This window comes from Emys orbicularis, chromosome 5 (genome assembly GCF_028017835.1).
Source record: "Emys orbicularis isolate rEmyOrb1 chromosome 5, rEmyOrb1.hap1, whole genome shotgun sequence".
Lineage (NCBI taxonomy): Eukaryota > Metazoa > Chordata > Testudines > Emydidae > Emys > Emys orbicularis.
This window is the reverse complement of record NC_088687.1, coordinates 9,664,568-9,736,501: the sequence shown is the minus strand read 5'-3', so window position 1 is coordinate 9,736,501 and position 71,934 is coordinate 9,664,568. Positions and strand designations below refer to the sequence as shown.

Genomic DNA, 71,934 nt, shown 5'->3' with positions numbered 1-71,934 from the left:
CCACTTAGCGAGCTAACAGCCATGTGGCTTTTAGCTCATGCAGTAGAGGCTCATGCATTTAGCTCCAGATGTCCCAGGTTTGATCCTGCCTGAAGAGAACCGGGATCTGTCAGCATTACACCTGCTCTGAGAGTGGACACTTTCATGAAATCCTCTACTCCCAAAGGCTTAATTGGTTGATCAAGAATGGCATTCCTCCAACTGCAGAAGAGAACATTACGCTGAGAGACCTGGCTCCTAACCAATTTCCCTCTTAATGATAAAAGCAGGCTCTAATGTTCAAGGCTGAGTGTCCTAGCTTCTCTGTTATCTAAATGCACTAGCAGTATCGCACTTTGCAGTGCATGCAAAAAACTTTGGCCCTGATTGTGCCCTAGTGATGGAGTGGGATGGGGCCGAGGTAGAGGTGATGCAGTGTCCCATGGAAAGATAATACAGTGACCCATGCTTCATCCTTCAGTTGCCTTCACAGCCACCTCCTCAATTGCTCCCAGAGCTGGCAAAGAGCTCTCTGTGGGGCCAGGGATCTGCGCACACACAGAGCTGGGGTAGGGTGATTAGGATTGTCTCGCCATCAGCCCTGCAGTTTCCCAGAGGAAGATAATACGGTCCCCAGCTCTATTATCATTCCGCCCCTCCCCCACGGTGTGAGACTCCCCTTACAGGAGGGATCCTGGAGACAGCTATGTTTGGGGGAGTCCCTGTAATCCTGGCTCCACTGCACCATGGCTAGGGAACGGCTCCGAGTCCCTCTGTGCAAGTGTGGAGGCACAGGGCTTCCATGCAATTTGCCCAGGCCTCTTGGTGATTTGGTGAGATCCACGTGGCTCTTGGGGGATGGTGGGGTGAGTGGGCTACCCCATTCTGTGTGGAGCCATCCCCCATGGAGCATCTCAGGAGAACCCGTCCCCCTTTGCTTTGCCCTGGGGGTTTTCCCATAGGGGGAGGGGCGATCTGGCCCTATGTTTTGTGTGAATTGGTGCTGGCCCGTGTGACACAGAGGCTCTGCTGCCCTGCCCCCACCACCATGGAGAAATTGGGAGCCAGCGAGAGTGTTTCACTTGGGGAGCAAGGGACGCCACAGCAGCAGCCAAGTGGGCAAGAACTGTGACACTCTGATGTCCTAAAGCTTCCTCTGCCTGCCCGTCTCCTGGAGTGCCTCCCATGATTGCTGACTCTCCCCAGGGACCTCCTCAAGCACTACTCCTATCGCCCAGCGCGGAGGCAGAAACCAGGCGCCCAGTCACACATTCACATTCAGGACAAGTGTTCCCAAATAATTGCGTCTGTAAAACTATTCGTCAGCCAATCACAACTCATGGATAAGTTGGTGACAGTGAGTCATGATTAGTGGAAGAGAAACCAGTGATTACACGGTCAAGTCCTGGTAACAAGGGTCTGATCCAAAGCCCACTGAAATCAGTGGAAAGACTCGCATTGATTTAGTGAGCTTTGGACTGGGGCCATAGTTTGCAGTTCAGACTATAATTTCCCTGCAGATCTGAAAATGCACATTGTGTAACAATAGCTGTCCAGCAGAGGGAGCAGGTTGTTTTCAGTCCTGCAGGAGAATCCATCAGTTTCATTCCGGAAGGAGAATCTTAGGTGATCCAGAACAGGATTTGGTACTTGCTGAGTCTTTCCCCACATACGGTAATTTTGCACTGAAATGACCTTATTCTTCTATCAAGATTGGACCGTTCAGGATCCCGTCTTTGTAGACTGTGCTTAGAAGTGTTTACACTGTGGACTTTGGAACTGAACTTAGCTCCGATAAGAGTTGCAGACGTGCAGCCATGATGTTGAAGAAGTGGCTTTTGCTGGTGCTGTGGGTTCACATGAGCTGCTGGAGCTCAGGATCCTGTGGGAAGGTGCTGGTCTGGCCCACCGATGCCAGTCACTGGCTCAACATAAAACTGGTGCTGGAGGAACTCTCCCTTCGGGGCCACAATGTGACTGTGCTGGCGCCTTCAGCAAGTTTACTCATCGATTACAATGAGTTCTCTTCCCCATTTGACTTTGAGGTCCTGCCGGTGCCCTTTACCAGGGAGACCATGGCGGCCCTGTTGGAGGACTTCCTGCACCTGTGGCTGTACGAGCTTCCCCATCTGTCCTACTGGGAGGGCCTGGGGAAAGTGGTGGAAAGCATGGCAGTCTTTATCAAGATGTCAAAGCAGACCTGTGACAGTGTCGTGCTGAACCCCAGGCTGATAGCAAAGCTCCGGCAAGCAGGGTTTGATGTGCTAATCTCAGACCCTCTTTCTCTGGGCGGTGAGCTGGTAGCAGAGTTGCTTGAAATCCCTTTTGTCTATACTTTCCGGTTCTCTGAAGGGAACACAGTGGAGCGGCTGTGTGGGGGGCTTCCAGCCCCTCCTTCGTACGTACCTGCCAGCACGGGGGGACTGACGGACAGGATGTCCTTCACGGAGAGAGTGAAAAACATGCTCTTTTATGCTCTTCAGGATGTTCTGTTTCACCAGGTTTTGTGGAGAGAATGGAATCAGTACTACAGCGATGTTTTAGGTAAGGCCGCTCTTGTTAGCGGTGATTGTGTCTATACGGTAACATCAAAAATGTAGGGCCGCACTTTCCGAAAGGAAGGCTAGTCCAGTGGGTAGGGTGCTACCCTGGGACTCCAGACACCTTGGTTCAACTTCATGCTCTGCCACATACTTCCTGGGTGTCCTTGGGCAAGTCACATAGGGCTTGTCTGTAGATTAAAGTTGTACTGCTTTAGCTATACCATTGTAGCTAAAATGGTACCACCCCTGGAGTGAGGAGGGACGTGTTAAGGTGTTTATAGCAGCATCGCCTCTTCCCATGTGGAAAGGGGAATACGTTATATGGGTATAAGGCACATTTCAGTCAACATCTCTGAGTCCTCGCTAGCGATTATACTGGTCTAGCTATTTTGTTTTAAAAAAACAAAAAAAACAAAACATACCTTCATGGAAATAGTTGTACTGGTTAAAAACAAACAAACACAAAAAACCTGTTTAGATAAGGCCTCCATCTCTCTGTGCCTCAGTTCCCTATCTGTATATGGGGATACTAGCAGTGCAGTACCTCACAGGGGTGTTGTCAGGACAAATATATTAAACATTGTGATGTGCTGGTCAGATAAGGGTTAAACCTTGTTGAAACTGGTGGGTGTATCCGTGCCCCTCATTCTGGATAAATGTTAAAAAAAAAAAAAAAAAAAAAAAAAAGATAAATAAATAAAATTCTTCATGGAACCAGATAGCTGAACCAGTCAGGGGCCTCTGCCCAAAACAAAGTCACATGGAAGGCCGGAGTAGGAGTTGTCATGTGACCCACACTGTTCCTTTGTGATCTGATCACAGTCTCGGGGGATTCATTGGATTGGATTGTGTCAGAGAAGCAGATGAACATACCGGAGGAGCTAGGAGAAAAGGAACCAAAAGCCAAGGAGACAAGCACTGGGACTGGGAGAGTGGCCCTTAGTGGGGGAAAAAGTTTCTATAGGAAGCTTTTTGAGCAGAGTGCTCTGGGCCGTCCTTACCCATACCCAAAGTACACAGCTGTGTAGGGCACCAAATTCAGAGCCGTCCCTAGCTATTCTGTGGAGCCCCAGGCCTCCGCGGGGGGACTGGCCCCAAGCCTCCGCGTGGGAGGAGCGGGGGGACTGGCCCCAGGCCTCTGCCAGGAGGGGGCAGGCTGTGTAGCTGCGTACTTTGCGTATGGGTAAGGACGGCCCTGACCAAATTTCCTGGTGCCCTGTGCAGCTGCATGCTGCTCCAGCCCCTGCTCCGGCTCTTCCCCAGTCCCGCCCTCACTCCCCTGAGAACTGTAGTAAGGCCGGGTCTGACCTCACTGGCAGTGGGAAGTGCAGACCCGGCCCCAGTCGCACCACTGGTGAGTGCTGGGGGGTGGTTCCCTTCTGCCCCCCAAGCCAGCCCAGCTCCCTCTCCCCTCGGAGGCCTGCCCCCTCCTCCCCCGCAGAGGCCTGGGGACAGCCCCCTCCACTCTCCCCCCGCAGAGGCCTGGGGACAGCCCTTAGTGGGGAAAAAAGCTTCTTTAGGGAGCTTTTTGAGCAGAGTGCTGGCTGGAAGACACTGCCTCCTACTGTTTGATTCCTCCTGTGTTGAAGAAAACCGGGTTTTGTGCTCTCTTGACAAGTAAGCAGGATTGCGTCACAGAGATACCTGTCTCCGTTCTCAATTTTTCTTGCTAACAGAAACAATCCACAGGACCCTGAACTTTGGTTAACCGTTCAGGGCAAAAAATGGGATCCAGTTTTCAAGGAGAGAGCTTGTGAGTTGGCCTTTCTGTTGAACCAAGATGGAACAAATAATGGAAGTGCTCAGAGAAATCGAAACTGGACAAAAGGAAGTATAACAAGACCTAAAACAATTGGAGACTTTGCAAAAGGAATTAAAGCGGCATCTGGAGTCTTCCCAGAATAGCCTGAGGGATGAGTTGCAGGCAGAGGTAAAATCTCTATTGGAGTGGCAACTACAAAGAGTCAGGACAGACTGGAGTTGCAACACTCCCAGTTTGCAATAGTAAGACAGATCAGTGAAGTGATCAGCAACCTGACTGCCATAGACCAGAAGAAACAACGAGGAGTCCTTTGTTTTTGCTGATACAGACTAACATGGCTACCGCTCTGAAACCAACAGACCAGAAGGTTTTCCATAAATTAGCGGAGACCAAGAAAACTCTGGCCGATTTGGAACTTGCTAACAGAGATGAGCTGCAGCAAGGACTTCAGGATCTGTGAAATCGCCTTGAAAAGAAAATCAAAGGGTCACGGACCACAGTGAAAGGCGGCCGCCTGGATGAGCCAGCTGGAGGAGTTGGGTAAGACCAGACATTTAACAATAAATGCCAAGAAAAGGGGTCTTACAGATTCATTATGTGGACATTTCCTTTAAAGATGTGGCTCAGGTAAAGCAAATATTCACTGCAAACAAGAAGCTGAAGTAAAAGGTGCCTGTGCAGAGAAGTAGCAGTTTCAGTTTGTCACTTGCCTAAACCGTACCAGAGACGAGTTATTTGTTGGCATCGTGACAGAGGTAGTTAAACCTGTTTGAGTTTGGGGGCTGGGACTAGTTCTGAGAACACACCGCAGACACAGCATTTGCCCTCAGGCAAGGTAATGAGGAAGCTGGGTGTTTGCCAGCTACCTGCTCTGAGAATGGAAAGTTCACCAGAAGGAGGGTTACACTTTTCAACTCCCAAAGGTTAACTGGTTGATCCAAAAATGGCATTCCCCGAGTCGCTGAAGAGAACACTAAGCAGAGAAGCCTGGTTCCTAACCAACTTCCCTCTTACTGATAAAAACAGATGCTCATGTTCAAGGCTGTGAGTGTGTGATGGCTGCTCTGTGACCTATATGCACACTAGCAGTATCGCGCTGGGCATTGAATGCAAAAAGCTCTGGCTCTGATTGTGCCCCAGTGATCTGTGAGTAGGGCAGGCGAGGCGGTAAGGGTGATGCAGAGTTTCCCGTGGAAAGATAATGTAGTGATCCATGCGCTATCATCCAAGGATGGATTGCTCCCTTCTCCTTGTAAAGAGGCCTCAGCTGCATCCACACCACCTTCTCCACACGTTGCGTTACAACAGTTGTCCTGCAGAGGGAACAGTGCCTCCTCTGTAGGAGAATCGTAGGTGATCCACGACAGAGTTTGGTACTTGCTGAGCCTGTCCCCACGTATGGTAATTTTGCATTGAAATGACCTTATATGAAGACTGGAACGTTCAGGATCCAGTCTTTGTGGGCTGTGCTTAGAAGTGTTTACACTGTGGACTTTGGAACTGAACTTAGCTCCGATAAGAGTTGCAGACGTGCAGCCATGATGTTGAAGAAGTGGCTTTTGCTGGTGCTGTGGGTTCACATGAGCTGCTGGAGCTCAGGATCCTGTGGGAAGGTGCTGGTCTGGCCCACCGATGCCAGTCACTGGCTCAACATAAAACTGGTGCTGGAGGAACTCTCCCTTCGGGGCCACGATGTGACTGTGCTGGCGCCTTCAGCAAGTTTACTCATCGATTACAATGAGTCCTCTTCCCCATTTGACTTTGAGGTCCTGCCGGTGCCCTTTACCAGGGAGACCAAGGCGGCCCTGTTGGAGGACTTCCTGCACCTGTGGATGTACGAGCTTCCCCATCTGTCCTACTGGGAGCTCATGTTGAAAATGAAAGAATTCATGGCAGTCTCTATCAAGATGTTCAAGCAGACCTGTGACAGTGTCGTGCTGAACCCCAGGCTGATAGCAAAGCTCCGGCAAGCAGGGTTTGATGTGCTAATCTCAGACCCTCTTTCTCCGGGCGGTGAGCTGGTAGCAGAGTTGCTTGAAATCCCTTTTGTCTATACTTTCCGGTTCTCTGAAGGGAACACAATGGAGCGGCTGTGTGGGGGGCTTCCAGCCCCTCCTTCATATGTACCTGCCAGCACGGGGGGACTGACGGACAGGATGTCCTTCACAGAGAAGATAACAAACTTGCTGCTTTATATTTACCATGATGTGTTTTTCCTGCATTTCTGGGTGGATGAGTGGAATCAGTATTACAGTGATGTATTAGGTGAGACAGTGACTGGACAGACATAGCTTTTTTGCCCAGGCCAAGACTTTAAAAATTGGGGGACTCAAGTTAGGAACTGAATTTAGGTCCCTAAGTGGCCTGCTTTTTCAAGAGCACTGAGCACTTTCACCTCCAAAGCCAGATACAGATATTGAAAGAAATTTTAGATGTAATTTTCTTTTCACTGTTTGATCAATTTTTGCATTTCTCTGAGCTGGGACAATTAGTTTTATAAAAGTTTTGAATACATTTCACTTCCTGGTTTTCCCATGTGAGCACAGTCCTGCAGGGACCGCGGATAAGAATAAGTTGTTTACATTTTAAATGAAATTGAACGTCCTAGGTTTTGTAGAAACTTGTATTCACAAAGCCTAAAGTGTCAGCCAAACACGTCCTGAACGTGGGCACAGCCCTGCTCCCTTTTTAATAAACAGGAGCTAAGCTTTACCACTGATCTCCAATTAACCACCTTTGCATTCTTAGTCCCATTTCCCTGGGAAGTATCTACATGAGGCCCAGGGTCAAAGTTAAGCCCCCAATTCAGTAAAGTATCCCTACTCAAGAAGGGTGCTTAAGCATGTGCTTTAACTTGAAGTCAATTGGAGCTAAGCACGTGTTTATGTGCTTTCCGGAATTGGGGCCAGATTGTGCTGATATCTTAATTACCTTGTATATTATAAGAATAATGTTTGTTTATTATATGGGCAATGTAAGAGGTGTGATCTTAAATACTCGTTTCCTTGCTCGTAAGTGCTTGAGTTTTGTAATGGACATGAGAGGTAAGACCACGGCTTTCAGATAGCAACTTGAAGACTTGATCCTGCGAAGATGATGACCATATGCTAGTTCCAGTGCAGTCAATAGGCAACATTTTCAAGCACATTTTTGAAAATGACTAAGGATCCGATTGGCAAAGGGATTTTAGGCGTCCAGCAGGATTTACAAAAGCACCTCCGCGAGTTTGCCCCTTTGAGTTTCAATGGGAGTTAAACACCTAACCTGCCTAGGCACATCTATAAATTCCACACTGCCACCTAGCTGCATCTTTAGGCACTTGAATACCTTTGAAAATCTAACCCTAAGACACTTAGGATATGTCTATACTGCAGTTAAAAACCCACGGCTGGGCCATGCCAGCTGATTTGGGCTCACGTGGGCTGTGGGGATGTTTAATTGCAGTGTAGGTGTTTGGGCTCAGACTGGAGCTTGGGCTCCAGAGCCCTGTGTGGTGGGAGTTTTTGACATTTTTGCGCATTGAGACAACTTCCTGGAGTGAAGTTGTATGTGCAGGCTTGAGGCCTACACTGGCGAGGCATGTGCAGCACAGCCTGCCTTCCCTCTCAACGTCAGGAAAAAGTGATCAATGATCAGAGCAAATTAAGTATCAGACAGAAAGCAGCCAATACCCTAATCCCTAGGCCAGTGGCCCTGCCAACCAAGTCCCTGACCCTCGCCGGGCCTTAGTTAACCCATCTGAAAAAGATAAGGCTACTAACAATGATGTATATGTCTGTAGTGCTTTATCTGTAGATCCCAACACACTTTAAAGATGTGGGTAAGCATTGCGAGCCCAATAGAACGCTTGGCCCAGCAAAGTACAGACGTGCTGTAGCCTGATGATTTGAGAGGTCTTTATAGTGTTGTCAGCTATGGACTGTTTTCCAAACTGTCTCTATGCAGAAGGGAGAGCAAACGCCTATATGATTATCAGCTGCCCAGCAGGGGAGCAGTTTGCTGGGAGTGCTGTTGAACTTATTGGCTCCTTTAGCAGAGTCTTCCCTGCCTCCCCACCGCTCCCCTTCTCCAGTTCGGTAGGTTGTGCTCTGCAGCGAGATCAGTGGCTCCGGGCGGGGATGCCCTGTGGGCGGCCTGTGGGGATGGTGTTACTAACTCGGCATAGAGAGGCACTTAGGTCGACTGAGCCAAATTTAAATGAAGACACTTCCACACTTAAGTCGGCGCAAGGCAGCTTACATTGACCTAACCATGTAATGTAGACCAGGCCTGAGTACCTTTCCCAGATCTGAAGGAAAGATCTGTGTAGCTCAAAAGCTTGTCTCTCTCACCAACAGAAGTTGGTCCAATAAAAGAGATGACCTCACCCACCTTGTCTCTCTAATATCCTGGGACCGACACAGCTACAACAACATTGCATACTAACTAACCTGTGTCATGATCAAAGTTTACTGTATCACGGTGTCATGTGGGTGTGAAAATCCTGTTAGTCAGCACTTCAGCTCTGAACAGGGCAGGACATGGGGCTGCATCATTGACAATCTTCATTCCTAGCTGTGATCGGCGTGATTGAGACTCTAGACAAAGTTCCTTATTATTTATCTGCGAGTAGCAGCTAGTGTCCCCTGTGCTAAGCCCTGGACAAATGCATAATCCCTGCCCTGAAGAGTTTGCAATCTAAGGCCTGGTCTAAACACACAGTTGTAGCGATTCAGCTAAAGGGGTAACTTTATACCAATTTAGTTAAGCCTCTGTAACGTTGTGTGGCCACTGCTATTGATTCACTTTACATACAGAAGTGTACAGGCACCAGTTCAGCTGATAGATGTGACTAAAACAAGTTCTAAGAAAGTCCAGACACACAGTTGCACCATTTGAACAAACCCAGTTTAAGGTAAATCAGTGGAGCTGCAGTGTGTCAGACTGAAGGATGGGAGGGGAAAGAGAGTTGAGGTCACCTGCCCAAGGCCATGCAACAATCCAACGGCAGAGCTGTGACAAAACCCAGGTCTCCTGAGTCCCAGTTCTGTTCACTAGGCCACGCGGCACTGAACAGTGTCCAGGAGTGCTGGGTCTCAGATGTAGGGCTGGTATGTTTCAATAGACAATGAGCAAGACTGCTCCCTCCTGCGGCTCATTTTAACTCCTTATCTTTTGCTTGCAGGAAGGCCCACGACGCTGTGTGAAACAATGGGCAAAGCAGAGATGTGGCTGATCCGAACGTACTGGGACTTTGAATTCCCTCGCCCTTTCCTGCCTAACTTTGAGTTTGTCGGGGGACTCCACTGCAAGCCTGCAAAGCCTTTACCTGAGGTACCTTAATACGCTCCCTTGGTCTAGTCATCTGCCCATCAGCTCAACAGCTGTTTGTTTCTCTGGTTTCCACATGCAGGGTGTGCCATATCCTGGGGCGCTCGCTGAGAACAATGTCCGCTTTGGGCAAGAGAAATCTGTTCTGCATCACTGCAATGTTGGATGATGCGCCGTTGCTGATTGAAAATACAGGGCCAGTTCCAGAGCTGTCCTAATTTACACCAGCTCAGGAGCTGGCCTGTAGTCCATCGCCTGTCTGCCTGCTGGGGGGACAAGGTGGGGGAGGGGATATATTTTATTGGACCAACTTCTATTGGCGAGAGAGACCAACTTTCCAGGCACACACGGCTCTTCTTCAGGTCTGGGAAACAGAGTGTCCCAGCTAAATGGAACAGATTGTTTAGCATAAATAACTACCACATGTAAAGTGACCATTTGAAGTGAAGTGACCTGTTAACATCTCTCCGGTGATAAGGAGGAAAGGAAGGGGGGGGGGGAGGAAACAACTGGGGGGGGGGGGTCATTTAGGGGGTTAGAGATTGTTGTAATAAGCCATAAGTCCAGTGTCTCTGTTCAGTCCCTGATTTTTAGTCTCTAGCAGAGTCATGAATTTAAGCTTCCCGGCTCGTCTTTTGAAAGTGTTGAGCAGGTTTCCTTTGAGGCTGAGGACTCCGATATGGAGCGATCGTTCTGTGAAAAGTGTTCACCCACAGGTGACAGGGTGTTTTTGTCTTTTATCATTTCCCTGTGTGAGATCATTCGAGAGTGTAGTGATTGTCTGGTTTCACCCCCATAATTGTTGTTGAGATATTTAGTGCACTGGATGAGGTACACCACGTGTAGGACCCACCTGTGGATCCTTATGGGGGAGAGGGTTGTTAAGGCATAGCAGTAATATATGGAGATATACCTATCTCATAGAGCTGGAAGGGACCTTGAAGGTCATGAAGTCCAGTCCCCTGCCTTCACTACAGGACCAAGTACTGTCCCTGACAGTTGTTTGTTTTGTCCCCCCCCAAGGATTGAACTCACAACCCTGGGTTTAGCAGGCCAATGTTCAAACCACTGAGCTATCCCTCCCCCCAGTAGTGAATCCAGTGCTCAGCTGAAAAAATACCCGAGTACACCCCTCATCCCATGGCTCTCTACTCACCCAAGCTGTGCCTCCCACATCTGTATTGCTGTTTTTAGCAGCATCACATCTGGCCGCTGGAGCCTTTGGCGGGGGGAAGCATCAGGGAAAGGCGCCAGCTGTTCCCTCCCTCCACAGGGAAAGGCTCCGGCAGCGGGGAAAAGCAGCAGGGACAGACTGAGCCTTTCCCTGACACCCGCAGCATGGACGTGGTGCTGCCTTTCCCTGCAGCGTGTAGCTGCATGTACGCTACGCGCCGACGAAAGTGGTGTGTAGTGTAGACGTCGCCTGAGTCAGATAGGAATGATGGACAGATTGAACTGCTGGGCGCCAGGCATGTATCTGTGCTGAACAGCTAACAAACGATGACGATGAAAGCTTTGTTAAACCAGCTACCCACGCAATCGCTAGCCATTGGCTTGTTATACCTGTGTCAGCTAGATTAAAGAACCTTCTGCTATAAGAAATTTCCCCATGTAGGTACTTAGAGACCATGAGCAAATAACATTTTAGCCTTCTCTTTGATAAGCTTTGTATTTACATAAATATGTCTCTTGCCATGTGTATTTCTACTGAGTACCTTTCACCTATTTCAATATGCAGTGCATTGAAAAGTGGGTTAGAATTTAAAGTGATAGCTTGTCATTTTAAGGGGTTTTCTGCTCCTGCTTGCAGACTACTCTGTAGGGAAGCTGAGATCAGCAGTCAGTCTGCAAAAGAGCCAGCCTAGGGCATGGTGAATTGGGATGTGCCTCTCTCCCTGAGGTGCGGCTCTGTATTTGGTTGTTGTGTGTGAGATTTCTGGAGTCTAAGGATAAAAATAGTGTTACGCTTAGACTTTCAGGTTAGAGTATTTCGGTTTTATTTCGGAGGTGTGCCGTGAACAGAACACAACAGCACTGGACGGTGTGGCTGCTTTCCAAAATTAAAAGGCTCTTGTCTCTCATCAGGAAATGGAAGAGTTTGTCCAGAGTTCAAGGGAACATGGTATCGTGGTGTTTTCTCTTGGCTCGATGGTTTACAACTTAACCGAGGAGAAAAGTAACATGGTTGCCTTGGCCCTCAGCCAGATTCCACAAAAGGTCAGTTTCTGTCAATGAACTGCATTCCTGCCAACAAGATCAGCGGTACTGCTGCAAAATCCCTCAGGCCACAGCTTTCAAACTGCCTTGCCTAAAGGTAGGCTCTTTACTTCCCCTCAAAGAAGTGCTCTGATTTTTCTCCTGCAGCTCCAATTGAAGTCACTGGGTTTGGGGCTTGCAAAGAAGCAGGGTTGAGTCCTGAGTGGTCACAGAAATTAACTTTATAGTATTTTTCTTGTATATGACTCACTTGAACAAAACCATGTGGGGTGAGTTCCCATGCCACAATGAGGCAGTGTGGACTAGTGGATAGAGAGCAGGACTGGGTTCCATTCCTGGTTTGGCCATTGGCCTGCTGGGTGACCTTGGGCAAGTCACTTCCCCACCCATGCCTCAGTTTCCCCATCTGTACAATGGGGATAATGAAACTGCTCTCAAAGCGCTTGGAGAGCAATGTTGAAAAGCGCTGTGTGAGAGATCTAATCAATAGTAGAATACCGTATTATGTAAATAACGCAAGCAGCTCAAAAGAAGCCTTGCTAAACAAGGGCCTGATGTAAAGCCCACGGAAATCAATGGAAAGACTCCAGTAGACGTCAGTGGGCTTTGGATCAGGCCCCAGATTGCATTGCAGTGCGACAGTGCAGCTTGAACTACAGCCCGTGTATCTTCAAACATTGTCATTCAAGGTCCTTTGGAGGTACAAAGGGAAGAAACCAGAAACGTTAGGACCCAACACTAGGATTTATGACTGGATACCCCAGAATGACCTGCTTGGTAAGACTCTGTGCTGGAAATGTTCCTAGCTGAGCTTTTCTCAGTATCGACAAGCGTGTTCCCTCCCCGCTTTACTCATTTCATTTATGACACAAAGAGACTAGATGGCCCATTATACACACAAGCTCATCCTGTAGCCAAATGCAGTACCTCAGAGGTCGCTTGGAGGCCAGGGTACTTAGTGTGTTTGTTATCTAGGGAGAGGTGCTTACTCAGCCTTAATTACACTCATGATGGTCGCAGAGCAAGGATAGGGTTCACAAATGGTACTAAGGTGCTTAACTCTCACTGATAACAGTGGACATTAGAAGCCTGAATACCTGTGTGGCACTGGCCCTTAGTAGCTTAGCTTCAGCAGTGAAGACTTGTTCTTCTAGCTCTGTGTGTCCCAGGTTCAAAGCTTGCTGCTGGCCTACGTAGGCTCAGTTAGACGAGCGCGATGGGGACCAGAGCTATGGAGAGAGTGGACCAGGCAACAACCTGAGACTCAGTATGGACAAGTGGAGAGTCTTCTCCTGGGGCAGTGGGGTGTAAACTGCACAGTTGACTGTTAGGAAAGCAGTGAGCCAAGCAGGGAGCGACAGTAAAGCCCTATCCGGGTAGCAGCTTTGGGTCTGAAGTCCTGAAACCAGCCAGTGCTGTCCTCAGCTGTATGGACCGAAATAGCATTGCCATAAAACCAGAGAGATAACAACATTGCTTTGTCCTGGTGCCACTACCCTTGGAATCAGTGTGTGTGGCTCCTGTGACAAAAACTAGAGTAAACACAAAGAAGGGCAGCAGAAGTGATGCAAAAACTGGAGTTACACTGGGATAAACGGGAGTGAAACAGGCCCAGTAACTGGTGTGTAGCATTTAAACATAAGTATCTAGAAGACAGCCACTGCCTTTCCCTTTTTATTTGTATTCTGTTGAATCTTTTTTTACAAAAATAAGGGGAGAACGGGGGAGTAAAAAGAGCAAAGAAGTGAAGGAAAGGAAAGAAAGAGCGGGGGAAGGAGAGTAACATCTCCGTTTCCATCCTCTAGGGATTAGTCAAAGTTTTCAAAAAGTTTAACCAATTTGAAAATACTTGGTCTGAGGTCCCTCTTCTCTGAAACGGTACCCGCCCAGAGAGAGTTGCCCAGTTGATGGTATAGATCCCAAAGCACACTTCAGGAAGTAGTTTTTAGGGAGGTTCTGTATCTATCATCATCGTAACCCTCCTGCCTACTTTTAGCTAAAAGGATTGTGTCCCAGTCCCAGAACATGTGGTTTGAGCATTGGCCTGCTAAACCCAGGGTTGTGAGTTCAATCCTTGAGAGGGCCATTGGGGGATCTGGGGCAAAAATCTGTCCGGGGATTGGCCCTGCTTTGAGCAGGGGGTTGGACTAGATGACCTCCTGAGGTCCCTTCCAACCCTGATATTCTATGATTCTATGTGAGCCAGCCTGGCTCCAGGAGACCCACTTCTCCAGCTCCACCCATGCAGTGTAATCTGTGCAGGGATCGGTGTGAATGAAATAGAACTTCCTGCTGGGTCAGCCTTAATCGTAGATCAACAGCAGAGTTTGTAAAGTTTTGCAAGGTACTTCCCCATTGGCTAGGGTTCGAGCATGTACACCCCATTATCCGTTCCTAATGCTAATCTGGAGTAATCAGGACTAGCCCCTTGTCAAACAAACCATTATTTACCTAGTTAGTACAAAATTGTTGCCTTTTCTCTGGAATCTGAGCATTTATGTACCCATTGTTCCTAAACGCTTCTCTCCTCCTATTCCAGGCCACCCCAAGACCAAAGCCTTTATTACTCACGGTGGAACCAACGGGATCTATGAAGCGATCTACCATGGGATTCCCATGGTTGGGATTCCCATGTTCGCTGACCAGCCGGATAACATTGCTCACATGAAGGCGAAAGGGATGGCAGTCGAACTGGATTTTAACACAATGCAAACCCAGGATTTAATCGATGCATTGAATATGGTCATTAACAACTCCAGGTGAGTTCAGTCTCTGCCTAATGGGACAGGGTTGTGGTAGCTGTGTTGGTTCAAGGATACTAAGGAGACAAGGTGGGCGAGGGAATATCTTTTATTACCTTGTATCTCTAATGGGACAGGGTCAGTTTACTGAAACAGTGCTGTTGAGGCGAGAAACCCAGCTGGCTTTCTCTTCTGGGAACTCTATCACCAAAAATGCTGAACAGTCTGGGCATAAAACAAGTGGTAACCTTACAAAGGTTCTTGCATTAAGCATGTCTCTATCTGAGCATGCAGCAGCTCCTGGAAGGGGTGGACAGGAAATCAATTTCCCTCACATTGTATTTTGTGATCTCTTTGGGAAAGATCCCTCTGAAAAGGCCCTGGAGCAGCCCCTGAGATTGTGTAGTTTTCTGCTCCCTTCTTGCAGCAAGTTCGAATGAAGTCACCCAGCCAATTTCCAATGCACACATGCGACCATGGGCAAACTTCCTTCTTGGCTAGTTTGTGACACTGCGTCTTGGCTTCCCGACTTGCTACCACTGTCCATAGGGCACTGGGGGAATTCCACCAGTCTCAAGCTACAAAACACCAGATCAGGAGGGAAAACCCTGCAAATTATCTTCCCAGAAGTATTTTTTGCAAGGGAAAATGACAATAGAAAAAGCTGGACGCTAGGAGTGTCTTGTGGCGAACCCTCTGAAGAAGTCTCATTATGTAATAGCAAATTGGGGCTAGTTCATCTTTTCAGCTCACTTTACATCTTGACTGAGGCCATGCCTACACTACACAATTAAGTCAACCTAACTTAGGTCAGCAGTCACCGCAGTTATTAAATCGCTTGTGTGCGCACACTTGGCTCCTTGTGTCGGCGGTGCGCGTCCTCACCAGGAGCGCTTCTATCGACTGCATTGTCAGTGCGGGGCATTGAGGGATGGCTCCTGAAAGCCGGTAGCAGTCACTGTAAGCAATGCACTGTCTGCACTGACCTAATGCCATCGACCGTGACTCTCCACCGCTCGGGAAGGGGGTGTTAATAAATCAGCGTAGAGAGGCACTTACCTCGGTGGGCGCCAAATTTAAGTGAAGATGCTTAGATCATAGAATATCAGGGTTGGAAGGGACCTCAGGAGGTCATCTAGTCCAACCCCCTGCTCAAAGCAGGACCCATCCCCAGACAGATTTTCCCCCCCAGATTCCTAAATGGCCCCCCTCAAGGATTGAACTCATGACCCTGGGTTTAACAGGCCAATGCTCAAATCACTGAGCTATCCCTCCCCCTTCCACAGCTAGGTCGAGACAAGGCAGCTTACATTGATCTGACCCTGTAGTATGGAGCAGGGAGCCAGGTCAGTGATCCCTTTGCTTGCAAGTTGCATCCTGTAGCTGTGTTGAGGAAAGCACTGTTTCAGAATAACCACCACGTTGTTTTGGTTTCCCCCCATTCCTTCAGCTATAAAGAAAATGCAGTGAGGTTATCCGAGATTCACCACGACCAGCCCATAAAGCCTCTGGACCGAGCTGTCTTCTGGATCGAATTTGTCATGCGCCACAAAGGGGCAAAGCACTTGAGACCAGCAGCTCACGAGCTCACCTGGTACCAGTATCACTGCCTGGACGTCCTGGCATTCTTGCTCGTCTGCGCAGCAGCTGCTGTTTTCATTGCTGTCAGGTGCTGCTTGTTTTGCTGTAAGAAATGTGGTAGGATTGTAAAGAAAAAGAAAACGGAGTAGATTTGCTGTTCCCATTGGCCACGCTTGTCTCTGGTTAGGCCGTGGCTCAGCCAGGTACTTCAACTTGTTCGTGGTCCTGTTGATCTAGGCATATGCTGAAAATGAGGCACATGCTGCAATACCCATGCGTAATCAGGGCCATGTTCTGGTGAAGTAGTATCAGGAAAGCTGCACACTTAGCGAATGTGATGTTTACAGTAACTTCCTTTTGGCTTGAATAAGAATGAATCATTAGCTTGAGCCACCAATCGGACTCCTTCGGTGATTACACAGGGCTTGTCATATGCTAACTGTGGCAATGATGTTCAGAATGTAACTTTCCGGAGACTTTATTTTAAAAGGACAAAGCCCATATGTTTTAGGTCCTTTGCTGTGTCTTCCACCTGCGGGTATTAAAGTTGATTTGCCCACCCTGCGATCTGTGAGAGTGTCTCCTCACTAGATCACCCAGAACCAAAATGTCTGTGTGTCTGTTGTATGGCTCCTGGAAGAGCAGACACTGACTAGTCGGAGTCCAGATAAGCGGTCAGATGCGCCTAGAAGATGCCCACCCGAAAGGCCAAGACTTCTGAAAATAGCCATCTGCCTGTAGGTTCCTATGTCCATATTTAAGTGTCTTAATAGATAACCTGATTTTCAAATGTTCTGGGCATGCAGCAGCTCCTTCTGACTTCAGCTGGAGATGCTGGGTGCTCAACATGTTTGAAAATCAGGTTTTTTTTAGCAACCATGGTGAGGATCAAGGAATTGGATTTTCAAAGGCACCTATGGTAGTTAAGTGCGCCACTCCCATTGAATTTCACCAAACTCTCTTGGCCTCCTTTCAAAATCTCAGCCAAAGAGAAGAACTTCACGTCCCGTGTCTGAAAGCCTGATCCGGAGTATAAAATGGGACTGGTTTGTGTAGTGATATGGAGGCTCCAATCAGATCCCTTCTGCATTGGCTCTTGTGAAAAATCTTTCCAAAGTTTAATGAGACTTTACGCTGAGTTTAATTTCTGTGGGTGAAGACACAATTTGATGGCTGAGAATTATAGCGCTGGGAATTCAGTAGGCATGTGCTAGAGTGTGGGCCCAAGAAAGGGGGTGGCTGTTAGAACGGCAGCCTTCCCAGACGTGCAATTGAAGGGCAGTAACTCTCTATGCAGGGAGTATCACAATCGCTACAGCGTAGAACTCCCAATGCTCAAACCAGTACACAAGGGGAGCCAGGAAATGGCAGAATAACTCAAGGGGTTTTATGTGCATCTAGGTCTGCCCCCTTTGCTCCATAGTCCAGTGCTCAGCCTCCAGCGCCGGCCCACTGCAATCCAGCAAGCTGAAGGAACAGCTGCTCTGCCCAACCAAGGTGGGGAGACAGACTGGTGCGGGGAAGGTATTCCACTGTGTCCCATCCCCTCCATACACACATGCATGCGTTCTTCGGGCCTGCTGTATAGGGCTCTCCCTGTGCTGCAGGACTCTCTCTTCCCAGTAGTCCCCCTTCTGTGGGGTGTGGAAAGTTAGCCTTAGGGCACATGGTCTCTGTTCATCTTGCTCGCTGGTCTCCACAGCAGAACCAGCAACTTGCACATCCTGACCGCTGCCAAAGCTCCCTGAAGACTCGCATTAACTTCAGTGGGCTTTGGCTCAGGCCTTTACTGGCTTAGCTCATCGTGCCATCAGTAATTCCCAAGCATCTGCTGCCGTACACAGGAGTGGGTCACCTGTGCTACAGCATTCCAGAGCTGCTGGAGAGGAGACCTGCTGAATAATGGACCCTGTGGCTTCACTGGTCTGTAAGAGGTTGTCTTAAAATGCTCCTGGAAACACCAAGTGGAACTGCTAATTTCCCTCCGTAATGGGCAAACCTATTATCTGCGGAGTGGGCCAACTCCTCAGCAGCTGTAAATCCGTATCAATTATTCTGTTGAGCACCATGAAGATTTTATAACAGCTGAGGATCACTTATGTAGCAACAGTATTGCCTGGTTGCTACAATAAGCCACCAGCTCATGTCGAAGAGTGCCTTTAAACTTGCCTTTATTGTCAGAGTTGGGTTGCATTTGTAAATACGATCCAGCGCTTAATGGAAGGCAACTTATATTTGCCTGCAGACACAGCAGCTGGAGAAAACAGCAAGGTTCTTCATTTACTGAATATTTTTTCTTGCCCCATACAATTTTATTAGCGCTAATTTTTGGAGCTGGCTGTGACAAATCTTAAGCCTTAAATATAGAAGATGGAAAAATGGCTTTGTTCATAAAAGCTAAAGCTCTGATGCTAAACTGAAAATGGGACATCTTGATGTCGATTTAGGAGAATCTAGCCTCCAGGGCCTATCAGCAGATATACGGAGTATAAGGCACACTAATGTGAATAGTCCTGTTTCTGAGCATACTGAGGCCTGGTCTACACTTACCCCCCAAGTCGAAGTAAGGTACGCAAATTCAGCTACGTGAATAACGTAGCTGAATTCGACATACCTTACTTCAAATTTACCGCGGTCCACACGCGGCAGGCAGGCTCCCCCGTCGACTTCGCGGTACTCCTCTCGCTGAGCTGGAGTACCGCAGTCGACGGGGATCACTTCCTGGTTCGATTTATCGCGTCCACACCAGACGCGATAAATCGAACTCGGAACTTCGATCCGCAGCCGTCGAACTACCGGGTAAGTGTAGACTAGCCCTTACACTGCGTATACAGAAAAATACCTAAATTGGTAGTCAGCTACAGCCACCAGTTATGTGATTTATCATCGAGATTCCCCTTGTTACTGTAAATCACTGGAAACTTGAATCCAAATTGGAAACACTGGGTGAGCTCCTCAGCTGCTGTAAACTGCCCTCTTGTAATCACTTGAGTGGAACTAGGCCAGTGCACCCCAGAGAATTAGGTCAATTAGCTATTATAAAATGTCTACAGAAATCTACAGGTTGCCTAGGTCTGTGCTGGAACTCTGTACAAATCTGTGCCCCCGATCCTGGAGCGAAATGAAGTCAGCGGGAGCTGCATGTGCCCATACAGGCAGTTGGCAAGATCACAGCCTTGATTGTGGACATATAAAACATTCAGAGATTTGATACTTGGAAACATGAAGCCGGAGTAAGTTAGGTAGACCTGCTTTTGGGGGAGAGGGAGTCGAGTTTGTGTAAAGTTTCACTGAGGAGTTTTGACCAGCTCTAGTCTTTCTTTTCCCTTCACAGGGAAAGACAAAACTGTGAGCCCACTCCATTAAACCCCATTATCATGACTGTCTCTACAGGAAGATCTCTGCATGAGAGGGGGCAGGCACTTTATTTGAATGTAAAAGGTCGTACAAGTTCAGGCTCTTGTGTAATTCAATGCATGTTGCACTTGTTGAATGAGCTAGCTCCCTTCTTTGTGCTGCTTTAATACCACTACATTGCCACTGCTGCTAACCAAAATATTTGCTACCTCGTGGATAGAGCATTCAGCTCCTTGGGTTGATTTGTTATTCCTATTATTGAGTGTCAAACTGATTAAGTCTATGAAAGATTCCCTCTACTAAAATATGCAACGCTTAGGTTAATACATGTCAGTTTCAAGTGAGGGAATTCAGCTGTAGAAGATTCCCACAGTAACCTGCATTGCAATTTGTGCAGATGGACTGCTACCCACAGAAATGACCAGGCACAGTTGCAGCCTTACTGGACCAGGTTATTTAAAAGTTGGCCTAAGCAGGAGACAAATGCTGTCAGAGGAAGTAGGACTGAATGAAGATGGACGAGAAGACGTATGTGGAGACAAAAGGGCTGCCTTTTTCAGAAGAAGTTAGCAAGTTGAGTGCTAGACTTTCACAAGCCTGGCCGCACGTGAAGGAGCTGAACATGTGAAATCTGGACATAAACCTGCTTGGCTTTTATACTCCGGTGCCTCATTGCTACTGCCCTAATTTATTCTTCTTAGGATGACGCGCACACACGTGCGCAGACACACATACACACTATAATGTGCCAGTTACTGAAGTAGCTCTACAAGCCATGGTTCAGGTGACAAATTACAGCTAGCATATGCATGGCTCTGCACTGTATGACAGCTGTAAGAGTCTAAACTTGCAAGATCCAGGAGGTTCCTGCCTCCTGAGATGACTGAGGCCTTGTCTATACTACCATGGTAAGGTGACCTAAGTTATGCTACTCCAGTTACGTGAATAACATAACTGGAGTCGATGCAGCTTAGGTCGACTTGCAGCACGGTGTAGACACCGCAGTGTCAACAAGAGATGCTCTCCCGTCGACTTCCCTTACTCTTCTCAGGGAGGTGGAGTATCGGAGTTGACCAGAGCATGCTCTCCCTTCGATTTAGTGGGTCTTCACTAGACCCACTAAATCGACACGATTGCAGCAGTGCTGATCTACCAGTAACTGTAGACATGGCCTAAGAATAATACATTTCAACCCAAAAGTTAACTCACAGTAAAGTGAGAACAGGGAAATGCCTCTAACTGCATGCAAAGAAGAGTGGTTTTTTCCATTGAACTCTCAAGTTGCAGGTTAGCTCTCTGGTTTTTACTATTGCAAGTTTAAATTCAAATCTGTCCTGTTCAAGAGCATTTACAATACAGAAGTCAATGAAATATCCCAGGGCGTTTGCTATGGCATGTTACGTAGAGGCATGCCTATGTTGGCTCTGCACAGTGGGTGTGTGCCCTGTAATTTTGTCTGGATCGAGCAATTGATTGACATGGGGGTGGTTTGGATCTCTCTTTAAATGAAGTGGTGTTGAGGCTGGCACAGGGCTAGGACATTAAAGGCCATGTCTGCCCTCCTGGTGAAATCGACACTGCTGTTATTGATGGAGCGGTGTTGATTTAGCTGGTCTGGTAAAGACACGCTAAGTCGATCTGTACTCCACCACCCCAAGAGGTGGAAGCTATGTCGACAAGAGAGCATCTTCCGTTGATACAGCGCAGTGTAGACACCGCCATAAGTCAACCTAAGTCACATCAACTTCAGTTACGTAAAGCGTTAGTGTAGGCCAGCCCTTAGTTTTGGTGATACTGAGCCCTAGCTTACAGCTGTCTGGGTTGAATTTCACCCATTGGAAAGATCTTTACTGAGGGGGGAAAATAGGTAACTTTTAAATACACAGGCCAGCCTTCCTATAACTGTTAGCAAACCTGGAAGCCTTTAAAATAACAAGCCAAGCTAAAACTTCAATTGTTACCAATTTATTATTATTATTTTTTTTTTTTATAAAAAATGGTAGCAATGTAGAATACAGCAACATTTTCTGCTTCCACACACGCAAACTGTGAACATTCCAAGCAATGTGTACGTTTTAGAGAGGCTAGACAACAGCATGGACCAGAGGGTTACTGAACACAGGAAAATTTTTAAAAAGATTAAAAATTAGATATCAATAGTGTCTTCTTAATATTGCTTTCATTATTGAAGACTGACAAAACACTCTACAGCAAAGGTTAAAAAACAGAAAAACAAAAGGCTGCTACAACACTGCCATACAGTCAAATCATCATACTTCGATAGTTGCATACTTGATAGCAGCATTTTTTCCCTACTGAACCATGTGAAACTACATGTAAGAAAATAAAGCACAAAAAAAAAAAAATTATGGCAGTTATCCAGCAATATTTAAAAAATCTAGGAGGAAGTCACTAGAAGTAGATGAACACTTATTGAAAATGAACCAATATCTACATTCTTAACTGTTTCCCATTCTCCAATAAAAATGTCAACTCAAATATCAACTTTGTGCATTTTCTCTTTTGGCTGATTGAGTTTTTCCAGTTCGTAGTTTACTGCATGCTTGGAACAAAGAGGGTCATTGTAAAACCTTCTACACAACAAACTTTAAGTAGACAGCTGAAAATAAAGTGTACTACTTGTAAACACACAAAAAAAATACAAGCTTTGTTGTTTTGTTTCAAATGACCACTGGTTCCAGATGGATTATCTTCTATATCTGCCTCTTTCCCCCCTGTCTCTGTCCCGCTCACAAATTCTCTCTCTCTCCCTTTCCCGATCCCGTCCCCGTTCTCTGTCTCTCCTGTTGTCTCTGGGACGATCGCGCTCCCTCTCCCGCTCTCTCTCCCGAGGTCTGCTTCTCCGGCCACTGACCACTGCTTGTGTGCGACGCAGAAAGTCGTCTACCCTCATATCGTAGTCATGCTGTGAAAGAGAAGGACAAGGCTATTTATTTAATTGCCCAGTCAAAGTCCCAACACTTCACGCATCCACTACTAGGGCCTTTTGGAAAGCCAGGATCAAAGGCAGCTGATAATAAGAAACTTTAGCATAAACTTTTTCATAGCAACGGCACAAGTTTCCTGCCCTCTCCAGACAAGCTACAGCTACCAAAAAAATCCTTCCCGATTTGGACTGAATTTCAACCAGGGAAGCGTACACATTGACAGCTGGAAACCTTCCACAAACTTGGGCCAAGAAATGGTGGGACTTGTGCTCTTAAGTCCCTCAGGGGGATTTTCAAAAGCATCCACAGCCTTGATTTAGGCACCTCAGTGACCTGATTTCAAAAGTACATTTAGGAGCCCAGGTGTAAGGCCAAGATTTTCAGAAATAAGAAACCGCCTGTATGCTTAGGCTCCTAACAACCCCCAAATTCCCCCCATTCCTACTTCTGCCGGTCTGTATGATTTGCCCCTTCCCCTTTGCTTTCATGTACACTTACTACTCGCTTGTCTCGGTATCTTGCTTCGTGGGGTACGGGGTGGTGTCCTGAGTATGGAGGGTGAGCTTGAGGTGGAGGAGCATGGTGCTGATAATAAGGGTGATGTGGAGGCTGTTCCATAGCTGGATAGGGTGGCTATAAGGAAATTAAAGGTTGTTTGTTGAACACTCCAAGATACAGAGCAAGGATGACCTTAACGTTAGGATTACAAGGACAAGTTACCTGCCACTCTGAAGGAAAACAAATACAACATTCAAATATATACTCCTCTGCAGGTGGACTATGGTTTAAAACATTATCTTGCATACGGAGTGGATAGCAGGACACTGCGTAGATTCCAACCAGATCTCACTGAACTTCAACTACCAGCATTTATTTAAAACTATATCCCAAAAGCACTTAAAGATTCTCTCTGTCAGTCATGAAAATGAGTAATACTGTGAACACTTCAGCTTTCATTAGTTCACTAGGTGTTGTATTGGCTACCTCAGATAGGAGTCATGTAGACAAGCATATCCTGGGCTGAGTGAGATTTCAAGGCCAAAGCACCTGTTGTTCTGCTGAGTTTTATTAAGATATTCACATTTTGAATGAAAGGCCTATTCCACAAGATAAAAATAGGCTGCCAAGAAGCTAAACTGATCTTAAAAAAAACCAAACAGGCAATTTGGCTATTCTCCATGTCCCCTCAACTTGTCTTACTTCCACTCCCTGCATCAGCTAGGCCATTCTCCCATAAATAGTCACCACAGTGTTTTGCTTGCATAGTGGTTCCAAATTGAACTGCTTGGGAGGGCTGGATTCTAGTGTAAATGCGTATTTAGCCACCCTGTAGAGACGGGCTGGGTAGAAGGATGGATAGATGGGTCAGAGAACTGAGTTTTCTTTGAAGAGCTCTTCCCTTCCTGCAGTCTGATAGCCCCATTTGTTTGGGTATTTTTGTGCACACAGACTTTTTGTTTGGTTCAGCCAAGAGTGAGAAGCCATGGGGGCATCTTTGCTGCTGACAAACCATTTGACAATTCCCAAGTACAAGAGTCACAGCATAGATCATGCTATAAATATGCAAGTGTTATTGAGAAATAACTGCACAGTGATTATCCAACTCCAGACACAGCCAGAATGCAGGGAATTGGATAACTGAGAATAACTAGTTATTCCTCAGTAACTGCAGATCATTTCTGCCCTCCTATTGACAGAGAACCCCATCTCAGTATAACAAAGATAGCGACTGGGACATTATCATGCACTCAGTGTATGAATAATAGTTTGCTGGTATGTTTATTCAACTGAATACACAAAGTAACCAAAAAGCCAGTGCCACAGAGCAGCATACCTAACCAGGACCATGCTAAATATACTCCAGTGCTCCCTAGATGCTTCACTGCCAATGCCAGACAACTCTTACACTCAGAGACCCCCTCAGTGGCCAGTTTCCCTCCTGCTACATTCTGTATTCCTGCTCAATCTTCTTCAAATATTGATGGATTATTGGTCTGATCACATCCGTTATAGTACATTGTACGGGGAGTTCTTTGTTTGTTTTTGTTTTATGAGAACAAATTTCCTCACTTTTTTATGCATTCAAACGAAGCTGGATTCCTATGTCCTAGTACATATTAGGTTGTCAAGACAGCTTCAAGATACAAACATATTGTTTGATCACTGTATCTTGACATTACCTACTGTAATTTACCCCCTTCAATTTTGTTTTCCTGCAACACTTCATAATGTAGAGTACACAGCAGAAGTACCTGGCACCTTACTAAACGAGTACAAAGGCCAAGAGCAGCTCAGGAAGAGTGGGCACATCCACAGGGTAATGTGGGGGTTTATTTTCAATTAGAAAATGAAGCTGAACAAGACACAAACCATTCCTTGCCATGGTGGCGGTGGTCCCATACTGTGGAATTCCCTCACGTAATCATTGTAGGACTACAATGAAAGAGAACAACATGAACATTTGATAACAACTTTGGAAGTGCAAGAAATTACGTTAAAAATAAATGCGTCAACCTACCCCATTTAAAAACACATCTCGGCGAACTCCTGAAAATCGTCTGTTGGGAATAAGATTTGTAAAACTCAATCCAGGCGACTGATATTAACAAGTTACCAGGACATAAAAATGAACAACATGAACACATCTTACCTGTCTACTTCTTGATACCTGGGATCCTTTATATACCCTGTTCAAACATCAAGCAGTGTTATCAATCACATTTACCATTTCACCATAACAATCCTAAATTACAGTCGTTCGCATCCACCCTTTCTCTGCAACAACCTCCTCTTAAAGATATGTTCTTGTATGTACTGCTGTTCTTATCTCATTTCAGAAGCGCTTGCAAAGTAATTTCTACAGACTTACTGCATGTCTTTGATGGGTAAAGTAATGGCATACAGAAAAGGGCATTCCAATGTTAAAGAATGGATAAATGCACTCTTATGAGCTTGCATGCAGTACAAAAGAAATTGGGAAAGGGATATTTGTGCAGACAAAGACTAGACTGAATTGCTAGGCAATGCTCATGCACTTGACTATTGGCATGTATTGATTAACTGGTCAAGATTGCTACCTATTAACTGCATGTCCAATAGACAGGGTTAATCTGGACAGCTGTATGCAATAACTGATGGAAGTTTCTTGAGATATTAAAAATTGGGTCAAAATTTACAACAGATCATGATGGCACTAGTATAGTCTTAAGAAGAAGAGAGCAATTGGCACCTTTTGCTTTAAGCAGTTCAGCAAAAAGCATTTGTAAAAGGTGGGAGGAAGCAGAACGACGTAAAGCATTTTTGCAGTGCTATAGAAGTGGTTTTTTTACTTTAATTCTCAGCTGTAAATAATGCTCTTGGAAGTTTGACTAATGATGACAGCACTCTATTAAAGTAACTCTTCTTTGAAGAAATCAGCCTCTGAAGTCTATTCAAACTGGACACTGAAATATAAGCAGGCTTTTAAGGTTTAGAAATCTACTACGGAAATAATGCATTATACGCAGAAGTGCACATTCCATTAAGGCTTCCTAGACTGAAGTCTGTCCTGTCCAGACACTGCCTTTTTCAGCAGCAAAGGTACACTGGTAATACTGCAATCTGTGGCTGTTGCATTTACGCTGCTGAAAAAGCTATTTTATTTCTCAAGACCCTAACTTTTCCAGCTGAAACTCCTCCCCACCCTGTCAGTGGACCGCCCTTGAAAACAGCATGAGGACACTCTGACCTGCTTCATATCAAGTTTTTAAAAGTTTCTCTGAAAACAAAATGGGAACTTCTATTATCATCCCACACATGACTTAAGGGTCATGGGACCCCAGTTGTGAATCCCAGTTCAAAGTCTACAAAAAAAGGGTACAAAAAGCTCTCTATTCATTGCAAATAAACGCTTGTCAATTACCAATTTAAATTTGAAACCAATATAAAGATTATGGAAAAAAGTTAACATAGGTCTATCATGGCCTACTTTTTTAGCTATATACATTCAAAGTGGTACTTTGATAGGTCACCTTCATGATTAAAGTTTCAGATTACTGTTTACGGGCAAGAAAGGCGCTGCTCATAGAAATGAAACACTCCCACCATTTAGGAAGCAATGGAGTTTGAAGTGGCTATTTTAACTGTCTGGGTTACCACCTAATATAAACGGGGTGGTCCAATTACTTTAAGACTACTGAAGAATTTACACTAAATTTAAGGTGGGATTTTCAAGAGGGCTCAGCGCTGGCCTAACTCAGCTCCCAGTGAAACAAGTGGGAGATTTACCATCAACTTCAATGAGAGGAGAGGTAAGCAATGCTGAGCACTTTTGAAAAATCCCATTCTAAATCCTAGTCACATATTAAAAGCTCATTAGGCCTGTATGAATTCAAAATTCCATCATAAAAATGCAAATACTTTTACATTTGTGCACATGAGATATTAACCTGGTCTTTGGTGAAACTCAGGGGGATAGTCAATCCTTGGTTTCTTTCTGCTGTTATGAATATCATAATCCTCTGGTCGACGCCTATACAAATTAGACATCAGAGATTAAACAAGGTTGTTTGGTGTGTTCTTCACAGCAGCATCCCCTCACAGAAAAAATCACCACGAGTTGGCCAGGATCTCTGTTTAGCGTCATTCGGAACTCAGTCAGTTTTGCATATGCTTCACAGTCAAGAGTTTATAAATTTAAGCTTTAAGTTTAACTTCAAATCATCAGAAGCCCTACTCTGTGCTAGATAAATACACTTGATTATCGCTTTATAGTTATAAACAGACTTTGGCAGTAAGAGAGGAACTTGATCCAAAGAGAATATTTAACAAGCTGATCTAAAACAATCTCTTAACTTACGCTTTAACATTATACTTTACACTTTACATCTTAATTTAACCTAAAAGAATTAGACAAAAAAGAGACTTGGTAAATCTGATTAATCAGTCAAATCTAAATATAGTTACCTCATTTGCAAAGTGTTTTATCCATTTTACATGGACACATTTTTGCTAAAATGTTAGCCACAGGGCAGACAAAACTTTTGTAAAATAAAAGCCTCTTTCCAGGTACATTTAAAAATAAAAGTGTGCATGATTTGCACACATGCCTCTTTCACCATCAGCTATCTAACATGATTGGGCTAGAAGTATTTTTGGATTGTCACTGACTAATCACTAAATTACTAGTTTAACCTCAGTTCCTTCCAAGGAAGGATTCATTCTAAAAACTCTGAAGCATCCTAACTGAAATAATTAGAGCTCTTCTCTAAAGACGACTGCTCTGTTGCATTAATATGAAGCATTAAAAAATCTGCAAGAACTTCACTCATGCTGGGGGAACCCATTTTAAAAGCAGCTCCATTCCAGTTATGGGCTTGAGTTAGTTCTTCAATAGACTTCTGCTGCTCATTAGTGCCCCTCCACCAAGAAAATATATAGCATTACAATGGCCAATCACTTTTTAGTATTAGATTGTTTAAAACATTCTGCTAAAAATGAATTTTCCAGCAACAGGTACAGTTCCCTTGATAAAGGATTCAAATTAAAGTTCCTTCAAATCAGTTAACCATTTTGCAAACTATACCAGCTGTTAATAGCTCTACTAACTGACCTGTTTCCATAACAATCATTTCTCCTCCCCCTTCCCACTTTCTAGTTTTTAAAAGCCCACTTTACCCAGTATCAAGTTTGGTTTTTTTTAAATGAAAGCAGATTCTTCACCCTCTGAGCAAAAAACCCAAAAAACAAAGCAGTTGCATCTACAGCAAAATCAGATTAAGAAAAATAAAAGCTGGTGTAAAGAATAAACATACCGCTTTCTTGTAGTTTTGAGAGTGCATTTACGACCGGTATAAAACATGATAGTAACAGTTCATATAGTAGTCCAACTACTGACTTTAAGCTGTAAGCCACATACATAAATGGAGGCCCTGGCAGGCTTGAGAAGGTGTGGTGGTGTTATATGTATAGTTTGCAGTCCATTGCAAAACCTTCACTTGTAAATACTTTATTGCACTGGAAACCTCTTAGCTTAACTTCAAAAGCCATCTTGGTGCTCAGTCCTTTAAAGCCAAAAATATGGGGGCGCTGCCAGGTTTCCTCCTACCTACTCGTTACAGTGTCCTTTTTAAGCTCAAGGAAATGGGGACTCTTGTTGGGTATCTGTACCTACCACAGCATGTTTCCGCAAAGAGGAAACTTAACCAAAGGTTTCAGCCCAAACCATACAGTCTTTAGCAGGAAAAAAAAAACTTTAGATTTATCTGTAAGCAAAGTGGCTACACACAGGGAAAAGGTGTTTGGTAGAAGGGCTTATATCAGTTCTTTGCAAAGACTTCTCCAATTCTGTAACAAGTTATACCCCCTTTTCCTGGTAAATGCTGTTAAGTTCATAAAGCAGTGATCAATAACCATGTCGATCCTCTAAAAACACTTTAAAGTCCACAGGTACTGCCAACATCTGGAAAGGTTGTATATATAGACACAGCAACAGCCATTCTTTTTGGTTTGTTGCCGGGTCTCCAAGGGCCACTCGATCCCCTTTGGAAAGAACCTACTGTTTTCAGAAGCTCAGCAAGATGTGTGAATTCAGTGGTTACATGTTAGAGAATATTTGGCAATGGGGTTAACACATCACGGTGATACAATTTGAAATAGTCCCAATAATGCTCCTCTTGAATATCAAAATTATTTAAATATTTTATCCTCAAAATGAGGCGGCATCTTCTGCAAAATTATAAGTGATCCTTATAAAAGTCCCATATTTCATAAGGCTTATCCAGAGACACACCTGAAAGAAAAGGCTTTTACAAGATATTAACATATTTTGGCATATAAAGACTTCCTCTTCCTCCATCTAGCCTGCTCATAATAAATCCAAGCTTACCTATGGCTGACATTACATGTTGTGTTATCTGTATAAAAGATCTAGTGTAAACTAGAGAGCTTTATTTATTTAAGAACTATTTTTCTGCAAAAGCAAAGATCCCCATTTTCCTCTTGAAATATGACAGATCGGGGGACAATGTGAAATCCTCAATGAAGCCACAAACTCCTCCATGCAGCTTGATTTGAGGATTTTCTCTCTTCTTTATCGCAGGGAAAGCTTTTGATGAATCACATTCCTCCATCACGTTATTCTGATACATGTGCCTATTATCAGTCCAAAGAACGTTTCTAACCTTCCCACATCCCGGACTGGTTCTCGACGGGATGGACGTCCTCTTGATCGGGGCTGTGAATGCATTCGTCGCTTGTGCCGCATTTTATGAATGACTTGATACAAGTCAATGCTTTCATCAGGAGGGAATAGGAGACAAAGCTGGGTTCCACATTCAAGCTCAATTTCCTAGAATTAGTTAGAAGTTAAACAGTGATTTACAAGCTGAAAACAGGGAACATCTCCCATTAATTACTTTCGCCAGGTACAGAAACACTTTGAAGAGGAGACTTCAATCCCACAAAATAATGAGCACAGTACAGTTTTATTAGCTTCAATGCTTTGGGGGATATTTAGCATTATCATAAAATACCCCTATGCTGGGGACACAATACCTTCCTAACAGACATTCAGGTCAGCTTCATTTCATTATTGTTTAAAGTTGAAAGAGTTTTTTGTAATCACATAAAATTAAGGAAAATAATCACCACGTACCTTAATCAGTTTACACTGTAGTCTGGAATATATGGATGATAATTCCACAAGCATGGTGAAGCAGATTTATTTTCAAGAATTAAATGTTATCCAAACTCAGTGAAAGAGCCACAAGTAGTTTGTGAAAGTGAGGTTTAATTTGTGTAATTACTGTATAATATGTTTCTAGCATATAAGGCAATTTGTTACAGCTAACTTAATGCATACATTTTAATTACACGTTACCTGAATATACTGGAATATTCTCTCCAAAGGTTCAGCAATTTCATATAATCATTTTAAAAAGGGATTGACTGCAATTCTACCGACAGTTAGGTGGACAGAAAATATTTTTGTTTTAAACATTTGTTTAGCCATTTAAAGGGCAACTGTCAAAGAATCAGATAAAATTCCTTTAAACAGTATTAATAATTTTAAAACGCACACTCTGATTTGCAATGTCCATTTGCTTTTTGTAAATTATTAATTTTGAACAGTAAAATCAGATAGATAGTTCTCCTGCCTCTAGAGTCACTTTTACTTTGTTCCTATGTACAAGATGAATTGTGTTTGGATCTACCACACTGCAGGGGAATATTTAACCCCCATCCTCCCTCAAAACAAACAAATTGTTTTTTTAAATAAATAAAAACCATTCATGTTGATTTTGTAAGAGTGTTTTTAAATAAAGCCCAAGTTACTGGAGTTGACAGTGTCCATTTCAGTGTATTCTCCAATATTCGGTAGAACTAAGAGGTACCAGCTTGCATTTTAAAGGTGTGCCTATTATAATGGTAGAATCTGTGTCAGAAGAAACTTAATACATAAGGCAAACGCAGTGCAAAAGAGAACTGAAAGCACCAGAACTTGTTCTAAACAGCACAATACTCTATGACAAAGTGAAAGTTATGCTACCGCAAACTTAACATAAAATTTGTTACACTGCAACTTTGAAATGTTACAAAGTTTGTTAGCACCAATTGCTGCTAGTCACATTATATCCAGACCAAAATTGCTGATAATTTGCTTAACCTAACTGCTACAAACTTACTTTTGCAATTCTGCTCCCTCTCCAGTACTATGAGAAATCAACCTTGCCCCACATATGCCCTTGTCAATGAAAGCTGTACTGCAAAGCTGAATAGTTATAAGCGCTTAAAAGTTATCACATCTTGAGTAAGTTTCTCTAATCATGTCTTTTGTTTCACTTTATTACTAAAGGCATTCATTAAAAAAATTGACAAACCTGTCCGTCACGTCCAATCTTTACTGGTTTATGTTCATTCCAAGGATTGGTCAGGTGAGCAGATTTAGTGAAGGGTAATTCACGCCTAAATATGCAAGTGGGATCATTTATAGTTATTTTGTCTATTAGTTTAAAAAATGCACACAAATAGGACATTACGTACTGTATAACCTCATTAATTTGCCCCACGACATGATCCTTTGTGAATTATTGACTTAAGAATCCATGCATTTAGACATCTGTAATTCAATATTATTTGGTTCAGACTATACTAGTCTTTTTATTTTTTTACAAAAAAACAAACCAAACCAACTACAGTCTTAGCACTGAGACCTCTCACTACAGCACTCTGCTAGTTAACCTCTGAGGTGAAAAGAGCATGTACTAATTTATAAATGCTGGTTAGCAAGGTTCCATTGTATAGATAAGACTGTTAGTGTTGTGTGCTGCTAAATAACAGAAGTTCCAACTCTGACATACTGCCGCCTAAAATGTTAACACATATAAATCTGGTAACGTTTGAGTTCTGGTGGGTACAATTCTCTAGAATTTTATCTGAGCCAAGTGGGAGTAGCATTACATCTTTGAGAATGCATTAGATTAGTGGATAATCACTGGAGGAAATTTCCTACAAGTGCTACCTGAACTTGATGGTCTTGCTTGCTAATGTTTGTTTTATGACCTTTTAGCAGGTGCATCCTATCACTTTACCTACTGTTTTACATCAGATATGCATAATTTATTCCATCCAAAAAGGAGCATCTATTCCTCCCGACCTGGCCTTCATTTTAACAAGTTTTGAGGCAGTAGCATCTTTCATGTTTAGCCAGACCCCATGGTACAAAACACTTCCCCCTTTGAGTTTTTATTCTGCTCTCCAGGGCCGAGAGTCCAGAACATTTCAAAGGAACACTTTGTTTTATAAAAGGAAGATTTTAAGATAGATGCATTTGTTTGCAGTTAATTTCAGTTTATTAGGCTACTGAAAAAAAAAAAAAAAAAAAGAAGAAACGCTCAGTTAAAAATTCCTGTATAAAATGTTTAGGACTATGCAAACAAAAAGCATTTGCTATAGCAATCTCACTTATAGGAAGGAGTCCCAAACCCAGCTATAGTAATAATGGGGCAGATTTTTCCCCATTTAAGTGAATTTCAGTCAGATGGGAATTTTCAAAAGGGGCACAGCCAAACAACAGATAGAATGAATGGAGACATGCATTTTCTACTTACAAATGAAAGTTAGAAATAGTGCTGAGATTGAGATACTACTTATTAGACTTGCCACAATAGCATCTGTAGTATAGTATAAATGCTACCATTTAAAAGAAGAGAAATGTTTACCTGCAAATCCAGTCGATTTTAAAGACACCTCCCAACATTTTAGCATTCATTCCTGCAGGCAGAACCCAATGTATTGGGGATCCTCCATGATGGGATTCAGATGAGAGCCTTGCAAATCCTAGAGGAGTTGAGATAGCAGAGGGTAATAGAACAGCTTCTTAAAAAACAAACCAAAAAACAAACAAAAAATAAAACCACCACCAACACACATATCAAATGTTACTTTCATTTACCTTGGAATTTTCCACTCTCTCTCACAGAAAATATTAAAATAACACTTCTTGCTGCTCTAAATGCAGCATTAAGCTTCTTCTCGTTCACTGGAAGAGTTGACCAAACACCCTACAAAAAAACCCAAGGGAAATGTACACAAGTCAGTCACTGCAAGGAACTGTTCATTAACTCAATATTTTAAAAGAGATTTAAAGGGGGGGAAAGGCCAGGCTAGTGGTCTGGAAGAAAATACTGTGGGGCAGCTGTATTGGAGACCTAGTGGTATTGCCAACCCCAGTGTTAAAAAGTCACGAGATTTAAAAATTAGTCTCACGTTTAAGCCAATGTGTTGGTTCTTTGCCTTCTGGTTTCTGAGTTTTTCTCTGCAACAATGACAGCGGGAAATTTAGTTTTTATTTAAAAAAAGGATTCTCACATAACCTGACTCCAGGAGGTGGGGCTTTAAGTTTAACACCAAATATCGAGAGACTTATGATAATTAAACCAAAAAAAAAAAAAAAAAAAAAAAAAAAAATCACAAGATTGGCAACACTGGGATGGCAGAGCTGAAGCATACTGCAGAGAGGCCATAGTTAGTGTCGGGGGAGAGCTCTGCCTGCAGAGTGTTTCAGGCTCTTTGCTTCAGTTACTGCACTGAATGCAGCCCGTGCTTAAGGCACAGAAGAGCAGTTACTTTACATATAATGACTGCAAGTAAAGTAATAGTGCTCAAGAATTTGAGCAGTGAATGTGCTGTTGCCAGCTCAAAACACAAAGACCACATGCTATTGTGGCTTTATTCCTCTCAGCAGAAAAGCAAAGGTGCCGAGCACCCACAGCTATGACTTTCCACAGTCCAAGCCCAAAGTTAAAACCCTACTGTAAAGGATTTAATTTTAAGCTTCATTTGATGGTTTTACTTTTTCAATTTATTTTAGCACAGTTTAATTAAAAAAAAGGAGATAGGCCTCTTGCCCCACCCAAACCGGGTAACATTGTACTGACTTTTTCCTGTATTTCCTTTCCACGTTATTGCCAACATGTAACGTGCAAATACAACCTGTCCAATCGTCCTCTGTGTAAGTGGAAAGACAGCTGAGCTGCCCCTGTGGCAGCACCTCTTTCAGCCTAGAAGGGTGATCTGGAGGGCAGGCAATAGGGTGGCCAGAGAGATGCACCATCCCCACCTCTTCCCACACGTTACTCAGAGTAGACACATAATAATACAGCCGGAGACTACAGGTCTGTGCCCCCCTCCAACCCAGCCTATCACATGGGTGTAGTTGAACTCCCATTTTAAAAGGGAAGTGGAAGTCTCAAGGCAGCTGATGGCTTCAGAAGCCATGGCAGTAAAAGACCCCATTACCAAGAATTAGTGATCCAGCCCAGTACCCTATTCTACAATGGGGCAAACTCTGCCCCTCAATGAAATGGTGAGAACGCTGCACATGGAACTCCACACAAGTTTCTCTCTGACAGGAAGCAATGAGAACTTATTTCCTTTCTGAACAGTCTGCTCCCCGCTCCACCCTCATTGAGTGAAGCTACAATCCAGGCTGTATTTTAACCATTTACTCAGGCCTGGTCTGGGAGGGGAAGAGAGAGAATCGATCTAAGTTACACAACTTCAGCTACTTGAATAATGTAGCTGAAGTTGACGTACTTAGTCTACTCACCGCGGTGTCTTCGCTGCGGTGAGTCGACTGCTGCCGCTCCCCCATCGACTCTGCCTGCGCCTCTCGCGGCGGTGGAGTACAGGAGTCGACGGGAGAGCGCTCGGGGATCGATTTATCGCGTCTAGACTAGACGCAATAAATTGACCCCCGCTGGATCGATCGCTGCCCGCCGATTCGGTGGGTAGTGTAGACATACCCTCAGTGAGGGATAAATTACCTTGCAAGAAAAGCAGGCTAAACAGACAGGAAAGGTCAAACTTGGAAGCCTGAAACTAGGCACCTAAATAACATGTGGTCTGATTTCACAGATTCCGAGCACCCCAGCTTACATTAAACAAACTTCAGATACTAAAGTTTTTAAACTGATGAAGTGTCCACATACATACACATCTGCAACCCTTGACAGCTATTGAAACTAACTGCATTAATATGAAATATCCTCCAAATCAAAAAAGTCATGACGTACCACACATCTAGCAATGCAGGAACTATGCACTGAATAAATTTAGTAACCAAAGAGAGACCATGTGCCAAATTTTTTAAGAAGTTCTGAGAGATTAAGCTCTTTCCAGAAAGGACTTTCTTCTGTGTGTGTTTAGCACCTAGCACAATGCCTGGTCCATCACTGGGGCTCCCAGGAGCCACAACAATAATGATATTAATATTAAATACCCCATTTTTTCCCCCTAGATGCCCAGACAAGTTTTTTTAAAAAGTTATATTTGAAATAAATTTCTTACAGCAAGTCAAATGTTGCTCCAAAAAGAAGTTACTTACCTGGAGCTAGAGATTCTTTGAGATGTGTCGTCCCTATCTGTATTCCACTGGGGGTTATATGCATACACCCCATGCACCCGGAGCTTTTGAAAGTACTGTAATAGCATCTGCCGGTCTGCGCATGTGCCCTTGCTCCGCCTCATGGTTTCGACTGAGGCAATAAGGGGCGGGGCCAACTGACTGCGGCTTTAGTTCCTTCTTCAAAGCAAATAAAACAGATCTGCAGCAGAGGGAAAGAAGGGTGGGACTGGACTACAGATGGGGACCACACATCTCGGAAAAACCTCCAGTTACAGGTAAGTAACTTCCTCTTCCTCTTCGAATGGTAGTCCCTATTGCATTCCACAGAGGGGGACTGACAAGCAGTACCTAGTCAGGAGGAGGGTGCAAGGAAGATGACAAAACCATGGAACGGAGAACAGCCACAGCGAACGAGGCATCTGCAGCAGAGTCTTGTACCAGGGTGAAATGGGGGAAAAAAGGTAAAGGTATGTACTCAACTCCATGTGGCCGCCCTACATATGTCCATGAGTGGCATGTCGTGAAGCGTTGCCCTAGTTGCTGCCTGTGTTCTCATGGAGTGGGCTCATACCTCAAGGGGTGGAGACAGCCCCGATAATTGATAAGAGCATAAAACCCACTTAGAAATCCTCCAAGTGGAGATGGCCTGCCCCTTAATCCTTTCCGCTATAGCGACCAAGAGTCCCGGGGACTTCCTGAACATCTTAGTCCTCTGCAGGTAAAAGACCAGGGCCCTACAGACATTGAGGGAGTGAAGGCATGTGCTTCGGAAAGAAGGCCATACACGTATGGGAAACCACTTATGGCAGAAACTTGGGATGCAAGCGCTGGGAAACTTTGTCCTTATGGAACGTGGTGAAGAGAGCGGGGAGGTCCGCTGTCATGGCCCCCAGGTCGGCTACCCTTCTTGCAGAGGTAATAGCTGCCAGGAAAACAACCTTCACAGAGAGAAGAAAAAGGAAACAGGAGGCCGGAGGTTCGAAGGGTGATTTCATCAATGCTATGAGGACAAGGTTGAGGTTCAGGGTAGGGCTGTTGATTAATCGCAGTTAACTCAAAAAACAAAAAGAAATTAATCTCACTGTTAAACAATAGAATACCAATAGAAATTTAAATATTTTTGATGTTTTTCTACATTTTCAAATATATCAATTTCAATTGCAACACAGACTGCAAAGTGTCCAGTGCTCACTTTATATTATTTTTGATTACAAATATTTGCACTGTAAAAATAAAAAATATTTCAATTTACCTCATAACAAGTACAGTAGTGCAATCTCTATCATGAAAGTGCAACTTAAAAATGTAGTTTGTTACAGAACTGTATTCAAAAATAAAACAATGTAAAACTTTAGAGCCTAAAAGTCTACGCAGTCCTACTTCGTGTTCAGCCAATTGCTAAGAGAAACAAGTTTGTTTACATTTACGGGAGATAATGCTGCCCACTTCTTAATTACAGTGTCACCTGAAAGTGAGAACAGGCATTCACATGGCACTATTGCAGCTGGTGTAGTAAGGTATTTACGTCCCGGATGCGCTAAAGATTCATATGCCTCTTCATGATTTGTCCATCCTTCCAGAGGACATGCTTCCATGCTGATGATGCTCGTTTAAGAAAAGAAAAAAAAAAAAAAATGCATTAATTAAATTCTTGACTGAACTCCTTGGGGGAGAATTGTATGTCTCCTGTTCTGTTTTATTCGCATTCTGCCATATATTTCATGTTATAGCAGTCTCGGATGATGACTCAGCACGTTGTTCATTTTAAGAACACTTGCACTGCAAATTTGACAAAATGCAAAGATACCAATGTGAAATTTCTAAAGACAGCTACAGCACTCAACCCAAGGTTTAAGAATCTGAAGTGCTTTCCAAAATCTGAGAGGGATGAGATGTGGAGCATGCTTTCAGAAGTCTTAAAAGAGCAACACTCTGAAGCAGAAACTACAGAAGCCATATCACAAAAAAAAAAAAAAAAAAAAAAAATCAACCTTCTGCTGGTTTACATCTGACTCAGATGATGAAAATGAACATGAGTCGGTCCACTCTACTTTGGATTGTTATCAAGCAAAACCCGTCATCGGCATGGATGCCTGTCCTCTGGAATGGTGGTTGAAGGATCAAGGGACATAGGAATCTTTAGCACATCTGGCATGTAAATATCTTGTGACGCCTACCACAGTGCCATGCAAACGTCTGTTCTCACTTTCAAGTGACATTGTAAACAAGAAGCAGGCAGCATTATCTCCTGCAAATGTAAACAAACTTGTTTGTCTGAGCGATTGGCTGAACAAGGAGGAGGTCTGATTGCACTTGTAGGCTCTAAAGTTTTACATTGTTTTGTTTTTGAGTGCAGGTTTTGTTCGTACATAATTCTACACTTGTAAGTTCAACTTTCACGATAAAGAAATTGCACTACAGTATTTGTATGAGGTGAATTGAAAAATACTGTTTCTTGTTTTTTACAGTGTAAATATTTGTAATCAAAAATAAAGTGAGCACTGTAAACTTTGCATTGTGTTGTAATTGAAACCAACATATTTGAAAATGTAGAAAACATCCAAAATATTTAAATAAATGGTATTCTATTATTGTTTAATCACATGATTAGTCACGATTAATTTTTTTTAATCACTTGAAAGCCTTAGTTCTGGGGAATGATGGGATGAATGGGAGGATATGAGGCCCTTCCAGAACCTTGCAGTTAATATGTGAGTGAAAACCAAGCCTCCACAGGAGTGTGGAAAGCACTAATGGCTGCTAAGTGTATCTTGATAAGAGTTGAGAGTTGAGTTCCAACACTTTCAGGGACAGGAGATATTCCAAGAAAAGAGGAATGCCCATAGCCTCAGGGGCAAGCCCTTTCTGCAGGGCCCAGGAGGCAAAATGTTTCCACTCGGCTTGGTAGGATCGCCTGCTTACTCACGAGGACGCCTTGTATGGCCGATGAGCACTCCCGTTCTAGTCAAGATGCCCATTCAAAAACCAGGGTCTCAAGTGAAGCGTCTGTGGATCAGGATAGCTGATCCTGCTGTTATGTGTTGAGAGCAGCTCTGGGAATGTTGTTAACAGAAATGAAGTCTGGTTCGACAGGCGGAGAATAAGCAGAAACCACAACTAGAGAGGCCAGGACGGGGCGATCAGGATGACAGTCATGCTCTCCCCCGCGGAATCTTGGGGAGGACCCGGGGCAGGAGAGAAGGCATAACTGAACTGGTTTGACCAGCAGATGACTAGGGTGTCACCTTGGGAACAGGCTCCGAGCCTGCCCCAGAACAGTACAGTCTTCATTCGGTGCTGGCATGGGAGGCAAAGAGATCCTTGGTCAGAGTCACCCAACAGCCGAAAATGCCTGTGACCACGGAATTGTTTAGCTCCCATTTGTGGTCAGCCATGAAATTCCTGCTGAGAACATCCACAATCACATTCTGAGTCCCTAGGAGACAAACCACTGACAACAGGATACTGTGTGCGATGCCTCCACACACAGCGCTGGTGACCTTGTACCCCCTTGCTTGTTTATGTAAGTAAATAGTGGTGGTGTTGTCTGACATAATGAGAACATGATGGGAGTGGATGTATGGGAGAAATACATGACATGCTCTCCTTACTGCCCCAAGTTCTAGAATGTTGATGTGCATCCTGGATTCCCAAGCACTCCAAAGTCCCTTGAATCATGTGTTCGCCCATGTAGGTGTCCCATCCACCGACTGATGAGTCTGTAATGATCGTCATGGTTAGAGAGGACAGAAGGAAAGGCATCCAGGTGCAAACCTGAGCTGGGTCCATCTACTACCAAAGGGAGGAAAGAACCTTGGGAAGGAACAGTCAGTAGGGTGTCCATGGAATGGAGCATGGTGGAACAGGTTCTCTGGTGCCACAGCTGTAGACAGCAGAAGCAAAAAAGCGCGAAGGTGGTGACGTATGTGCATGCCACCACGTGGCCAAGAAGGGAAAGGCAAGTTCTGGCCAGAAGAGAAGGATTGGAAATCACTCTAGTAATCAGTTGTAGTAGGGTCAGGAACCTGTCCTCTGGTAGGCAGGCACATGCAGAGACTGTCTTGATGTGTGCCCCAATGAATTTCAGGAACTGTGTGGGGTCCACCGTTGATTTTTATATGTTTACACTCATGCCCAGGGAGGAGAGGAGTAGAAGCAGCAGGGAAGTCAATGCTCGAGCCTCCCATCTGGTCTGCACTACGACCAGCGAGTCATTGAGATGAGGAAAGATGAGGACCCCTTGACACCAGAGATGGGCCGCCACTACAGAGAAAGCCGCTGACAACAGGATACTGTGTGTGATGCCGATGCACAATCTCCAGAGGCGAACTGCTTCCACACACAGTGCTGGTGACCTTGTGCCCCCTTGCTTGTTTATGTAGTAAACAGTGGCGGTGTTGTATGACACGACGAGAACATGACAGGAAGACCCGAGGAGCAGTGGTGAGCCCGAATGGTAGAACTCTGTACTGGAAGTGCCAAGGGCCCATTGTAAATCTCAAGAACCATCTGTGGGTTGGGTGGATACCTATGTGGAAGTAAACGTCTTGCTGTATACCACATGCCTCTTTCTAGCGAAATATGATGGCTGCGAGAATGACCACATAAAACTTTGGCTTGCATATGAAGTGGTTGAAACCACGGAGATCTAGGGTTTGTCTCCTTCCCCCCTTTTTCTTGGGTACCAGGAAATAGGTAGAGTAGAACCCTGCGCCCTGAAAGGTCATGCGAACAGGCTCTATCACCCCTCTCTGCAGTCCACCTCTAAGGCATGGATACTATTGTGAGAGTTGTCTAAGAGGTGGGATTGGGACGGGGGATGTGGATGAGGTAGCACTGTGAACTTGATCATATAGCTATGTTGAACATCATACAGGATTCACGTGTCCATTGTTATTGCACTCCAGGCTGGTAGAAAGAGTGCTGGACAGCCCTGAAAGGAGTGGGTTGTATGAACTGTGGGATGCAAGATGGTTGATGGCTCTCCAACAGCACAAAGAATTATTGCTTACGCAAAGACGGAGTGTGTGATGTCAAAGACTGAGCTGACAGACCACGCAAACAGGGCCGTTGGATTTTTTGACACTTATGGGGAGGCTCATAGGGTTGGTGATGGAAGAATTGAGGAGCTCGGTGTCATTGTGCAGGAGGTGGATGATAGAATTTGAACATGGGTGTATAAATACCCAGTGATCATAGGGTGGATCTAGACTCTTTGAGGGAGTGCAGAGAATCATCAGTCTTCTAGCTGAAGAGGTGAGATTCATCAAAAGGGAGATCCTCAATTGTGTTCTGCACCTCCCTTGGGAAACAACATGAACGCAGCTAGGATTCCCTCCCCACGACGATCCCTGTAGCCACAGTGCATGAAGATGGGTCCACTGAATCCACCATGGCCTGAAGCGTTGTCCGGGTGACCAGTTTGCCTTCTTTTAAAATAGCCTGGAAGCGGGCATGAGCCTGCTAGGGAAGCTTGGTCATAATTCAAAAAGTCATATTTTGTCAGTAACGCCAAGCAATTAGAGATACGAAACTGAAGGCTGGCTGAAGAAAAGACCTTATGATCTAGGAGGACCACAATCTTTCTTACCCTCCTTGTCTGTTGGAGTGGAACGTGGGTGTTGCTGCCTGGCCCGTTTAGTACCAGCCTGAATAACCAGGGAATTGGAGTGTGGTGGGGTTGGGGGTGGGGGTGAGAAAGCAGAAACTCAGACCCTTTGTTGGTACATAGTATCTTTTTTATGTCTCTTTTGGGGTGGGTGTGCAAGTGGCCAGGGTATGCCAGTACGGGCCAGTTGGAAAATGGCATAGTTGAAGGACAGAGTGGAGAGATGGGGGAATTCCTCTTGGGCAGATCAGGAAGGTTCCATGGGCAGATATTGGGGCCAAGACCCCCAGTATGGCCAACCAGGAGGATCTTGCGGTTGCTACAGGGGTCCCCATGGAGTGGGGTACCAGTGGCTCCTGTGCTGAGGAAAGGGAGGATATTGCCACTGAGCTCATGGAGCTTTTGGGTATTCATGCCGACGGAATGGGAGAGGCAGATCACGTGTTCCATCTGAGCCCTCAGACACTGAGAAGTCAGATCCTTGTTCGAATGGTGCTGCCGTCAGAACGAGTGGATCCGAGTGAGTCGCAGGGATTTGCTCAGGAACACGACCCAAAGGTGTCAAGTCCAATGCAGAGGAACGGGGTCTCTTATGGGGCAAATGAACCAGGAGACATGGCGATGTAACCTCATCCAGGACAAACAGTACATGAGGTCCAGGAGCTGACTTGAGCCTCCCCAGTGTCAGTGGTATGCATTCCACAGATGGAACCGGGGATGGAATGGAGGACTGCCTCAGAACCAACAATTCCTGTGACTTTGGAGATACCGATCCAGAAAGGGTACATGGCTCTGTAACCGGGTCTGGTAGATCCAGTATTCTATACAACTTCTTGTCATGTTTGTGAGCCTTGGAATGCACCACTTCTCCATGCCTGGAACTCATGGAGAATGCAACATCCTTCTTGGGCTTTGAGGCAGAATTACTGTCATGCTTATGCACACGCTTCCTTGCCTCACGGCTAGGCCCCCTGCACGGGATCTGTAGTGCTCGTACCAGTAGAACCGGACCGGAGCTCCACAGTAGAAGACACGTTCCTCAACTGCTCAGGCCGATGTACCGGGGTGGTGGGGGTGTTTTCCCCAGCCTGGATCCGAGTGCGGCCTCATGGCAACCTCGATGAGGTGCTTCTTGAGGCGGAGAGTCTGGCCTTCCCAGGTACGGGCTGGGAGCAGAGGCAGATACTGCACCTCAATGAGACGTGCAGATCTTGAACCCTGGTGTCTTTGGCGTAATCCAATACCCAGGCCTAGGTGTTGGGGAGGCGGTTAGCCGGTAAAAAGGCATCCCAAAGTCCTTAAAATCCTAAAAACTACTTCTAACACTAAAACTGCTACAACAATAACAAAATACTAACTATATACAAGAGTAAAAAAGTCCTTTTTCTGTATTTAGGAAAATGCATCACAAGAGACGAGAGAATAGAAAAGGCTCCAACTCAGACCATGCGGCGGTGAGAAGGAACTGAGGGTGCAGTCGGTATGCCCCACCCTTTTATCTCCTTGGTTGACACCATGAGGCAGAGGCAAGGGCGCATGTGGACCAGCAGACTACTACTACTTTCAAAAGCTTCAGCTCAGATCGCTTGGTGCATGCGTATAACCCCCAGTGCAATACAGATAGGGACCATCATTTGAAGAAGAACTTCTATTTTCCTGACTAACTTCCTACATGACCATACTCCAAAACATAGAATCATAGGACTGGAAGGGACCTTAAGTGGCCATCTAGTCCAGTACCCTGCACTCAAGACAGGACTAAGTATTATCTAGACATCTGAATACAAAAACATTAAATTGATTCTTTAATACAATAGCCTACATTTTTCTTTTGCCAAAATGTAATATTATTAAGAGAATCTTGTCACAGGAATAACAGATATCAACTCAGGCACTCAGTTTTTCGTTTGTTTTACTTGGAATTACATACAGATCAAACTCTCACCATGTCCTGAAAGAGGTCTATTTAGAGGCCAGAATCTGGCTGTAGCTTCCCAGCTATGCCCCTGGCAAGGGAAGAGAATAACTCAGGTGGCATAAAGTTGGCTGGGCCATCCATCACCAACTGCCCTCTTGATATAGGAGGTGTCTCAGTGGTGGATAAAAACTACACTCCAATTCTCATCTGGCATACAGTCCTTAGGAATTACAGCCCGCTGGCATAAGTTAAGAGCAGTCAAGGAGCTGCTCTAATTTGTGTTGGAGCCAGAGCAGCTACAATTTGAGAATTAGGAAGCTAAACACAGGTTTGCAATTTTGGCACAGGAGATAATACGGGCTTGAGTGTCAGTCCCTTTCTGTACTAAGTTTCATGATAAAAAAATCAGTTTCAGGAAAAGTTTGACGTACCTTAGCTTTGGCAAGTGAGACATTTTCATGGTTGTTACTCTTGATGAGAAAAAATCTTGCATCTTGGAGAATATATTTAAGTTTACTGGTTTGGTCTGAAAAACAAATTTTAAATAAGCTCAAGTTTAAACTTTTAAAAATTATTTCCACTAGGTAGTGGGTGTTTATGTTTAGCCCTCCCAACCCCTACCTAAATCAAGAGTTAAAACCTTCCACCCCCAGCTTCAACCTTGAAATCAATGCCAAAGAGCACGCAATGCCAAGCTTTTATTTAAAAAAATAAATTAAAAAAAAATAAAAAATTAAGTAACTTCAGATAAAAATCAAACAGCCTAGTGATGTTCCGATATACTTGTATCCCAGCTTACAGCTAATGTGAAACATTTGCATCAGGCATTATTGAATAGAGTATTGTTAAATACATTCCCCTTTTCAAGTAAAAGCATCTCATTGCTACTTTGCTGCTCCTGCAACAAGCAAATAATTGACGTTTTTTGCACCTCTAATGACATGCAAAAATAAATCAGGATGGAGATGCATCACTGTTTACACTCAAAAATCAAGTATTCAGATTGTTATATCGGAACATTACCACTTTGACATAACATCAATGAATGGACAGAGACAATGGCTTGTGATAGGGCATGCATTAAAAATTCAAATTTAAATGATACCTTTTTGGACAGCACGAACGGAAGATGATAATTTCTCATGCTTCTTTTCTGAACCTGTGTTTAGCCAAAGTACATTTGTTCAGATTGAGCCTTGATAGAGATAAGATACAATTTCTACAGCCTTGTCACATACAATTTTCATTCATGACAAATTATTCCTCCTGGCGCGCACCCACACACACAAAAATACTGCTCAATGTGCACGAGTGTTTTGTTTTAGTTTTTTGGGTTGTTTTGGTTGTTTTTTGTTTGAACAGTTTCCTACTCAGAAAACTAGTCACTGAATCATCATCTTCCAAGTTTTTTTAAAGTGAAAATTCCACTTAAGCAACAGAATAGCATTAAAGTAACAAGAAAGCCTACTTCCCCAAAATTATCCACACAGAACATGCCAAAAGTCAATACAAAATTAACAATTAAAATATTAAGCTGCATACCCCACAAATTTCTACAGTGTTCACATTTCAAGATTTGATACAAGTCAGCATGACAGGCAGTAAAAGGGAAAAAAAATACCTGCATATGATTCTGATGCAGAACTTCCACTTCTATCAAAAACAATTGGAGAGATACCTCTAGCTCTCTTCCTTTCCTTCTTTTTCTCATCTAAAAATCCCAAAACAAAGATAAGCAGTACTGTAAATATCACACATGGAAGACAAGAATGGGATGAAAGTACTGGCAACAGATAAGTGTGATTTGTGATAACTACAAGGATATATGGTTCTAACAAGATTTAGGTTTCTGTCCTAAGGCCCCTCCTTCCCAAATATCATGTACAATAATTTACCCTAATTTTCAAACTTTTAGTTCATGAGGGAAAGGTAAACAGCAAGAAATCTGCAAGTTCCATACAAAGTTTAAGATGCAGAAGTGATTCACTAGGTTTGGGGCTGCTTTAGTTCTTCTCTCCAATGCTTTAGAAATTTGCAGTGACACCAAATAGGAAAATTGTGTTGTGACCAATGACACTACTCCTGAATGCTACTCTCTGTATTTGAAAGCTCAGAAAAGTGATAGAAGTAATAATAAATAAAAAAAAACCCACTGGGGAACATAGAAATTATACCTCAAACTTTTTTCTTGGGGAAGAAAAATTACTACAGCTTCTTTTATTTTTTAGGCTGTTCTCACTCTCTAACTCCAAATACCAACGCTGGCACCTGTGTCTAAATTAGTCAGGAGGACCAGCTATGAAGCCCTCAAAACAAGGAAGCTAACATGACAGGAACCTTTTTTAACAAGATTGTAAGCATGCTTCTCATCAAAACCAAACAATAACAAAATGCCATCAAGTGATCTCTCCATTGAGCCAAATTATATTATATGATCTTTTTCAAGATTTCATCCAATCTTCCAAGTTAGTCTATACCAAAAGAATCAAGTAATCAATAAATTTAGCAACACCCCATAAAAAGGGCTTCATTGATTCTTAAATTCTGAGAGGAATTTAATATTCCTGAAAATTAAACACTAGCAGAAAAAGCGAGAACCAGGCATGGTGCAGGCAGTTGCCATGCAATTTTCTTAAGTCCCTATTTCCCCTATTATTCTGATCCTGGACTCCTCATCATTCCAAGCTGTGTGGTGTTCTCTCAAATGAATGAGAACACTAAATGCATTTTTACCAAGACCCAGCCATGCTATCTCTCTCACTTTGGAGAAATTGCTAAGGCAATAGCCTCAATATTCCACCCAGCCACACATCTTGATTTATATTGAACTTCTTGCCATCAACTTTAAAAGATAAATCATAAGTGAATCTATATAAGAAGTGTCAAGTAGTATTGACTGCAGAAGCTTTAAGTGTTAAAACAGCAAAGCCAAATCCACTTCATCTACAGCAATTTGATCCTAGTATAGTGGAAAGTCATTATTTCCAGGCAAGCCTTAGTACTAATGTTCCATTATATTGTCTTGCTGTAAAAATTCACATAAAAAAAGAAAAAATCACCTGATGACCAAAGTCAAAGCTAATCCTCACTAGCACAAGCCAAAAAGAAGTAGTCAATCTTGAAATATCAGTAGATTGAAAACAAATAAGAAAAATCAGATATCAAGTAGTATAAGAAGAAGCAATCTACCTGAAGCATCCGAGCCGGAACCAGATCTGACTGACCCATCTGTGAAGGATGCGGATTCAGAATCAGAATCACTGGCTTCACTTCGTGTGTCATAGTCATTTCCTTCCTTTTGATCTCTCTCATCTTGTTCATATTCTTCTTCCTCCTCCTCCCCCTCTTCTTCTACCTCTTCATCCTCCTCCCCTTCATCATCTTCCTCTTCTTCCATTCCTTCCTCCTCATTTTCTGTGTTTCCTTGCTCAGAGGAACCGCTGCTGCCAGTCTCATGTTCTGAGCCATATTCCTCAGAGTTCACCTCTTCTTTAGAAGAATGGCTGGATCTGCTCAGTCTTCTATCTACGTCGTGCCTAATTCTCTGATGTTCAAAGAGAAAATCAATCAGCAGTCATAGAACACATTGTCTGGATGCACAAAGTGCCTTAAGAGAATGCGCCTTATAAAAGCCTCAAACAATTGTTTTATTTCTAAGGCTGCAATAACTTTTACTACCTCAGAACCATCTGGTGTGGAAGACTTTGCCCTTCTGTCAACATCTCTTTTCCTCATGCAAGTCTTTTCAAGTTGTCCTTTATATGGTTCCCTTGAACTGCTGCTTGACATACGGGTCTTTCGATCATCTGGGCGCTTGTTTCTATCAGACCTCTGATATTCCTCATTCTTGTACTCCGACAGTGGCTTTCCTTTTGTACTCACCATTCTTTTATTATTGCTAACTGATGAGCTAGGTGGCTTTGGAATCATTTGCCTTGATGAATGCATAGAAGGCTTCTGTCTTTTGCTTTCAGCACTTTCCATCCTGTCACTTTTTCTTTTTGACCCTTAAATAAAGACCAATAGAGACCAAGTTCAAAGTTATTTTACACATCAGATTAGACGCCTTTTTTTTACGTTTGATAATATTTCTCCTTAAAATCAGCTTTACTGTCTTGAAGTTTCAGTTCCAAAGCACTCTTAAAAATAATTAACCTTTCAAGATTATAGCATTTTACAAATATTAAGTCCTTAACCTCCCAGTCACATTCACGTTTTCCATACTGAGAGACGGAGAAACTGATGCTGAAAGGCTAAGTGACAAGCGCAAGGCCAAACAAGTTACTAGCAGAGCTGGGACTGGAAAAGAAGACTTCCTTGTTCCTACTCCTGCATTCAGGTTTACTAGACCAAAAAATAATTGTACGATATCAGCTATATCTGCAGAAAACCCAGATTCACTGTGATCTTCAGCTAAAGAGAAGCCCTACTTTATTATGTTTGTCCAGAAGGTCAGAGATTACATTATAACGCAGTTGCACAAAAACCGTTTGGGATTCCATTACCGGGGGTATGAACACTGTCACCTTGCAGTCTTTAATCATCCTGCACTGTAAAATTTTGCTGTCTACTTTTTAGCAAGGTATCTGAGTAGTAAAGCCACATACCCTTTTTCTCATTTTTATCTTGCTCACTATCAGGATTATACAGCTCATCATCTTGGTCTGGAGCATCAGTCAAAATGTCATCCAGAACATTCAGTTCACCATCTGAAAATAATGTACATACATTACAAATATTATTGACAATAATCCATTTTGAAGAAATTCTCTGAAAGTGTTTGTAACCAGCATTAGTTTTTATGTCATTATATTTACGAATGCATTAACACAGCAATGAAACTTTACAGCTTTTCAATTTCCTTCTTGACTTTAGCTTCAAGTGTCAACAAAATTCAACCTGAGAGTGTTGCAAGGTGAGAGCATCAACCTTTATGAGGGTCAAAGTCCAGCTCACTTTTGTGATATGGTCTCTGCCAAAGAGAGGGATTATGGGACTTGCAGTCCAAATGTCATGGGAACTGCATGCTGCCATCAAAGCATGCGAATAACAAAAATTCCAGACCAAGGAAAGCAGCAAAGGGAGATGACAGAACTTAATGACTCTGTCAAGGAGACTGGGGAAAGGCAGGAGGGCTCATCTTGTCAAAGGAAAAGTGCTTAAAGGGAAACACATGCAAAAGAAGCCTGGCAAGGAGCCAAAGGCCTGTTTGAGAGCCCTACGTGAAGAGGAGTAAAACCCTGCAAGAGAAGGAAGTGTCTATTCAGACTCTGATGATGCTCTGGTCACAATTTTGAACTCCATTAGCCAGGGGTCACAGACACCAGAGGCTTCTCTACCAGGAATACAGCCTTTCGCATCTGAAAGTTCTACAGGAACTAAGCAAGAAGGGAGGCTGTCTGAACAGAGTGAGACTAACAAAGTATCAAGGGGTCACTGGGGGTAAGTTCCCAGCATGCAACTTTCTCTATCCCATAATTCACACTTTTATTTTAAAGAGAGATCCCACAAACCCACATGGCACTGTCCACCCTCTGACTGCAGGATGAAGTCTGCACAGCTCTGTATAGTCTCATGAATGTTGCAAATACAGGACGCATTATCCTCCAGTATTATCAGAGATGCAGGAAGAACCACAACAATGGGGGACATGATGATTTTTTCGAGGACAGACTGCTGATGGACATAGTGAAAAACAATTCAAGGCTGTTGGTGGCATTCATGAAGCAGCTGCAGACGGCGGAGCACCAATTCTGGGCCCAAGAAATGAGCACTGACTGGTGGGATCACATCACAATGAAGGTTTGGGATGACTAGAAGTAGCTGCAGAACTCTAGGATGCAAAAAGGCCATATTCCTGGATCTGTGCACAGAGCTCACCTCTCCAGTGGATGGACAACAAATGAGACAGTTCGGAAGCGAGTGATGATTGCACTATGAAAGCTTGCAATGCCTGATTGCTACTGGTCAGTGGGAAATTATTATAGAGTTGGAAAATCCTCAGTGGGGGCGGTTTTCATACAAGTGTGTAGGGCCATTAATCATGTCCTGCTATGCAGGTCTGTGACTCTCCGCAATGTGCAGGACGTCATGGTTGAATTTGCAGCAATGAGGCTGCTGAATTGTGGTGGGACAAACAAACGGCATGCCTACCCCTGTTTTGGCACCACCACCTTGCCACAGAGTACATCAACAGAAAGGGCTTCTTTTCTGTAGTTTTGCAAGTCTTGGTGGATCACCTGGGATGTTTCACTGATATCGGTGTGGGCTGGTCAGGGAAGGTGCATGATGCTTGCAACTTTAAGAACACAGGACTGTTCGGAAAGCTGCAAGCAGGGACATTCTTTCCTGACTGGTGGATTACCACTGGTGATGTTGAAATACCAGCAGTAATCCTGGGGGACCCAGCATACCACATGCTCCTCTGGCTCCTGAAGCCATATACCAGCCACCTTGACAACACCAAAGAAAGATTCAACTACCAGCTCAGCAGGTGCTGAATGACAGTTGTGCTTTTGAAGGCATGTTGGTGTTCGTTTATTCACTGCGATCCAATCTTGTGAGAGAAATACCCCAATAGTGATAGCTGCCTGTTGTGTCCTGCATAATATTTGTGAGTTTGTAGTGCGATATGACAGACTGTGCTCTACGTAGCCCTGAAATTCTGGGGCCTGTTAAGAATTGTGTAGTGCTTGGTGTACATTCACACCCCTGTCATCCAATGAATTATTCTGTTCTCCTCTACCTTTATACACTATCACACTTTCACTGAGACTATGAATTATGCGGTGCTTGCTGTACATTTACACATGACTAGGGTGTTTTCTTGAACCTAAGAGATCTGTGGTGCTGTACACTTACAAATACTGAGTGCTCTGAGTACTGCTATACATTCTGCAGAACATGTGGTGAATGAATAAAGATGAGTTTGACTAACCAAAGCAGTGAAAAAAGTGCTAAAAAAGGACAATACAATACAAACTTCCCACATAAATTAACCAAATGCAGCTTTATATTTAGAATGGCAAACAATTTTTGTCCATTTCAGTGCAGAAATGCAGTCAATTTTAGCGACACATACACAAACCAGTGCCTTGAATGCAACAGTAAGTGACTGAGACATCCCTGAAGCCTGCCCTGCATCCGAAAGTATCTGGAAATTACTTGCCTCTTTCCCTCGGCAGTATAAAACTTTATAGAGGTCTTTGCCAGAAAGGACTAGAGTTGCTGTACAGTAACTCCTCACTTAACGTTGTAGTTATGTTCCTGAAAAATGCAACTTTAAGTGAAACGATGTTAAACGAATCCAATTTTCCCATAAGATTTCATGTAAATGCGGGGGGTTAGGTTCCAAGGAAATTTTTTTGGGGCAGACAAAAGGCATTATACCGTATACTGTACAGTACTGTAAGGTACTGTGGTTTGGAAGTGCCCCTGGCTTACCTCACACAGGCACAGCCCACTGCAGGCAAGGACACTAGGAAGCATCTTCCCAGCAGCATCTTCCCCGGAGAAGAACAGGCACCGACTTTGCCGGGGGATGCTCCAGGCCCGCCTCTTCCTGTCCCAGCTCCACTCCAGTCCCACCTCTTCCTACCCCCACTCCACCCCCGCTCCTTCCCCCCACCCCCAAAGTCCTAAGCGCCGCCAAACAGCTGCGCTTCCCCGCTCCTGCCCCACCCCCCAAGAAAGTCCTAAGCGCTGCCAAACAGCTGTTTGGCGGCAGGGAAGCACTGGGAGGGAGGGGGAGGAGGCAGAGAAGAGTAACTTGTGCAATGCTCCCTTGTAAAGTAAGATTCTGTGGAAGAGCAACGACAAGCAGTGGACAGAGCAGGCAGCCAAACGACCTTATAAGGGAGCATTGCACAACTTTAAATGAGCATGTTCCCTAATTGAGCAGCGATGTAACTTTGAAACAACGTTAAGCGGGAGTGAGTAGTTACTGTACTCACTCATCATCAGGAAGATACGGAGTGCATTCTTGCAGGAAATGGTCTGGGGAAGGTTTTGGGGAAAGACCCTAGAGTCCTACCAAATAATGCTGAAGACTCCTGTGTTTGAGGCAATCAGGCGCCAAGCAGAATCAGAAGGACCCTACTCTCCAAAACTAGCCTGTGTGCCTGTTTCAGAAGATTCTGAACTGCACAATAATCAGAGGTTTTGCTGCTTAGGGTTAAGGGGCTTGCAACTCTCCCATTTTTGAGGAAAAAGAAGCCACACATTCTGATTCTGTCCTTACCGGACATGTTTGAATCCAAACTCATTAGTATAAGCACTTGCCCCCTAGGGTGGGGGGGAGAAGGAGAGGAAAATATAGTCTAGCTTTTGCTATAGTATTTGAGACACCCTTTTGCCAAAGAAGCTCCCTATGTCACACAGCAGGTCCTCAAGCTCTAGTGAGTCTAGTTACTGAGTATTCAAGTCTGACAGAAGCAGACACTTGTTTCTGTAGGCACCTAAGCCCAAGGCTGATGTTCTTGCTGCTGTTACCAACAAATGACATCAGAACCACATACCTGGTTGTGTAAGTGCTCATAAAATCTGCCAGAATTCTTTGTGCTTTTCCACAACAGTACAAGCCCTCTTCCATAGCTTGAGCTGAGCTTTGTCCAGAAAGGACAGGTAGTTTGCAACAAAATCTGTTGTCACTGTAGCCCAACAAAATATTTTTCCAGGGACATCTTAATTCTCAGTCTAGGGAAGCCAAGCAGCAAGTCTCAAATCTTATCCCCGGCCATAGCGCACTGCCATCAGGCTTGTGGTGAAGCAGCAGCATTCCCAAACAAGTTGTATTTTTGCTTACGTCGCTTTAGCAATATCCACAGTGGAGTAACGGTACTATCACAACTCCTTCACCAACTAGCTCAGAACTGGGTGCAGGGATATTGCAAACTTAAAGGGTGATTGTTCCAGTTAGATCTTTCAGGAAAACCCCAGGGCTAGACAGGAACCAAATTATAATTGGTGACTTTAGTCATCCATTCTAAAATGTGTGGCAAGGTTGATCTTCCAGGTGGGTTCCTTGTCTTTTTCCTCTGTGGATGTACATTTGGTTCTGAATCTCCAGTTTCCCGAACAGCCAAAGAGCACTTCTTCTGTTCAACGGAGCAACCCAACCCACCGATTACATGGTGCTACCTCAATGTGTATGTGCATGAGGGATAGCCAGCACTGCCAAAGCAAGTGGTGACACGAGCTGACCTAGTTACTACAAGTAGTACCACTGATAAGAATCACCACTAGCTCAGGTTGCATTAAGACATGTTTCAGATACTCCTATGGCACCAAGCTTTCAACCAGCCCTAGTACAGGCCATTGCTTTGAAGCCCTGAGAACAGTTAAAAAGTGCATAATGCAATCAAAGCAATCTACATAAATCACATAATGAGCCGACAATAGCTCTAGCTATTGTCTCCTAGGGTATGCAAGCTCCCCCACCCCATGCAACTATGCTATTCAGACAGTGACTGCTGCAGGCCTTGTATGTAGTAACTGGTAGGCAGAGAATGAGCAATAATGGTTGTAAGTTGGGGTATAACCCTTTTGGTGTTTGACTAGGGGTATATCTACACTACAAAACTATGTTGACCTAAGTTACATCGACATACAGCCACCACAATTATGAAGTCGCTTTTGCAGGTCCACGCTACGTTCCGTGTGTCGGTGGTGCACGTCCTAACCAGGAGCGCTTGCACCAATTTAACTGTTCGTGTGGGGCATCCTGTGATGGCTTCTGAAAGCCAGCAACACTCAATGCAAGCAACGCAGTGACTGACATTGTGTCTACCTAAGCGCTACTGCTTCTCGAGTTATTAAGTCGGCATAGGAGAGAGTTACATTGGCAGAAGCAAGATTTTAGTGTAGACATTTACAGATTTAGGTCCCTGTAAACTGCCCTGCGTCAACCTAACTCTGTAATGTAGACCAGGGCTAAGGCTTGTTTTTGACACATTCAGATCTGTTATGCTCAACCAGTACACAATCCAGATTTCAGAGCGGTAGCCATGTTAGTCTGTATCAGCAAAAACAAGGAGGAGTCCTTGTGGCACCTTAGAGAGTAACAAATTTATTTGGGCATAAGCTTTCGTGGGCTAGGAGCCACAAGGACTCGTTTTTACAATCCAGATTAAATAGCTCCTCTCAGTGTTAGTGGAGCTGAACATACCACCCATAACAGAATTTGTATCTGCTATGAGTATTTTCAGAGCATCAGACTTATAACCACCAGTGCTATTATTACAGTATACCCATGCATGACTTGCAGCTTAAAGACCTAGTTAAAATAATATACTTATTTAAAAATAATTCTTACGTATGTTACCCACTGTGTACCAGAGTATTAAAACTAGAAAAAAAACCATCGACATGTTTGCTTTTTGCTCAGCACTGAACAGTAAAAAATGAAATTTATCAATCAATTTTCTTTTTCACTTATCATAGATTTGCTGTAACATTTGGTTTGCAAATACTATGGGGAATTTATAAAAGCTTGTATTTACAATTCCGAAACCGGGGGAATATATTAACCTGGCAATGTAACTTTTTACATACCATATCAGCAAGTACACATGCACATGGCAGTAAGCATCATCAGAGCACTAGGTACTATCATATTGCAGTATTGGTTCCAAAAGGCAGAGAAGCAGACAGACACCAGAGGAGATGGCATGACTGGAGACAAAGCTCACAATTCCCTTTTGATGTTTGAATGTGATGTATTAAGTAGTACTAACATGCACATATAGCTACGGACTCATTGTCATTACCATCACTATGTATAGCCATGCTCATCCTTTGAGCAACACTAAGAAAGTTAGAAAGAGAAAAGGCTGGTTTGAGTACGCAGCTAATTCTGCCAATCACAGGACTGTTCACTTTGATATACTGCTAATAGGAAAACCCCAAGAGTTACAAACACCAAAATTATGAACTGATCAGTCAACCACCTCATTTAGAACCAGAAGTACACAATCAGGCAGCAGCAGAGACAAAAACAAACAAACAAAGAACAAGTATAGTACAGTACTGTGTTAAGCACTCATGGAAAATAAAGGGAAAATTTAAAAATAAAGATTTGATAAAGTAAGGAAACTGATTCTGTGCTTGTTTCATTTAAATTAAGATGGTTCAAGGCAGCATTTTTCTTCTGCATAGTAAAGTTTCAAAGCTGTATTAAGTCACTGTTTAGCTGTAAATTTTTGAAATAACCAAATTAATGTTTTGTTCAGCGTTATGGACATTTCAGGGTTACGAACAACCTCCATTCCCAAATAGTTCATAACTCTGACGTTCTACTTTGGACATCTCAAACTGTACTCAGCCAATCTAAGCAATGTAATACTTTGGCCTAACTTCGGTGGTTGGGTGGGCTGTTGGTGGCCTGTGATATACAGGACATGAGACTAGATCAGGGATTCTCAAATGGGGTCACGAGGTTATTACCCAGATGTCATGAACTGTCAGTCCTGTGCCTGGCGGGGTCATGAAATGTCAGCCCCCATTAAATTAAAAAACCCTGTTTTAATTTATAAGCGGGGGAGGAGGGTGTCACACTCAGGCCTGGTCTACACTAACCCCCAAATTCGAACTAAGGTACGCAACTTCAGCTACGTGAATAACGTAGCTGAAGTCGACATACCTTAGTTCGAACTTACCGCGGTTCAGACGCGGTCCACACGCGGCAGGCAGGCTCCCCGTCGACTCCGCGGTACTCCTCTCGCCGAGCTGGAGTACCGCAGTCGACGGCGAGCGCTTCCGGGATCGATTTATCGCGTCCAGACCAGATGCGATGAAGTTCCGGGTTCGATTTGATTGCCAGCTGTCGAACTACCGCGGTAGTGTAGACCTGGCCTCAGAGGCTTGCTGTTTGAAAGGGGCCCTCGCCGCTACAAGACGTTTGAGAACCACTGTACTAGATGATCTGGTGGTCTCAAACTCTATAGACTCTACTGAGGCGTCTACCGTTTCCCTGATATTTAGTCCATTTCCCCCCCTTTCAGTTATTCCAGACTATTACTCTGTGGTGCACATCACCTTGAGAAGAGCTACAACATTTATAAATATAAGACGTCATCTCTAAGTTGTTACATGAAGGGGCCTCACAGCAGCTACAGCTCCTACCTTGGAATCTGTGCACACAGAAACCCCACTAGAGTAAAAGGGAGCCTTAAACAAGGGCATGCAGAGCAATGGCTGCCCCCCCCACCCCACCCCCAAGGCATCACTGCATGATGGGGTAATCTGACGTGCATACAATACAAATAAATGGTACAAAGCTTAAAGTAGTGGTTATTCCCACCTCAGGGCAGTAACACGTTAGTCTAATCGAGCAAATTATGTATACAGCCCACCCAAGGGTTTCACAGATGGATCTACATCCAGTCCCTTCATCCCTAGAATAAGGTTGACACTTCCGAAAAAAATTATCAACGATTTTTGTAATTATTTTAATTTATTCTGGTAAAACCAAAATGAAAATCTCCCCTCTCCTCCCACCACAGCTGACACCCCCCCGCAAGCCAGTCCCACCGTATCCCCTCCATCTCCCACAGGACAGCTGAGCCCCCCCGCCAGTCCCTCCGCCCCCGCAGGGCAGCCCCCCCCGCCAGTCCCACCGCATCTCCTCCATCCCCCACAGGACAGCCGACCCTCCGCCCCCAGCCAGTCCCCCCACCTCCATAGAGCAGCCGCCCCGCACACACACAGCCAATCCCCCCACCTCCCGCGCAGGGCAGCCGCCCCCCGCAGCCAGTCCCCCCACCTCCCCTCCGCCCCGCAGAGCAGCCGACCCCCCACATACAGCCAGTCTCCCCCACCGGTCAGCCGCCCCTCCCCCCTCACAGCCAGTCCCCCCTCCCCGCAGGGCAGCCGCCCCTTCCCATAAGGGCCCCCCTCCCCCACGCAAGGCGGTGCAGTCCCCCCCCCCCCCGGGCGAGGCCCGCTACCTTTCTCCTCCCGGCTGTCCGCCGCCATCCCGCCGCCTCCCCTCAGGGGCCGGCCGCCTCGCGCTCTGCTCACAGCGCCGGCGAGGTGGGACGCTGGGGCGCGGGGCGGAGCGCTGGGGCGCGCTGCAGAGGCGGGCGCGGAAAGAGACAGGGCTGCGGGGTCTCGTTGCGGGCCGGGCCGGGCCGCGCCACCGAACGTCTGGCTCGAGAGCCCCTAAGATGGAGGCTGCTTCCTGCGTGAAACAATCCCCCTCCCACAATGCACCGCTTTGTTTACGCTTCTGGCGTCACAATGCAGGCTGCGTGTGACCTCAGCGCGTAGAGTCCGCCCGGAAGGGCTCCAGGCCATCAGGCGAGGCAGGCCTTATCACGTGACTCTACAGGGCGCCCTCGGCCGCCGCCATCTTGCGCCGGGCTGGTGCGTCTGCCCCGCCTGCGCCCCCTGCCGCAGAGCCCGGCCCTGGACGAGCGGCTGGGCCGGGGGCAGGAGAGGCGGGGCGAGCGCAGCGGCCCTGGTTGCCTGGGGCTGTTCGAGCCTCCGAGCAGAGGCGTTAGCGGCGGGTACCCGGCCTGGGCCAGTCCCCAGGGATCGTCGCCTCCCGCTGCGCAGCCCCCCCCCCCCCCCCGGGGTGCTGCGCGAGGCAGGCGTTTGCAGACGTTAATGTGCGGGTAGAACCCCCCCCTCCCCGGAAATGGGCTGCAGAGCTGCTGGCCGCCACTAGGGGCTGCTGGACCCGGCCGAGGAGGGGATGGGAGGGTCCCCGTGCAGGGGGCGCTGCAGGCCTGGGGCTCTAGGAGGGGAGAGTCTGAGAGTGGCGGGGCGGGGCGGGTGTGTGTGTGTGGTCTGGGGGCCTGGGGGGGGGCATAGCTGGGCTTTGGGGAAAAGGGGGTGTCAGTGTCTGACCCCCCCATGCCCCCCGGATGGTCTCTGGGGGGGTGGAGGGGGCAGAGCAGCAGGAAGTGGGTTGTTGTAGGAGTTTCTTTAACTCTCTACTCCTGGGGGAGTTTTTGTGTGTGTCTGTTGTTACAGACCTATTTGCTGACAGGTAGTTTGAAATAAATTACCCAAATAATTGAAACTGGTGTGATTATCTAGTGTTATTTTGACAAATAACATTTGCAGCATTTTAAAATATTGTGCGCAGCATTTGGCGCACAGGGTACTGCTCTGTCAGCAGGTGGGGCTGGGTAGGTTGCATGGACAGGCCTAGGCAGGCTGTTTCCCTCTCTGCATCCTCGAGGGAAAGGTGAGAGAAGGAAACTAAGCTAAATAGCAAAACAACTGGTTAGAAATAAAACTGTCAGTGGTTTTTAACTTGTGGCCCCTGGACTCCTAGGAGGTCTGCCGGCTAAGATTTCTAAAGGTGTCTGTTGCACCATTCAAAATTATTTAGGGGTCTGCAAATGAAAAAAAAGTGTTAAACCCCTGCTGGTAAATATTATTCAGAATGTTATAAAAAAGATACAACCTGCCCCTACACCCACATTCCTTCCCTTTGTGAGCACCACCATCTTCAAGTGATTGTACTCCTCAAATTACAGAGCTGTGGGTATGTCTAGACTCTACACTGCAATTAGACCCCTGCAGCTGACCCGTGCCAGCTGACTTGGGCTAAAGGGCTATTTAATTGTGGTGTAGATATTTGGGCTGGGGCTGGAGCCTGGCTCTAGGGCCTTTTTTGAGGTGGGAGGGTCCCAGAGCTCGGGCTGCCTCTTGAGCCTGAACATCTACGCTGAAATTAAACAGTCCCACAGCCTCAGTCAGCTGGCATGGGCCAGCCACAGGTGTCTAATTGCAGTGTAGACCTGTCACACCATCATAGCTATACTGGCAGAGTCTCCCGATGTAGATGCAATGTATGCGGACAGAAGGACTTTTTCTTTTCGCATGGCTACATCACCTCCCTGAACGGTATTATCTACGATGACATCTTCTGTTGGCATATTTGTGTCTACACTGGAGGTTTTCTTGGCATAGCTATGTTGGCTTGGGGGTTTGATTTTATCCCCCCACGCCTCTGACAGACGTCGTTATGCCAGCAAAATTTTGTAGCGTAGACCTGGCCTGAGTGAAGCTTTTTCTGTTCTCTTCCAGTAACTAAGGAGCAGGAGTGAGTTGGGCTTGCAAATCAAGGAGAGATGACCTAGGCCAGGTCTACAGTACAAATTTTTGCTGGCATAACCCCATGTGTGGCTGTATCTGTACTGACAGAAGCAGTCTTGTGTTGGTTTAGCTAATGTCATGTAGGGAAGTGGTGTTACCTTGCCAACAGAAAAACTCCTTCAGTCCTCATATGCTGCATCTCCACTAGGGCTCTCTGCCAGTGTAGCTATCCCAGTATAGCTGTGCCAGGAAAGCATTTTACTCCTGGGGGAATTCTGCGCCACTGCACATGAGCAGAATTCATGTCCCCCACATATCTCTTTGCTTCCCTGCAGAAAAATGACTTTCTGACAGGGAAGCCACAAGACTGGTCATGCGACCCTCCACAGCAGTATGTTTTGGGTGCCCAGGGCAGCCGGCAGAGAGGTAAATCACTATGGGGCAGAGGGCAGGACTGGGGAAGACCCAGCTGGTGGCTCCTATCCTGTGCTGGGCTCAGCTGCTAGTCCCTGCTGGGCTGGGGAGGATGGGACTTCCTCTTCCCCTGCACGGCATCCGGGGTCGGGTCAGACCCACCCCCAGATTTCTCCCCAGGCTGCAGGAAGCTCTGAACTGCCCCCCCTCCCACCCTGCTTCCTGCACCCATTGCTCCTCAGCTGCAGGGGGAGAGATGACTGTACGGGGAGCTGCTCCCCCATCCGCCCAACCCCCGTGCACCCAGAGGCCCTCATACCCAGACCCTCCTGCAAGCCTCCTCCCCTCTCCCCCTCCCCCGCACCCAGTGTAGAGGGAAAAATCCTAAAGCCATCTAATCTGCCTAGTGATCAAGAGTCCATATAAGGCAGTGTTCAGATCAGTGGTAGAGTACGGAACAGGTAATTAAGGGTAGGCCATTCACCCCATAAGGGTTACTTAGAGAAGGGGATATACTTCCTTACTCGCATCTGATCCATCTTCTATAGAGTTCGCTTACTGCACGCACGACGTCACAGGTATTGGGGAGCGGGAAGGATTTAACAGCTTACCTGAAGGAATGATAGTCTGATCCTGTCTCAAGACCCTGCTTCTATCTAAGAGATCAAGTAGTCCTGTGGTGCTCTGCCACCCTAAGGAGAAGGAGACATCAGAAAACCAAGCTGCTAGAGATGGTATTGTGATCACTACTTGTCTGCATGCGTAGTTCCCTGATTGTTACAGCCTGCCTTGTTTTATTATCTGCCTGGTTGTCCTTTGTTTTACCTTGTTTGTTCTGGGAGTCCTTTCCACACACCCCCTTTAATAAACTCTGTTGTACCTTTATTTGTTTGAATTTTATGTGGAGATACAAGCCCCCGGTGATAGATACGGTTAGGAGATGAACCTGAGACTGAAAGATCTGGACCACTTTTAATTTTTACTCCTGTTTCGGTCAACACCAGGACCACCCCTGCCAAGCCCCACTCCCCCTGCACCTGGACCACCCCAACGAGTCACCTGGATCCCCACCCCACTGAGCCCCATTCCCCCAGCATCTGTCCCCCCCCACTGAACCCTCCACACCCAGACCCCCCCTGCTGAGCTCTATCTCCCCCCACACACACAGATCCCCGTCCCCCACTGAGCTCCAGCAACCTTCATCTGGACCCCCCCCTGCAGAGTCCCATTACCGTTGCACCAAGAACCCCCCAACAAACCCCTGTGCATCCAGAAACCCCTGCACCTGGATCCCCCACTGAGCTGCCCGCACCCAGATTGCCCCACACAGAACCCTCTCAACCCACACCTGGATCCCCCCGCACTTAGAATTGTTCCAAAACCTCCATCAATATCGCAATCTGGAATGATTCCTCAGATTTGTCACCTAAAAAGAATGGCTCAGGTGTGGGAATCGCCCTCACATCGTCTGCAGTGAAGACCGATGGAAAGAATTCATTTAGCTTCTCTGTAATAGCTTTGTCTTCCTTGAGTGCTCCTTCAGCACCTCGATTGTCCAGTGGCCCCACTGATTGTTTGGCAAGTGTCCTGCTTCTGATGTACTTAAAAAAAATATTTTTTTGCTATGTTGTTATACAGTTGTTAGAGTTGGCTCATGTGAAGCTTTAGAATACCCAGTTGATTACAATGTAAGCTTGATCTTGATCTGGCACCAGTTCTTAGCTCTATTCAGTCTTACAGGTGGACTAATGGGTATTAGCTTGTAACCCTACAGATAAGGTGGACCAGATTTTCATCCTGGTATTGGTTGGGATTTTGTTTTTGTTCCCAGAATTTGCAGGCACAACTAATGGTAGAGGCAAATTATTTGCTGGAACACTGCAGCTAAGGTCTCTTGACCATAGATACCAGATTTACGAGTGCAGATGCTTATACATCTAGATGATCTAAATTGAGCCTGCAGTTATTTCTGCCTGCAATTCACAGGTGCAAAAGCAAAGGACAGTGTTTAACCAACTGGACCAGTGTTTACAGACCACATCTAATATGGAGGCACAACATTTAAAAAAACAAAACAGAGATCTACAGTTAGGTGCCTAGCTGCATATTTTTAGGCACATCAGTGAATGGCCTGATTTTTAAAAGTTCTCAGCCCCCCAGCAAGCCCCATTGACTTCACTGGGAGATGCTGGCAGCTCAATATTTTTGAAAATCAAGTTGTCTATTTAGAAGCCTAAATAAGGATTTAGGAGCTTAAAACTAGGCTTCCTATTTTTGAAAATCTTGGCCTGGAGTAGCAACATCTGGGCAGGAATGAGTCGGCTAATGTAGGCTACTTCTGGAAAGTTTCGTAAGACCTCTACAGAGTTTCAGTGACATTTAAATAGCTTATCTCATTTAATCTTCTGCCAGTAAATGTCACAAACGCTGTGTTAGTATGAATCCTTAGGTTCATTACAGTAGTAATCCACCAAATCTAGTTGCATTGCTGGAATCAGCAGCATTCAGCCAGCCACAGTCCCTAATGACAGCCTTATCTTTCAGCTGGAATTTAATTAATTAATGTGTTATTTTCCTCTCTCTTTCCTACTAAGGGAAGTAATAATATGTTAATTCAGTCCAAATGCCAATTATTTTGCTTATAATTATTTTCTATATCTGATGACGAGATGTGTCAGCACTTACACATTGAGGGAAAAGATTTAGTCCCATTGACTTCAGTGGAGCTATGGTGATTTACACCATCTGAAAATCTGGCTCATCAACTTACATGGTGTTAAGTCTATTTACTCCAGCTAAGGATTTGGCCCATCATGTTTCTGCTTATGTTAATGGCAATAATGACAGTAGAAAAGTGCCTAAATAAACAAAATTATTCTTCTTACACCCTTACACCACAGGTTATTTTATTATTATTATTTATTTATTACAGTAGTGCCTAGGAGCCCCACTCATGGACCAGAACCCTATTGTGGTAGCCACTGTACAAACATGCCACAGAAAGATGGTCCCTGCCCCCAAGGAGTTGACGTTGTAAGTACTATCTGCTTCCTTCTTGCACAGAAAATCAAAAATGCACAGTACATTTGTTGCCATTAAAAGCTTGACAATTAACACAGTGGGCCAAATTTTCTGCTGGTAATGGGCAAAATTCCATTTAAGTCATGTCCATTTACAGCAGCAGAGAATTTATCTGTATTTTGCAATATTCCAAATTCTGGGTCAGATCCTTGGTGTAAATTGATGTAGCTCCATTGTAGTCATTGGGGTCAGAGTCTCAGTTGGTGTAAATCAGGATAGCTCTACTGAAGTCCGTTTACACCAGCTGAGACTCTGGCCCTGTAAGTGCATTGTAGGAGAGGAAATGTCACAAACAGCAGTGTTATGATGTGGCTGAAACCGTGTTAGGATTGAGTTAAAACCTCATTGAGATTGGTAGGTGTGAATACTGCCTTCAGTTAACATAACTCTGAGGATAAGTTGATCAAAATCCTCCATCTAAGACAAAATGGTTATGTGAACCTGTCCAGGACTTTTGGACTCTGTGGGCGGAGGGGTTTTTGCTAAGTTATTGTTTCAGGTAAGGATGTCTGTATGAGGGGAAAGGAGAACGCAGAACCACAGAGAGAGAGATCAGCATGAAGAAGTCCAAGCAGAAGCCTGTGAGCATGGCATGACCCTGATATAAACCTAGAGAGAAGTTCTGGGTCAGGGATACGGTCTGAAAAGAAATACGGGCCTGTAAGTTAAAAAAATATTCCTTTAGTTTCTTGTTCCTTCTGCATTTGGAGAAGCAGGATTTTGTACATTCCTGGTAAATAAACGAGACGGAATAAAAGAAAATACCAAACTCCATAAACAATTTCGACTCCTATCTGAAATATCTCTAGGGCCCCAAACTTTGACAAGCTGCTTGGATAAAAAAGGAACAAAAAAGCAACAGTAATTGTATCTCAACATGGTAATTTTCATAGTTCCAATTCCCAGCTAATGTAACTGGTGTAACCCCATTCAATGTAGCTACACTAATTTATGACAGTGAGCATCTGGCTCCATGTTTTCAGTGGTGACCACTGCAATTTTCATCATTGTTTTCTTTTGTCACATTTACAGTTGAATACCTAATTTTTTTTTAAAAGGCTGCTATGAATGCTGGCCCTTTGCTACCTATTTCGGGGGTCTCTGTGGGTATGTCTACACTGCAATAAAAGACCCATGGCGATGGCACAGCTGTGGCTGGCCTGCATCAGCTGATTCGGACCCATGCTGCAGGGCTAGAAATTGCAGTGGCGACGTTCGGGCTCAGGCTGGAAGGGGTGGGTCTCGGAGACGGTGTCCAGCCTGAGCCCAAACATCTACTCTGCAATTTTTAGCCCCGTAGCATGAGCCACAGAAGCCTGAGTCAATTGACCCAGACTCTGAGACTTGCCACCATTTTTAAAATTGAAGTGGAGATGAACCCCGTTATGCATTTGGGGCCCTCTGCAGCTGTGCCAGAGGGTTGGGGAGATAGTGCAAGTGTCTCCTCCCTGGCACCTCTGTCAGGCAATTGCCTTACACTCTCTTGGGCACAAAGACCAGTGCTTGCAGCAGTGCTAGCTTTTCCACAGCTCTTTACTAAGAAACCCACTTTGTCCCAAAAATGTGTCTGGTGCACTGTTTAAAATACTCATTTGAAGCTCATAACACTTCCCAGAGATTACACCGATCATGTCTCCCACCTAGAGAAGTTCCAGACAATCCCACAATGACACATACATTTTGCATTTTTAATACAATGGACTCCAAAGCTACTTAAAACTTAATTTAGTAAGGTTTTTCAAACATAGTGCAGGAAATTGCCATATCTATCACAAATATATTATATCCAATGAATGCATTTTTACTAGGGTTGTCAAGTGATAAATTAATCGCGATTAATCACGCAATTAATCGCACTGTTAATAATAGAATACCATTTATTTAAATATTTGTGGATGTTTTCTACATTTTCGAATATATTGATTTCAATTACAACACAGAATACAAAGTGTAGGGTGCTCACTTTATATTTATTTTTGATTACAAATATTTGCGCTGTAAAAAACAAAAGAAATAGTATATTTCAATTCACCTAATACAAGTACTGTAGTGCAATCTCTTTATCATGAAAGTTGAACTTACAAATGTAGAATTATGTACAAAAAATAACTGCATTCAAAAATAAAACAATGTAAAACTTTAGAACCTACAAGTCCACTCAGTCCTACTTCAGCCAATCGCTCAGACAAACAAGTTTGGTTACAATTTGCAGGAGATAATGCTTCCTGCTTCTTGTTTACAATGTTACCTGAAAGTGAGAACAGATGTTTGCATGGCACTGTTGTAGCTGGCATCGCAAGATATTTATGTGCCAGATGCACTAAAGATTCATATGTCCTTTCATGCTTCAGCCATCATTCCAGAGGACATGTGTCCATGCTGATGACGGGTTCTGCTCGTTAACGATCCAAAGCAGAGCGGACTGAGGCATGTTCATTTTCATCATCTGAGTCAGATGTCACCAGCAGAAGATTGATTTTCTTTTTTGATGGTTCGGGTTCTGTAGTTTCCACATCTCAGTGTTGCTCTTTTAAGACATCTGAAATCATGCTTCACACTTCATCCCTCTCAGATTTTGGACAGCACTTCAGATTCTTATACCTTGGGTCAAGTGCTGTATCTATGCTAAGAAATCTCACACTGGTACCTTCTTTGCGTTTTGTCAAATCTGCTGTGAAAGTGTTCTTAAAACGAACATGTGCTGGGTCATCATCCGAGATTGCTGTAATATGAAATATATGGTAGAATGTGGGTAAAACAGAACAGGAGATGTACAATTCTACTCCAAGGAGTTCAGTCACAAATTTAATTAACACAATTTTTTTAACGAGCATCATCAGCATGGAAGCATGTCCTCTGGAATGGTGGCTGAAGCATGAAGGGGCATATGAATGTTTAGCACGTAAATACCTTGCAACACCGGGTACAAAAGTGCCATGCGAACGCCAGTTCTCACTTTCAGGTGACATTGCAAATAAGAAGCAGTCAGCATTATCTCCTGGAAATGTAAACAAACTTGTTTGTCTTAGCAATTGGCTGAACAAGAAGTAGGTCTGAGTGGACTTGTAGGCGCTAAAGTTTTACATTGTTTTGTTTTTGAGTGCAGTTATGTAAAAAAAAAAAAATCTACATTTATAAGTTCAACTTTCACGATAAAGAGATTGCACTTCAGTACTTGTATGAGGTGAATTGAAAAATGTTTCTTTTGTTTATCATTTTTACAGTGCAATTTTTTGTAATAAAAATATAAAGTGAGCACTGTACACACTTTGTATTCTGTGTTGTAATAGAAATCAATATATTTGAAAATGTAGAAAAACATCCAAAAATATTCAATACATTTCAATTGGTATTCTATTGTTTAACAGTGCGATTAATCGCGCTTAATTTTTTTTATCACAGTTAATTTTTTTGAGTTAATCGCGTGAGTTAACTGCGATTAATCGGCAGCCCTATTTTTTACCTATGTCCAGTACAGATGATGTAATTTACTGAAAGCAGCATCAGTTTAGATTTTTTGCTTCTGAGGCAGATCTCCAGACTCTGGATGAGTGGAGTTCTATGTAAGTTGTCTCTAAGGGCTTGTCTGTGCATAAAAGCTTGTACTACTTTCTCCATGTGTTTCTCTCCGGGATAGTTAGGTTGATAGGGTGGCACAACACCCTAGTGTGGCTGCAGTTATATCAGGATAAAAGTGTGGTTTATTTCTATAAAGGAAAGGGAACAACTATACCAATATAAAACACCTTGATTCTGGTATAACTACCTCCACAGTAGGGCTTTTCCTGGTATAATTATTTTGGTTAAAAAAACAACCACACACACGCCTAGCAAAATAGTTATACTGATAGCAGGCATTCGTCTCTCTTCCAAGTAAACTAAAAGTGTGTTGGGATTTTGTATATTTTACTAATCAGGTGACTTAGATTTTAGAAGTTCAAATAAATTGATTATAACCCCAGGAAAGCTTAGAGAAATACAAACTCTCTAAAGACAAGACCAATAATTACAATTTTTCTCTTAAGTAGGTTGAATGCCTCAGTCTTGAAAAGTAGAATAGGATCCCATCATTATATAAAAGTTTGTATTTGTTATGTCAATCCCATACCAAACCAAAAGATGGCAGCATTTCATGTTTGATGTACAGTTTAGATCACAAATCAGGGTGGCGCATCAGAGTTTCCACGCTGTAACAGTTAAAAAACAACAACTCCAAAATGTTGCAATCTCTATATTTAAAAAAAGAAAAGAAAGTTAGTATCCATTGTGATGTTGCACTCCATAATGTTTTATGGAAATATGCTTATGAGGGTGAATATAAGGTAATTGGAATATGCTTCATGCAAAAGGTCTCTTGTAAGGTATCATTACAAAGGTTATAACCTACTGAATATATTCCTCCTATTTGTATGAATGTATCATTCTTGTATCTGAAACTAGAAATATGAAATATAACTCTGAGGTCCTATTGTAATTATGCAAAGTGTGGACCATTAATGGTGGTTTAGAATCTTGATGGCTCCCATTGACTAGGACAATTGACTGTAAATGGCTCTGTTTACCTGCAAGCCTGCCTGTGTACATGTAGGCCAGCCCCTGGGTAATGAAAAATGAGGTCTTACAGTGACATGTGACCATGTCACCGGATACTGGAATCCATCTTAAACCTGGTGCTTTTCCATTTAGAAGGAGGGGTGGGGACCCAGAGAGACAAAGGATTCCTGCCTTGTGCCAAAGCTATAAAAGGGGGTGGAGCAGGACAAGGAGGGTCCCAGTTTGGTAAAAAGCCCCTGCTTTTCACCTAAGATGCCTGCTGGAGCTAACAAGGATTGTACCAGGGGAAAGGATTGGGCCCCGACTAGGAAGGAGTCTAGTCTGTGAAAGAAGCTTATTGGAACATCTCTGAGGGTGAGATTTACCTGTAATCAGTTTCTTAATGTATTAGGCTTAGACTTGCGTGTTTTGTTTTATTTTGCTTGGTAACTTACTTTGTTCTGTCTGTTATTACTTGAAATCACTTAAATCCTACTTTTTATACTTAATAAAATCACTTCCGTTTATTAATTAACCCAGAGTAAGTGATTAATACCCAGGGGAGCAAACAGCTGTGCATATCTCTCTATCGGTATTATAGAGGGTGGACAATTTATGAGTTTACCCTGTATAAGCTTTATACAGAGTAAAATGGATTTATTTGGGGTTTGGATCCCATTGGTAGTTGGGTGTCTGGGTGCTGGAGATAGGGGACCTTCTGAGCAGTTTTTGGTTAAAGTCTGCAGCTTTGGGGGTGTGCACCAGACCTGGGTCTGTGTTGCAGCAGGCTAGCATGTCTGGCTCAACAAGGCAGGGTTTTGGAGTCCCAAACTTGCAGGGAAAACGGGCTCAGAGGTAAATTCAGCATGTCAGGTGACAGTCCCAAGGGGGTCTCTGTGACCGAACCTGTCACACCCATTTCATAATTTTTATTGCCATGGGGGCGCAGGTGGTTTTTGGCAGGTAAGAGGTCCCTGAGATAGATAGATATTGATATTTTTTGAAGTTCAAGTTGTCTGGCCTCTCATGGAAGAGGTGGGATGTCATATCCTTCTGTTAAAGGCATCTACACGCTGATCTCTCCAAAGCCAGTACACAGCGGGGCTATGGAAGTTATTCCACACCCTTCTTCTGGTGCAGGATTGATTTTCTGAAGTATGTCTGCATGTGAGTCCCAATTCAGCAAAACACTTAGCACCTATTTAACTTTAAGCACCCACTTAAGTTCCATTGAAGTCACTAGGTCTTAATCTAAATTAAGCATAGGATTAAGCCATCAAGATTCTAAACCACCATTAATGGCCCACACTTTGCATAATTACAATAGGACCTCAGAGTTATATTTCATATTTCTGAATTAGCCCATGGTTAATATTTGATTGTTAATTAGTCCTGTGTCTAGAGCTAGATTTATGCAGCATTAGGATTGGAGGAGGGGGAAGATGCCCCCCAAAAGTGAGGGTGATTTCCAAGTGTCAGCTTTGTTTCCTTTCTTCTGCCGGGGTTACAGTTTAACCACCTATATTATCCCCTGCCTCCTCCCCACTGTATTGATGCAAATGTTGCCGATAAAAGGTGCCACAAATATTCTGGAAGACACAGATCTCCCTTCTTAGCTATCACCTCACTTGAATGTACACAAACAATTGTCCTATGGGACACAAGCAAACTGTCTAGCACAATTATGGTTGGGGTTAAAGGATAGGATCAGGAAGAGTAGTTAGTTGAATGGTACTACATTAAACAGAAGGGCCAACCTCAACTTATCCTAAAATAGACAAATATCACCTAACGCTAGCCAAGGAGTGTATTCGTTTGCAATGAAAACTTGTGTCCAGAACTAGAAACCATTTTTCCCCTCTACGTACTGTAAATTGATGGAAATATGTACAGGAAATATGAAATATGAAAAGGAGCTGGCGAACACATATGACTTGAGCGCCTCAAAATTGGAAGCCCCAGACGGAACAAGATTGCCTCATGGAAGTAATGAATGTAATTTTGGGAAATTAAGCCTAGGTGACATATGGTGGAAATGTGAAATTTAAAATTTTTGGAGAGAGGGGTTCTGGTAAAAAAGCTGGGGTTCCTCCCTTTCCAGGAACACAAAGCTCCGGAGCCAGATTCCCAGAAGAACTCAGTACCCAAGAAGTCACATTTAAGGCAAGTGACTCTGCACTAGCAGTCCCCAGTGAGAACCATGAAAGCTTCTGAGTCCTACTGAAAATCTGCAGGAAAGGTTTGTTGGATATCAGATCTGAAATCTGTCACTGGTACAGGCCTGAACGTTGTAACTTGGGCCAGGGTAATTTGGGAGGGGGAAATTCCTCATTTGGGGAAAAAAAGCAGCATTTCTCTGACATTTATTTGTAAAAAATTGGCAGTTGCCCACAGGTCTGCAGTGTTAGAAGCAGTCCCAGTTGAGATGGATTAGTGAGCAGATTTCAGGATAGATGGTCAAACTTGCAGGATAAACACAATTTATTAGATGGCTCTTGTCATAACTATAAAGGGAAGGGTAACAGCCCTCCTGTGTACAATACTATAAAATCCCTCCTGGCCAGAGACTCCAAAATCCTTTTACCTGTAAAGGGTTCAGAAGCTCAGGTAACCTGGCTGACACCTGACCCAAAGGACCAATAAGGGGACAAGATACTTTCAAATCTTGGTGGGGGGAAGGCTTTTGTTTGTGCTCTTTGTTTTGGGGGTTGTTCGCTCTTGGGACTAAGAGAGACCAGACATCAATCCATGCTCTCCAAATCTTCTGAACAAGTCTCTCATATTTCAAACTTATAAGTAACAGCCAGGCAAGGCGTGTTAGGTTTATCTTTGTTTTCTCAACTTGTAAATGTTCCTTTTGCTGTCTGCTTGTTTGAAAGTATCCCTTTATAGTTATGACATCTGCAGCATTTGTATGGAGTGTGCATGTATGTATGCATTTGTATATACCGCAACAGGGGTCATAATAGGAGGGGGGGATAGCTCAGTGGTTTGAGCATTGGCCTGCTAAACCCAGAGTTGTGAGTTCAATCCTTGAGGGGGCCATTTAGGGATCTGGGGCAAAAATCTGTCTGGGGTTGGTCCTGCTTTGAGCAGGGGGTTGGACTAGATGACCTCCTGAGGTCCCTTCCAACTCTGATATATTCTATGATTAAGTCTTGATGTTGCAACAAAAATGGGAATCACAGCAGAATGGCACAATAATGCCATCCATCTCCTTATCAAAGTGACATGGCATACATACATAATAACTTAAGTGACACCCTGTACCCCATGTTCACCCTTTTATACAATTATGATAAGTTTTGTACAAAGTATGCCTTGTGAGGTATTATTTGAAAAATCATAATCTGCTGAATATCATTATCCTGTTGAACTATACACCCACAACCCAGTTTTTCAGAGACAGAGACACACTCCAGCCAGGTGGTAAAGGGCCATCATTGCTTAACTGGTCATTCTCCAGCAGGTGGAAAGGTGTAAATAAGAAATTTACATTTCATCACAGGGACGGGTGAAACCTCACATCCACAAGAGACTGCTTGTCTCCTGCACCTCTGCTGTGGGTAATCCTCAAAGGAGGGAGAGGGGTATAAGAATGAGAAACATTGGCCTCCAACTCACCTCTCTATTCGTGACAGCAATGAATACCTGAAGAACACTGAAGCAAGAGGCAGGGTCGCAGGCTGAAAGGAAATTCAGCCTGTGAACTGTTACAGTTCATGATGAGAGACAGATATTTTGCTTTTAAGTTCACTTAGCTTGTTAAGTTAGGTATTGGCTTGTGTGTTTATCTTTTTATTTTCTTTGTAACCAGTTCTGACTTTGATGCCTTATTATTGTAATCATTACAATCTATCTTTCTGTAGTTAATACACTTATTTTACTGTTTTATCTAAACCAGTGTCTTTGGATTGAAGTGTTTGGGAGGTTTCACTTGCGAGAACAAGGCTGGTGCATAGTCATTTTCCTTTGATGGAATGATGGACTTTCTATGAGCTTGTACTGTGCAGGAGGGAACTGAGCAGTACAAGATGCACATTTCTGGGGAACAAGGATGGGACTAAGAATTTGTGGGTGTTGTCCTGTATGTAATTAATGAATGGCTAGGTAGTAGCACTCAATACTGTGTAGCTGGGATGTTACATGCTGGGGGCTGTGTGAACAGAACCAGGAGTGGTGGCTGTTTACCAGCAAAGCAGTGTAAAAGGCACCCCAGACTAGAGAATTAAGGGAACACAGCTGTTCAGCCTGTACCCTGGGGAATGTCACACTCAGTCATTGCATGTGTGATAACCTCTGGCTCCATCCACATAAAAGATGTCTATCAGAGGACATTTCACTGACATGCATGTCACATGTCGCAGAATGTGTCAGGAAACTGTCCTATTGCATGCTGTTTTTCAGTGCATGGTTCCCTCACATATGTGGCCAGAGCCTCAGGTGGTGTAAATCCATGTAAGTCAATGGAGCTATGCTGATTTACACCAGCTGGGGACAGAGTCATAGAGTCACAATTTAACGCCAGAAGGGACCACCAGATCATCTACCCCAGGGGTAGGCAGCCTATGGCACGCGTGCCAAAGGCGGCACGCGAGCTGATTTTCAGTGGCACTCACACTGCCCAGGTCCTGGCCACCGGTCCAGAGGGCGCTGCATTTTAATTAAATTTTAAATGAAGCTTCTTAAACATTTAAAAAATCTTATTTACTTTACATACAACAATAGTTTATTTCTATATTATAGACTTATAGAAAGAGACCTTCTAAAAACGTTAAAATGTGTTACTGGCACGCGGAACCTTAAATTAGATTGAATAAATGAAGACTCGGCACACCACTTCTGAAAGGTTGCCAACCCCAGATCTACCCTGTACATCACAGGCCATCAACACTACCCAGCACCTGCACACTTAACTCAACAATCAAAATTAGACCAAATTGTTACAGCCCATAGCAGACAAGGCTATTATGTGCCACAGACAGAGAGTAGGAGGGACCAAGGTGCATGAGTCCCCAAGGCCCCTGCAATGGCAGGGAACAGAAGAACAGCCATACTGGGTCAAACCAGTGGTCCATCTAGCCCAGTTTCCTGTCTTTCAGAAATAGCCAACGCCAAGTGCTTCAGAGGGAATGAGCAGAATAGGGCAGTCATCGAGTGATCCATCCCCTGTCGTTCACACTCAGCTTCTGGCAATGAGAGGTCAGGGACACTCAGAGCATGGGCTTCCATCCCTGACCATCTGGGTTAATAGCCATTGATGAACCTATCCTACATGAATTTATGTAATTCTTTTCTGAACCCACTTATACTTTTGTCCTTCACAACATCCCCTGGCAATGAATTCCAGAGGTTGACTGTGCATTGTGTGAAGAAGTACTTCCTTTTGTTTGTTTTAAACCTGCTGGTTATTAATTTCATTGGTGGATCCCTGGTTCTTGTGTCATGTGCAAGAGTAAATAACACTTCCTGATTCACTTTCTCCCAGCCATTCAATTGTATAGACCTCTTTCATATCCCCCCTAGTTATCTCTTTTCCAAACTGAAAAGTCTGAGTCTTTTTAATCTCTCCTCACATGGAAGCTGTTCCATACTCTTAATCATTTTTGTTGCCTTTCTTTTTTGAGATATATTAGAATTAAGTGAGATACATCTAGATACTCCTGGCAAGTGACCCTCACCCGCACACTGCAGAAGAAGGTGAAAACCCCCAAGGTCCTTTGCAGTCTGACCTGGGGGGAAATTCCTTCCTGACCCCACATACACAATCAGTTAGACCCTGAGCACATGAGCAAGAACCAGCCAGCCAAGCACCTGAGAGACAGAATGCTTGGTGCCACATCAGAGCCTTGGCACTCCCTGCCCAATGTCCCATCTCCAGCTGTGGCCGTCCCTGATGCTTCAGAGACAGAAGATTAAAAAACCCGCCCAGAATACACCGGAAGGGGTGGGGGGTGAGTTTCTTCCTGACCCCTTACGGTCTCTGGCTGAAATCCTAAAGCATGAGC

The 71,934-nt window shown here is 44.4% G+C and overlaps 2 protein-coding genes across 6 annotated transcripts in view; one reads left to right on the top strand and one right to left on the bottom strand.

The window, feature by feature from the left end:
- LOC135878909 (UDP-glucuronosyltransferase 2A2-like) overlaps positions 1-16,282 on the top strand; it is a 20,270-nt gene extending 3,988 nt beyond the window's left edge. For 2 of the 5 annotated variants that reach the window (XM_065404654.1, XM_065404653.1), the window contains 5 exons: positions 9,449-9,597; positions 11,680-11,811; positions 12,501-12,588; positions 14,351-14,570; positions 16,003-16,282. In XM_065404654.1, coding sequence (XP_065260726.1) covers positions 9,449-9,597; positions 11,680-11,811; positions 12,501-12,588; positions 14,351-14,570; positions 16,003-16,282 — 869 coding nt within the window. Of the gene's footprint in view, positions 1-1,799; positions 2,524-5,711; positions 6,550-9,448; positions 9,598-11,679; positions 11,812-12,500; positions 12,589-14,350; positions 14,571-16,002 lie in introns of those variants that run through there. The other 3 variants (XM_065404655.1, XM_065404652.1, XM_065404651.1) reach the window with 3 other exon arrangements.
- A 5,722-nt stretch (positions 16,283-22,004) lies between these two features.
- Positions 22,005-55,864, bottom strand: YTHDC1 (YTH N6-methyladenosine RNA binding protein C1). Its single transcript, XM_065404930.1, has 17 exons — positions 55,795-55,864; positions 47,458-47,559; positions 46,529-46,857; positions 46,040-46,394; positions 44,472-44,561; positions 43,956-44,009; positions 43,282-43,376; positions 32,871-32,979; positions 32,638-32,755; positions 31,297-31,381; positions 29,599-29,765; positions 26,866-26,948; positions 25,089-25,125; positions 24,957-24,996; positions 24,809-24,871; positions 22,937-23,071; positions 22,005-22,416 (listed from the first exon to the last, which is right to left on the bottom strand). Exons 1-17 carry the CDS (start codon positions 55,820-55,822, stop codon positions 22,198-22,200), a joined length of 2,109 nt encoding a protein of 702 aa, XP_065261002.1. The 5' UTR covers positions 55,823-55,864; the 3' UTR covers positions 22,005-22,197.
- Between the last annotated feature and the right edge of the window lie 16,070 nt (positions 55,865-71,934).

Excerpts from the sequence above, each read along its gene's own strand:
- YTHDC1 (XM_065404930.1), bottom strand. The coding sequence starts at position 55,822 with ATGGCGGCGGACAGCCGGGAGGAGAAAG. Across the intron at positions 25,126-26,865 it reads TGAGTTTCACCAAAGACCAG|GGTATATAAAGGATCCCAGG; the intron begins GTTAATATCTCA and ends ATGTTTGAACAG. Across the intron at positions 23,072-24,808 it reads CGCCACCATGGCAAGGAATG|CCACCCTATCCAGCTATGGA; the intron begins GTTTGTGTCTTG and ends ATTTCCTTATAG.